Consider the following 72,089-nt stretch of genomic DNA (forward strand, 5'->3'; position numbering starts at 1 on the left):
AGGAAGGAAGGAAGGAAGGAAGGCAAATGGATGGGGGAGAGAGACAGATGGGACAGCTGGAAAGAAAGCAACTTTAACTTTAGATGCATTCTCCAAGCTACTGGCTGGCTGGGTTTAGAGAAGCGATTTAAAGAGACAAATGCCTTATTCAAGCTGGCTAATGGGAAAGTGGGGGCTTCAAGAGCCACACAATATGTGTGAAAGAGCCACATGTGACTCCCAAGCCACAGTTTGGCCACCCCTGTTATATGCTCTAATCCAGTGAGGAGATCCAAATGCATTCTGTAGCATATAGCCAGGTGAGAACTAATGTAGTGTAGTGCTTGAGCAACATTATTGACTTCATAGGAGTGACATTAAGATAAAATGGAGAGGGGAATTATGTACATTGAACTGAGCTTCTTAGAGAAAGGGTAGGATAAAATATACATACAGCCAATGTGGCTATATTTGCACCATAGGGGTAAACTATGTGGGGACTTGGGGGCTGGAGCCCCCCCCCCCCCATTTTCAACCAACACAGGACTTGAGGCTTCAAAGGCATGAATGGGGTGAAAAAGGCTATGTGTGATTTTCCCTCTAAGCTGCAAAGTCAGTGTAATGACTTTACAACTGCAATGCTAATTGAGCTAAAACAGACACAAATGAATTAGAGGGATGGTGTCAATATGCATATTAACCAGTGTTGGTAAGCTCTAATTGAGTAAATCAATACTTTGGCAGACCTGAGTCAAGGGGGTGAGGAGAGGAGATCTGGTAACTTTCTTTCCTGGCATAGCTCTTGCAGCACACATGAGATACAGACCTCTCTGAGATCTAGAAAAGTGACTATTTTTTTCATCCATCCAGCCGATCTAGAGTTTTGAAGGACTCTTGATATTGTAAGGTAATTGAGATCTACAAAAAGTTTTCACTTGTATCTTTGGATTCTCTGGATTAATTACTAAAGTATTGATATCCAGCACATATCAATCCTTATAAGTTTGGTGTCTGTTGGAAAATAAAGCCTGGCTGGCTACACCCACTTTAAATGTACCAACAGTCAGATTGCAGGCTGTCTTTGGTGGATTCAAAATACTTGCTTGGTTCCAATTTACATTTGAGGGGAAAGTGAGATTGAGTGTGGGTGGACATGAAGATCAGAGGCCTTTAAAATTTTCGTAATAGATTTAGGTGGTGTAGCTATGTTGGTCTGAAACAGCAGAACAAAATTTGAGGCCAGGGGCACCTTTAAGAACCAACCAAGTTTTATTCTGGGCATCAGCTTTTGTGTGCTTGTACGCTGTTTCATTTAGATTGCACACACACATTTTATCTGACATGAGCCTTTTTTTGCTATTAATCATTGATCTTATTTATTGTTTTGCTGCTGTTGGTTTTATGATGTGAGCCATCCTGAGCCCATTTTGTGGGTAGGGCAGGATATGTTGAATACATGAAATGAAATGAAAGTTTGATTTCTGAGTATAAGTGAAAACGGAATGATTTAGGTATCAACAGCAACTGTAAACTATAGCATATACTGAACCAACATGTAGTTGGTGACAGCCAATTTGGTGCAGTAGTTAAGTTCACAGACTCTTATCTGGGAGAACTGGGTTTGATTCCCCATTCCTCCACTTGCAGCTGCTGGAATGGCCTTGGGTCAATCATCACTTTTGTAGGAGTTATCCTTGAAATGGCAGCTGCTGTAAGAGCTCTCTTAGCCCAACCTACCTCACAGGGTGTCTGTTCCGGGGGGTGGGGAAGGTAAAGTAGCGTGTGAGTCACTCTGATTCAGAGTATAGGGCGGGATATAAATCCAATAATAATATCCTCCTCCTCCTTCTTCCTCCTCATCTCAATTTATACCCCATCTTGCCCCCTAGCAAAAAAAACACCCATGCCACATGTCAGAGAAATATTTGTGTGTGTGTGTAACCCCAGAAACTCTAGTGTCTGGAAAAATATCAAGAAGTAAGAAGGCACTGTGAAGGGGGCTATGGACACCAGTTTGTTGGTGTTAAAGATACCACTGGGCTCCAGCTCAGTTCTCACGTTTGTTGACTGCTTTATTATCTGTAAGAGCCCTGTGGTTCAGAGTGGTAAAGCTGTAGTACTGCAGTCTGAACTCCCTACTCACAACCTGAATTCAATCATGGTAGAAGGTGGGCTCAGGTAGCTGGCTCCAGGTTGACTCAGCCTTCCATCCTTCCGAGGTCGGTAAAATGAGTATCCAGCTTGCTGGGGGAAAAGTGTAGATGACTGAGGAAGGCAATGGCAAAGCACCCTGTAAAAACGTGAAAGCAACGTCACCCCAGAGTCGGAAACAACTGGTGCTTGCACAGGGGACTACCTTTACCTACCTTTAACTTATTATCTGTATACCAATTTGCTGTGATTTACACATTTTACCCAATGTGTTATTCTAATCTTAGCTGGATTTATTGTTCAGTTACTTACCCCTTCTTTCTTACCTATAGGAAATACTTGAGGATATCTGTTTCAGTGAATCTTAAGAAGTGGACATACTAAGCTTCTCAGTTGTACCCATAAAGAAATGTTTGACTTGTAGGTAAAAATTAAAACCTCAAACCTTATTCCCATATTTGTTTGTTAACTCTTGTGGTTGCATGCTAATTTTATGCAATCCACCGAAGCAGCCTGTCACTAATAACACAGGTCGAGATGCAGGACAGGAACCCGGAAGTGACCGACAGGCTGCTTCAGCGGGCCGCTGCACCGGCCCCCTGGGTCCCACAACGATGGGACCGATGCCACAGGGACGGGCTCAAAACACTCTATAACCCCTCAAAAGAACAGCAGTCTAGCTTGCTTCCCCCGAACCCTGCCGCCATTAGCCTCAAGGGGGCTCATTTTGCGGCATCTCCTGGCGGGAGGGTGGCACCCACACGGGACACATATCAAATGAAAGAGGGGGCGCAGGGCTATCAGAAACAGCCGGCTGAGGGAGTCGGGAGACCACCCCACTGGGGGATCCACACCCCGAAAGTGATGAAGGTGGCGCAGATAGAGCCAACAGAGCAAACAGGACAAAATAAATAGGCTGCATTATGCAGCACAGTTGAGAAAGTGCCTTATCCCATATACTGATGAAGTAAATACAGGATTTGAGAACAAAATTGCACCAGAAGACACAAACACAAAGCTCCCTTACACTGAATCAGTGCTTGGGTCCACCAAAGTCAGTATTGTCTACTCCAGGGGTGGCCAGAGTTGCTTAACAAAAGAGCAACACAGAATAAAGGTCAAATGTTTGAGAGCCGCAAGACATGAACATCGGATATTTGAGAGCCACGGAAGGAAGGAAGGAAGGAAGGAAGGAAGGAAGGAAGGAAGGAAGGAGGGAGGGAGGGAGAGAGGGAAGGAAGGAAGGAAGGAGGGAGGAAGGAAGAAAGGGAGGGAGGAAGGAGGGAGGGAGGGAAGGAAGGGAGGAGGGAAGGAGGGAGGGAAGGAGGGAAGGAGGGAGGAAGGAAGAAAGGAAGAAAGGAAGGAAGGAGGAAGGAAGGAGGGAAGGAGGGAGGAAGGAAGGAGGAAGGAAGGAAGGAGGGAAGGAGGGAGGAAGGAAGAAAGGGAAGGAGGGAAGGAGGGAGGAAGGAAGAAAGGGAGGAAGGAAGAAGGGAGGTAGGGAAGGAAGGGAGGAGGGAGGGAGGGAAGGAGGGAAGGAAGGAGGGAAAGAGGGAGGAAGGAAGAAAGGGAGGAAGGAGGGAGGGAGGGAAGGAAGGGAGGAGGGAGGGAAGGAAGGGAGGAGGGAGGGAAGGAAGGAAGGGAGGAGGGAAGGAGGGAGGAAGGAAGGAAGGAGGAAGGAAGGACGGACGGAGGGAGGGAAGAAGGAGGGAGGGAGGGAAGAAGGAGGGAGGGAGGGAAGGAGGGAAGGAGGGAGGAAGGAAGAAAGGAAGGAAGGAGGAAGGAAGGAGGGAGGGAGGGAAGAAGGAGGGAGGGAGGGAAGGAAGGAGTGAAGGAGGGAGGAAGGAAGGAGGGAGGGAGGAAGGAAGGAAGGAGGGAGGGAGGGAAGGAAGGAAGGAAGGCCGCCCGCCCCCCGCCAGCCGCCCCCCCCGCTTTCAGCCCCCTTACCTTCTCCCAGGGTGCGGCCTGGTGCTGCTGGCGGCGGTGCTGGCGGAGCTGGCGGTGGCTGAGGAGGAGGCGGCCGAGCCCATCGACCCGGGGCCTCCCACCATGCCGCCGCCGCAGGCACCGCCGGCCCGCCGCCGCCTCCCCCTCTGCCGCCGCCAGTGAGAGGAGCCGGCGGGCCGCGTGCGCGGTCGGGGAAGGCGGCGAGTGAGGGACCGAGCGTCCCTGCGCGTGCGCATGGCGGTGTGGCGGGCCTTACCCTGCCCACTCTCCTGGCCCCGCGCATGCACAGGGACGCTCAGTCCCACACTCGCCACCTTCCCCGCCGGCGCGCGCGGCCCGCCGGCTCCCCGCTGGCTAAACCAGGACCTCTAATGGTCCCGGTATAGCCAGCCCGGGAGGCGGGAATTGGGGGCCAGAATTGGGACTTTCCCGGGCAACCGGGACGATCTGGCCACCCTAAGGCCCTCCCCATGCTTTAGAGTCATCAGAAAACGGGGGGGGGGGGAAGGGAAATGTTCTCCTAAAGCTTTTCTCTATTGCCTTTCACTGTCAAATTTGTGACCATTAGTTTGTCCTGTGTACATGATACGTATATTTGCAGATCTTAAAGTGACTATTCTAAAAGTGAATTTCAAAAACAGGACACAGCAAGAGAACTCCGAGATACCACTATAACCACTGGCCAACTCCCACCTTTTTCTGGGTTTGGTCTGGTCCATGGACATTGTTTGGGGGGGAGTGCTCCCTAAATTTATGGGGAGGGAGCTTCTCCATAAATTCATAGATAGTGATAATGGAGGCCCCTCCCTGTGATGTCACTGGCTTCTCCCTATGATGTCACTGGATCAAATATCTCTGGCTGGGCCCCAGCCCCACCTCCCCTCCCGGGAAATTAAAAAGTCTACGGTCCTGATTTGCACTGAACTAGCTAGATGTATCATTGGGTGTGCTTAGGAATATGCATTCCCATTCAGGACCATAACATGTTATAAGTGATGGATCAGGCCCATAGGTTCTGGATTTTCAGCTTTTAATATACAAAAAAAAGTTCTCATATCCCTTCTCAAACTGGTATTTTGCTTGCAGTCTTTGGAGGATATGGATATTTGGTGACTATCAGCAACTGGATATATAACAGTAACATTGTTATGGTACCTTTTAATTAACCATAGCTGGTGAATTTATGATTGAATTAAAATTAACTTGGCATTAATTTAATTTTCACTGGAGTTCCTTCCTTTGCCAGTTTATTAAAGAGCAGGAATGTTATGTGACCATTTGCTTGAAACACCATGTTTTAGCCTCCATATCCACACAAAAGACATCATTTAAACAAATACTAATTAAAGATAAAGATCTTTTAAAAAAGTGTTTCCTAGGTACCAGTCTAAACAGAGGGAAATATTTCTGACCCTTTGAAATGGTTATATAAAACAAGACAGTTATATATTCTGTGAATTTAAAGAGGAAAATATATTTGTCCCACTCTGTCACAGGATACTAAATTTTTTTGTATCAACCTTCTGAAAATAAAACAAAATCAGTGCAAACAATTGCTACTATGATTTTATATGTCCTATTTTAGAGAAATCCTACAGTGCAAACAATTGCTACTATGATTTTATATGTCCTATTTTAGAGAAATCCTACTGAGTTCAATAATAATACTCACTAGTAGGAAGATTGTTTCCTATATTGGTTGAAACTACAGGTAAAAGAACACTCATCTTAAGTTGGCACAGAGCATTTATTGGAACACAGATCTGCTTGTAAGTTCTCCTGTGCATGCCCTATTGAAATGAACTGTGTGTGCAGCTCCCATTCAGTTTAATGGGCCTTTTCAGAAGAACTTCCCAGTGGATTAGGCCTCAGATCTCTATTGTTCACTGTCTACATATACTTCAACAGATCTTTTTTGCCTTTTTAAAAGGCAATTCCTCTAAGTTAATAAGTGGCCCTCCTGCATTCTTCTCTAGCCTCATGATTCCTATAATTAGAACCACTGTCAAAGGGAGCCGAGGTATACCTCCCCATCTCTCCATAGAGAGAACTCTGAAATGTACAGGATTTTATCTCATTTTCCCCCTTATTCTTGTCCTTTTTTTAAAAACTGGGAATTTCTATGACATTCAGGTCAGTGCTGACAAGATTCTGAATGGCAAATGAACAAGGAAGCCAGGTTTCAAGACTGTGAAGAATAGCTGTTTCCCACTGAGTTCCCCCACAAATGTTTGCAATACTTTTGTAGCAGTCATGGTAATCTATGAATTACTCCATGATGCTGCATCACTTGCAATCTTGTTACCTCTCTATCCAGTCTTTTTAACATGGTGGTTTCTGCAGGTGGCAGTGGGTGCTACCTGCTGCTTATGGCTCCTGTGCAGCCTTCATTCATTTTGTGGGTTCTTCTCATATAAGCTTGCACTAAAGTGAAGAGGGTCGATACAAGTGGGCAGCCATGTTGGTCTGAAGCAGTTGAACAAAGCAGGAGTCAAGTTGCACCTTGGCCTGCACCCTATGTGAACATACCCTAGAAAAGAATGAAATGGTTTTTCTTCTTCTCCAGAGAGTGATCATTGTCTCCATTTGGTTCTAATGACACAGAGTCATTAATTAAAGGCAGATTCTTTGTACATGACCTATTTCAAGGCTGAGCTTTCTTGTTCTCCTTTACCAAATGATTTCTTTTTTCCCTCCAGGATTTCAGCCTTTTAAGCTATTCCTTCTCTTTAGCATTTTTCTTCACTTTCCATTCGGCCACAAGTATTCATCTTAAGAGACAGGAAAGTGAAAGGGTAGGTTAAGAAAAACACAGCCACCTCCAATGTGCTAAAACTGCAATAAACCCATCACCTCTAACAACAGCAGAGCATGAAAAGATCAAAAAAACCTCCAGCCTGCCAAGAATGTAGTAACCACCCATTCACTTTTAAATGCTCTCCACACTTCAATGCACAGACCTAATTACTTTTCTGCATTCCCAAATCCACTTTGCTGCACTGCAATCAGAAACCTGGCGTTAAAATATTTTAGACTCTAAGGATCAAGACTAATTATGGGCCTAAGTAGCACCTTTTGGTTCTCTTTCTCCCTCCACCCCTTATTCTCTTCTTTGGGCTACTTTAAAGCACGCTCCACTGGAAGAAAAGCTGCCCAGTCCCAGCTGGGGGTGAAGTAAAGAGAGAATAAAACAAAAAGCAACTCAGTCCAATTCAGTAAGCTTCAATGAGGCTAGTATATTTAATGTGAGCCCAGGGTTAGCCTGCAGAATGCAATATTCTCAACAAAAAAAGATGTGTTTAAGGTCGTGTAAGGCCCCATAAGGCTGTTGTTGGTGTTTAAGCCATACACCAAGGTATTTAAGCTCTAAGGGTTTCTAAACATTCCAGCTGAGAATAAAACCATTGCTTTACAGTAGCTGCTTAAAGGTTTTGGGGGGCTGGGAATGTTCCCTCCCCCTTGTATTGAGAGGTCAATAAACAGTAGGAAAGATCATGTCATAACAAAGATGAAGCCACTTATTATGAGGTATAGTGATAGCTAATGGCACTATTAGAGTAACTAATCCTATGTATTAAATGGTGTATTTGTTTAAATAATATCATGTTCATTAGAACACCCAAGAGAGAGACATTTTTCATTTTGTGCAATGTAAAAGCCATTGCAGGAGATCCTAACCTCCTTATGATAGAATTTCATTATAAATATGGGCTATATTAGGTAATTATTTCAATCGTCATATGGCATCCCAAGTGCATTTTTTGCTATATAGATATTATAGTTTTTGACATTGTCTATAAATCTACTTTGGGATAATTCTTCCTGGAGTTCTACTCTTAAACAATTTTCATTCACATACAACAATTTTAGCTGTGAAAGTTTATGTGAATGTTTTGCCTTTGAAAAGTACTTTTTTGTTCCACATATTCGCTAAAAATAGGGTTGCCAAGTCCAATTCAAGAAATATCTGGGGACTTTGGGGGTGGAGCCAGGAGACTTTGGGGGTGGAGCCAGGAGACATTAGGGGTGGAGCCAAGATCAAGGCTGTGACAAGCATAATTGAACTCCAAAGGGAGTTCTGGCCATCACATTTAAAGGGACAGCATGCCTTTTCAATGCCTTCCTTCCATAGGAAATAATGAAGGATAGGGGCACCTTCTTTTGGGGCTCATAGAATTGGACCCCCTGGTCCAATCTTTTTGAAACTTGGGGGGTATTTTGGGGAGAGGCACTAGATGCTATACTGAAAAATTGGTGCCTTTACCCCAAAAAACAGCCCCCCCAGAGCCCCAGATAACGGCAGATCAATTCTCCATGATTTTCTATGGGAATAAATCTCCATAGGGAATAATAAAGTTCCCAGCAGACATTTCCCTCCCCTCCCCCCGTTTTCTGACGACCCTGAAGCGGGTTGAGGGTCTCCAAACCAGGGGATCCCCTGCCCCCACCTGGGGATTAGCAACCCTAGTTTTATATTGTAATTGTAAGTTTTACATGTTGTGAGCCACCCTAAGCCTGCTTCAGCGGGGAGGTTGGGATATAAATAAAATATATTATTATTATTACCATATGGGTGGGATTTCTGTTAAAATGGAGTAACCTCAAAAGGTGCAATACTGCCAATGCCTGTCACAAACTCCAACTGAGCTGCACCATGCAATAAAATCACACATCATTCTGGATAAAGCCACATAAGATACGGACCCTTTTGGAAAAGTCAAAAGTTGTATAATCTTCACAGGCAGGAATATTCAATTTAATATCTTGGGCTTTCCTACTGAAACTGGACCATAAACTATTCTTGTGTGTCCAAAGAACCATAAGCAGAAAGAAAATAGTGGTTCTAATTTTCTGAAACGCACTAACGTACTTTTTTGTACAGAAGGGAACATCTGAAACCAGCCCATTATTGTTTCTACCTAAAAAGTGGAGTCAAGACCTATGAGATATTACTGACTTAACTGGAACGCTAACCATTGAGCAGTAAATTTTCTAAAGTCCTCACCTCTATATCATTCAGATATCCTTGGGAGTTCTTATAATTTCACCATATCTGTAGGCACTTCAGCTAGCAGCCCACAGACAGGTCAAGTTCTAGCGCACAGACCCTAACCACTGTGCCCATTTCAATAGTTTCATATAAAAGCAGCATAAGAATCCACTCCCCCCCCCCCTTGTGGCCATCTTTCTGTTCTGGCTCAGGGCAAAAAAATTCCTCATGACCTTTCATAAAGGTTGCCAAACTTTTCCTTCTTTTCCTATGATTTCTCTGTCAATTTTACATTTGGTTGTTTTACCAACACATTGTAGTTGATCTTTATCATGGTGTATTATGAGATTTTATAGTTTCACAACCCACTTTCAACATCTTGCAAACGTGGTTTAAAATATTTAGATAACTGAATGTTTAAAAATTAAATAAAGGTAAACCTTCAAATGATTATGTACTCCACAGAGCACAGGTCAGACCAGCTGAACGGCAACATGCCCCTCTCCTATCTGGGGGTTAGCAATCATTCTCCTTCTGAACAATGTCAGAAAATTCCTGAAGGGGCAAGCATAGAAGATGCACCTAGACTGCAAGAAAGTTCTCATTATCATCTGGTTCATCTTTCTCGTTAAGCATTTCAGCTTTGTCCTATATGCCTCTCCTACTTCCATAGCTGCTTCTAAAAAAAATCTATATTGTTTAGAATATTTAAGACTCTAGGGTTTTAAAACTTCCTATCTGATGCATTTTTATAGTATTTTCCTCCTTTAAACAGGGAGCAAGTTGTTTCTGCTCAAAAGATTCCAACCACCAGACCCACAATGCCAAAGAAACCACTCGCAGGTATAGACAAAGTGGAGCATAGAAGTCATCTTGTGTTTGTAGCATAACCCTTGCCCCTACAAAACCAGAGTGTGACCCCCGTCAAAGCTAAGCGTTTTCAAGTCCCACTGAGTAAAACAAATGGGCATTTACCCAATCATCACACACAATAACGAGAACTTCAAGACTTCATCTTTGCCTGTATCAGCGACACACTTCAAAAGCCTGCTTGCCACAATGGACTGTTCTCCCAATTTCAAGAGCCCAGCTCCCGCTTTACTCACCAAAGCGAATCCAAACAAAACACAACAAAGCCCCGCCCCGCCCCGCCGCCACCACCACCACCACCTCCTCCTCCTCCTCCTCCTCGTTCTCCTCCCGCGCTCTTTCGAGCGCTTGGCCCAGGCGATCCAGCAGACCGGATTGGTTAGAGCCGGACAATACCAATGACGTGCGTTCGAGGTTTGCACAAACTGAGACAAATTCAAACCTGGGGGCGGGGTAGAGGAGCTGGACCGCGATGGAAGAGAGGAGGTAGACCAGCTGGGAGCTACCAAACTAAATTCAAAGTAATTTACTCTCGAGTAAACGATACAGAATCGGATTGCGCCGCTGCAGTTTTACGCATATATACTTGGGAGGACACTCCAGGTGGGCGCTATTTGTGATACAAACGAACACGCACCTATCTATCTGTAAACTGCCGGCGCTGGTGTTGCTGCGGTGGCGGGCGGCAGCTGCGCCTGCGCGGGCGCCGCTTGTGTTGCTGCGGCGGCAGCGGCAGGCGGTAGCTGCGCCTGCGCCGGCAGCGCTGGTGTTGCGGCGGCGGGCAGCAGCTGCGCCTGCACCTGGGCTGGTGGCGCTGGTCGGCGCTGGTGTTGCGGCGGCGGGTGGCAGTTGTGCCTGTGCCTCGGCGGCGGCGCTGGTGTTGCTGCTGTGGCGGCGCACCAAAATTGGCGCCGTTTCCCCTCTCCCGCTATCGGATTTTTTGAGAGCGGGGGAGGAAGCGGCAAATCCGGGGGTCCCCCGCCAGGGCGGGGGGTTTGGGAACCCTAGCTAAAAAATAGAAAATAAAAATTCTACTTTTCCTCCAAGGGGAAGTTCTCACAACTTGATCTATAGGAAGTTGCCACAATAGGTGGAGGTTACTTTATGGAAGCAGAAGGACTCGGTTTGAATTTGTGCAAGCTTCCTGAGATTGGATCCAATTAACCTAATATAGACATGAGTTTTTGAAACCTGTACAGTGCTAACTCCAAACTTTAATGGGATCTGAGGTCACCTTGATGAGATAACAGGCATCGTCTAGATTCTGATTTCACAGACTGGAGCAAAAACCAGAGCAGCTTCAAAAGTTGTGCCATCACAGAACTGTGATAGCCATGATCAGCCACTGGAAAGAAAGAAAATATACATTTAGACAGAACACTCTTTCATTCTGTCTCTCATGCAGACACAGTATTGATTTATGCACATGCCAAGAGATGTTAATGTCTCAGCAAAGTTAGTAAAAAAAGAAAAGGACGTCCTGGTTCCTAACCTGTGAAGGGTTAAAACAATAACACATCCTACATGGTAACATGGTGGTTTAAAAATAATAAGGAAGTTAATATGGAGTATGAACATTGGCCTGCAACTACCAATTAAAGTTAGACAGGTAATTTATTCCACTCAGTGGCATCAAATATCAGATTGGGGTGGGGTGGGGGGACAGTAATTATCTTCATGGGATTCAAAGACTTGAAAGCCAATAATTCCAAAGGAATAAAAACAGAGTGCTTTTCATAGAATATGCTTCATCTTAAGGACTGTAATAAGAGCCAGGCCCTGGCTGTGACCCTTTACACTTCAAGGTGAAAAAGTAGGTTAAAGAAAGTGAAGGCAATAATCATGGGGCTTTTCTACATAAAACAGTCTGTGAGTTGAGGTCAAAGATCAAACACGCAAGGCACTACCTGCACCACACAAAGATTTGATGCACAATAGAACTGAAGGGCTAGATTGACAAGAAAGAGCAATAAGGCTAATCAGTTATAAAATCATTGGGCACCAAAATACACTTTTGCTCAGATTTCAAAACTTCAGCTTAGCTGCAATCAAGATCTTCTGTATCTGAAAGCGGAAGTATGAATAAGAAACTTTCATCAAAAGCATTTTAAATATTTTCATTTCATCTTTGTCTGCACATCACCCTGTTACATTATTTGTCACTGTCTGAAATATGGTGTCAATATCTAAATAACTTTTTAAAATGGCTGCTTTTGCATATCCTTGCCAAGCCATACTCCTTTTACAGCTGCATTCTATCCTTTTAAATTTTTTTTAAAAAGATTTGTCTAGTTCCATTTTTGGAGCTGTAATAATTTTGATCTTTATTCTAAGTGTATGTGTGACAGATTTCAGGTTAGAGTCTGTATGCTCCCAGCTCCAAAGATGCTCAGCTTGTCCTGTCCAGAGATATTTTGATGACTCAAATACAGATAAAAACATACAATGGTGTATGAGGTGACATTTTATAACTATGAATGAGGAACATATAATTTCACCCAATAAGGTCAGAACTCAGATCAACTTATCTGTTTATTTTTCAATCCAAAATAGTGCAATGATTCAAATCCTACAGCTTTTTAGCCCAGCAGAGTTTTCAGACATGTGCTGAATTATAAGCATATGAAAAATTCCATAGATTTTTTGTTTCGAAATGTTAATCAGACCAGTTAAGCAAATGCTTTCAAATTCACATTAACTTCACAAGCCACTTAAACTACAGTGGTCATAGCCTCTGATCCATAGGACCTCACAAATGCTAATACAAAGTGCCTGGAACAAGTTTTTCCACCACACTAAAGAGATAATTTTCTAGTACATTTTCTGACCCATCCTTGCTCCTAAGAGCACTGGGTGTACCCATTTCATCATCACAACAAGGCTGCCAGTAGATTTTGAAGGGATTTGAACCTGAGTCTCTCAGTTCACAGACCTACACTCTTACATCTGCACTACACTGGGTGATTGACATTCAGATCCTTTCAGAAGGATATTTGCTGTACCCAAAATTGAACGAATCTCTCCCCCTCCTCCACCCATCTCACAGGAACTGGTCCAGAATCCTGCACCTCCCATATCAAGAAAATGTGTTGTAACAGTTGAAGGAAGATCTGATGCCTTCCAATACCTCAGAACTGTCAACAGGGGGTTAATACAAGAACTACAAGTCTCACTATACATTTAACACTCATATATATTGTATTCTGTGTCTATATACAATCTCTCCTGTAGTACAAAGTAGGAAAGCCAGTTTGGTGTAGTGGTTAAGTGTACGGACTCTTTTCTGAGAGAACTGGGTTTGATTCCCCACTCCTCCACTTGCAACTGCTAGCATGGCCTTGGGTCAGCCATAGCTCTGGCAGAGGTTGTCCTTGAAAGGGCAGCTGCTGTGAGAGCCCTCTCCAGCCCCACCCACCTCACAGGGTGTCTGTTGTGGGGGAGGAAGGTAAAGGAGATTGTGAGCTGCTCTGAGACTCTTTGGAGTGGAAGGCGGGAAATAAATCCAATATCTTCTTATATTGCTTTTGACCAACATGGCTGCCCATCTGGATCTTTCTCCTGTAATACTGTTCCTCAGCATAACAAATACATTATGAGTGACATTAACAAAGACTTGTAAACTATTTTATTTTGGTTCTTATGTTAAAACAATTTTATTTGGTAACATATGGTAACAAATTATATTTCTTGCATCATTTATAACTTCTTTTATCTATCCCATATATTACTTTCACCCACCCCTCCCCCCATTACTTGATCCCCACTGGCGTTATTTACTTAAAGTACTAATGTTTACTAATAAAGTACTAAAGTTAACTAATAAAAACAAAAATTAATATTCTTCTTTTTTCTAAAACTTAATCATTATCAAAAATTGTCCAATGTCCTTTTATTTTCCACTCTTTTTCTACATATCTTCTGAACTTTTCCCACTCCATCTTAAAAACTTCTAAATCATAGTATCTTAAAATTCTTGTTAATTTGTCCATTTCACTCCATGTCATAACTTTTACAATCCAATCCCATTTCTCTGGTATTTTTTCTTGCTTCCACAACTGCGCGTTTAATGTCCTAGCAGCTGAAAGCAAGTACCAAATTATAGTTCTATCTTCTTTTGGAAATTTTTCCATTTGTAATCCCAACAGAAAAGTCTCTGCGACTTTCTTAAATTCATATTCCAAGATCCTAGAAATTTCTTGTTGAATCATCTGCCAATACTTTTTTGCTTTTTCACAAGTCCACCACATATGGTAGAAAGAACCTTAATGTTTTTTGCATTTCCAACATCTGTCTGGCGTCTTATTATTCATCTTTGCCAGCTTCTTAGGAGTCATATACCATCTCTACATTTTAAAACAGTTCTCTTTAATACTATGACACGTTGAAAGCTTCATAGAGTTCTTCCACAAATATTCCCAAGTTTCTATCTGTATTTCTTTATTTACATTAATTGCCCACTTAATCATTTGAGATTTCACTACTTCATCTTCCGTAGATCATTTTAAAAGTAATTTATATAATTTTGAAATTAATTTTTCATTGTTTCCAAGCAGAACTTTTCCCATTTTTGTTTGCTCTTTTCTTATTCCTTCAGTTTTAATGTCATTCTCCACCAAGCTCTTTATTTGTTGCATTTGAAACCAATCGTATTTATGATTCAACTCTTCAGCAGTTTTCAGTTCTATTTTGCCACCTTGTATTTTTAATAGTTGATTATATGACAACCACTTTTCTTCACCTGTCTTAGCTGTTATTTTTATCACTTCTGCTGGCACTATCCATAACGGTTTTCTCTCATCTCCATATTTCTTATATTTCATCCATGTATTTAGCAAGCTGTTTCTTATATAATGGTGAGGGGAAAAGCCGTCTATCTCCCCCCCCCCCCATAATACATATAAGCGTGCCAGCCAAATTTATTTCCATGACCTTCCAACGCTAAGAGTTTTTTGTTTAACAACATTATCCATTCTTTTATCCATACAAAGCAAACTGCTTCATGATATAATTTTAAGTGTGGTAATTGAAATCCGCCTCTCTCTTTTGCATCTGTTAAAATTTTCATTTTTATTCTTGGTTTCTTCCCCGCCCACACAAACTCTGAATTTTTTCTTTGCCATCTATTAAATTGTTTACTGTCTTTCACAATCGGAATAGTTTGAAACAAATACATTATTCTTGATAGAATATTCATTTTAATTGCGGCTATTCTACCCAACTGTGACAAATTAAGTTTATTCCACTTTAACATATCTTCATCCATTTTACACCATAGCTTCCCATAATTATTTTTGAACAAATCAATATTCTTCATTGTTATCTCCACACCCAAATACTTTACCTTGGAGGTAACTTCACAGCCCGTTAGTCTCTGCAATTCTTGTTGCTTATTTATTTGCATATTTTTACATAGAAGTTTTGATTTGTCTTTATTAATACAAAGTCCCGCCAACTCCCCATATTCTTGTATTTTGGCTAACAACAAAGGTGTGACTTGTATGGGGTTTTCATTTATAAACATTATATCATCTGCAAATGCTCTGTATTTGTAAGTAAATCCTATTACTTTTAATCCTTCTATTTCTTTATCTTCTTGAATTTGCATCAGTAATATTTCAAGAGTCATTATAAACAACAGTGGGGAAAGTGGACAACCTTGTCTTGTACCTTTACTAATTATCATGTCTTCTGTAAGATCAGCATTTATACATAGCCTTGCATGTTGTTCAGTATATATTGCTTTTATCATTCTTATAAAGCTTTCTCCCAGCTCCATCTTCTCCATTACTGCAAACATAAAATCCCAATTTAAATTGTCAAATGCTTTCTCTGCGTCCACAAAGAATAATGCTACTTCCTTTTCTGGATGCCTTTCATAATATTCTACGATATTTACAACAATTCTGATATTGTCTCTTATTTGCCTTTTGGGAAGAAACCCCGCTTGATCTTCCTTTATAAAGTTTATTAAATATTGTTTAAACCGTTCTGCCAAGATTCTTGTATATATTTTATAGTCATTATTTAATAATGAAATTGGTCTATAATTTTTTACGTTCGTAACATCTCTATCTTCCTTTGGAATCAACGAAATAACAGCTTCCTTCCACGTATTTGGTATTTTCCCTTTTGTTCTTATCATATTCATCAATTTCTGAAATTTTGGGATTAACTCCTCTTTGAGGGTTTTAAAAAATTTAGCTGTATATTCATCTGGCCCGGGTACTTTTCTATTTTTCATTGCATTAATTGCTGCTTCAATTTCTATTTTTTCAATTGGATCATTCAAAACTTTTCACATATTTTCTGCTAAGGGTGCTATTTTTATCTTTTGTAAGTACTCATCCATCTTTTCTTTCCTTATTTTAACACCTTTAAATAACTTGCCATAATACTTAAAGAATTCTCTTTTTATTCCTTCTTGATCTACCACCTCTCTTCCATCCACCACAATTTTATTAATAATTTTACTTTCTCTCTTTTTCTTCAGTTACCAGGCCAAATATTTTTCGGGTTTGTTTGCTCCCTCGAAAGATTTCTGCTGCAATCTTTTCATATTCCATTCCAGTTCTTTATTTAACAAATGTCTCATTTGCGTTTGTAATATTGTAATCTCCCTTATAATGTTCTTTTTCCCTGGCCTTTTTCTCAGTTCCCCTTTCTTTTTTCTTTATTTCATTTTGAATGTCCAACATCTGTTTTTCTTTTGCCCTCTTATCTTTGTTATTCAATGTAATCAATATTCCTTTCATTACTGCTTTATAAGCATCCCAGACCGTCTGAAATTCTATATCCTCTTTATTTGGAAGAAAGCTTTAGTGTCATTTTCTAGAGATGTCACTATTTTTTTATTCTGTAGTAAATCTTCATTCACTCTCCATCTTCTCAACTTCTTAGACAATTTTGTAATCCCCATTATTGGGTTATGGTCAGCCCCAATTTTAGGTAAAATCTCTATTTTCTTTGTTATAAGGCCTAAGTCTTTAGTGCCCCACAACATGTCAATTCTGGAAAAAGTATTTTGTTTTGCTGAAAAAAAGGTATGGTCCCACACTTCAGGATTAAATTTCCTCCTTATATCCTCCAAATTTTCTTGTTTGACCAGTTAAAAAAAAAAACTTTGGCAATTTTCCTTCCTTATTATTTCTTCCCCCCAGACCTATCCAATGTGTTCTTAATTGTTCCATTAAAGTCCCCCATTATCAAAACTTGGTTATGTCAGTTCATCAAATTGTTGTATAATGTCTTTTAAAAAAGCATCCTTTGCACCATTTGGTGCATACAGTCCGAATAACAACTTTTTTTGCATTTAATATTATTTCTACCACTACAAATCTTCCATCTTTATTTTTAAACACTAATTTCGGCTCCAATTCTTGTTTAATATAGAAAATCACTCCCCTTTTCTTCTGTTCAGCCAATGAATAAAATTCTAGTCCCAATTGTTTATTCCATAAAAATTTGTAATCCTTTTGTTTGATATGCACTTCTTGTAAACAAACTATATTACAATTTTGCTTTTTAATCCAATGAAACGTTGCCTTTCTTTTTTGTGGTGAATTTAGTCCATTTACATTCCAAGATAATAATTTGTAATCCATCATGGTGCAAATTCTTTATGTTCTTCATAAAACCTATGCAGTTCCTGTGTGCTTGTAATTGTAACCCTTTTTCCTTGCAGCTCAAAGCTCAGACCTTCAGGTATTATCCATCTATACCTCATTTCATTGTCACATAGTTTTTCTGTCAATTTTTTGTATGCTTTTCTGTCGTTTATCACTTGTCTTGGCAATTCTTTCATGATTCTTACTCTGCTGCCTCCCACTATCAATGTCTTTTCAAAATTTTTATTCAAGATTTTTCCCACCATTTATTTTGTCATATAACTTATAACCACATCTCTTGATAGATTATTTTTCTTGGGATATAGTGAGTTCACTCTATACATATAGTCATACATGCTTCTAGTTCCTTCAGGATTTTCCTCCAAAAATTCTGCAATTATTCTTATTATATATCCTTTCAAATCAGTCTCTTCATCCTCAGGTACTCCTCTCAGACGTATCTGGGTTTTCATCAATTTGCAGTCATGAATTGCCACCTTTTCTTGCATTTTTAGCAAGGTTGAATCATGTACTTTCACTCTCTCTTCCACCTCTTGCACTTTCTTTGATGTTACCATAGTCTCATTTCTGAGATCTTCTATATCTTTCCTTAGCTCTTCAATGTCTTTTCTAATTTCTTTTTTAGAAGCAGTTATCATGTCTCTCAACCCTTTCATCATTCTGGCTTCCATTACTTCTAATTGCTCTTGCATTTTTTCCATTGAGGCAGTCCTTGCACGGGTTAACTTATGCTCTGAAATTTAAAAAAACACCAAAAATTTTGACCTCTCCAAATTAAATTTAAACTATCAAGTTTGATAGAGTAAGGCTTGCCTTTTCAATAAGCCTAGTTTTGCTGTCCTCAGAGCCTCCTGGGCTCAGATATTAATTTTTAAAGTTTTTATTTCTTCCAAAATGGCGGTCGCGACTTTCTGCTTCCCTTTTAAAAATTTTTTTCCTTCAAAAGGCTTCTAAAGTAATTATCAGCGATAATGTCCAATAGTATTTATGTTATAATGGTCACCTCTGTCAGCTTCACCAATTTTTAATGTCCCGAACACTTTAAAAACTTTTAAATTTTGACCTCCTAGAAATGGCCGCTGATGTTTTTCTATGATATTATAGTCCTAGAGTAGGCTAGCTGCTTCAATGATTTCCCTCGTCCATCCAACACTTCCTGCTTTTTTTGCCACCAAATCCTATTTTCACTGTAAAAAGATCTCGCGATGTTTTCTGAATCTCTATTTCCCACCTTCTGATTTTATTTTGTTTAACTTTAAATAGTCCCGGAATGAAGATAGTCATCAGTACCTTTTTCTGCAGTTATCCAGATCCAACACCGGTCTTGTATAGCTTTAGATGTTTAGCAGTCTCAAAGAAGGTTAGGATCCTGTCGCGCTTTTGTCAAATAAATGACTCTGGAAACTTCTGCAAATGATGAATATGCAACTCGTCTCTGGAGACCCCTCAAAGGACCCCCCCCCCGGGACTCCCTTTTAGCCAAAGTAAATCTCCTCAGAGTTTCCTGTGCATATCTTGGACTGATCTCTGACTGACAAAAGTAGGCAATAGGCATTAAATTGCCCTCCACTACCCCGAACAGAAGCCCCAGCCTGCTCCCCTTTTGAGAAGCAATTCAGCTCGGCATTTTCCAACCCTGGAAGTCCTATTTTATTTTATCTTGGTTCTTGGCAACTTCTCAACAAAATTTTCTCTGTGTTATGTTATGCCTATGTTAGTCACAATGCTGCAAAATCAATGCTAGTTACAAGCCTAGATAAAAGAAGGCAGCCCTGAAAATCTGAAGTGGTGGTTGATATAAGAGCAGATAACAGCTCATTGAAACAAAAATAACCCAAGCAAACAATAGCTGCATTTGGCTTGAATTACTTTCAAAAGAAAGATACAAGCTCAAGATTTCTAGGCTTTAAGATCTGATGACATAGGATCCTCTAATAATTGTGGCCACTGTGTCCAATTTTTCTGTTTTAGATTCCAGAATGAAAATATGATGGATGCTAAACATGCACATTTATGTACCAGCAACCATGGTCAAGGCTAAGTATAACAATATATATTTTACAGATTTCTGTTTGTGAAAAAAAAATTGTAAAGTTTTAAAATTTAGAAGGATGTAATTCTGTTTAGGATTGCACTGGATCTGTTTGGTAAACATTATGCTTTTTCTGTCTTACAAGACAAATTCAGTGCAATCCTAAAAAGAATTACACTCTTTTAGGTCCAATGAAGTCAATGGACTTTTGAAAAATTTAATATGTATTCTCTACTAGTGGTAAATTGCGAACAGATACCAAAATCTTACCTAGATTCTTCAAAATACATAAACTCTAGAATGTAATTTATAGAAGGGAATATTTTCATGAAAAATGGTAAACAGTGTAAGGGCTACACACTAAATCAGGGGTCTCAAATCTCCAGCCAGTGGGCGAGAACAAACTCACCCAGAGCTTTAATCATGCCCGTGGGGCTCTTTTCTCTCCCCTCTCTCTCCTGTTCTCACCCTTTGAAACTCCAAGGCTGCCAAAGTTCTCAGTTACTTCTTCCTTGTCTTTGCAGGCTGAAGCAGGAAGCAATTCTGGGCTTGCAAAGCTGAATAATAATAATAATAATAATAATAATAATAATAATAATAATAATAATAATAATAATAATAATAATAATAATAATAATAATAATAATAATAATAATGCAGAATGCACTTTCCATTAAGGTCTCTGTGCCCAAATAGACTACTCTGGGAGTAATCTATCTGGGCCCAGAGAACTTAATGGAAAATCTGTTCCATGTTTTCCTTGTTTGTGCTGCAAAGTATTTTAATGGAGTGGAGTCCAGTTTCACTTTTCAGCATTTATATGGCCAGTTAAAAACTGTTCCTTGCTGCAGTTGTGTGACCTTGCAAATAAAGTGTTGGTGCTTTGAGCCAACTTATCTCTGCTGAATGGACCTCAGAACTGGTGCCTAGTGAATCCTTTACCATGGGAACCCATAGCCAAAGGGGAATATTATACTGAAGAGCCATTGCCAATCTGAGTAGACCTGAGAGCAGGGGGAAATGTCCAGCCATTTCATGTTTTCCTAAGTCTGGAGCATTTTATATTTTTGGTTTATATTTTTATTTTCTGCTGTGATCCTTGTGCTTTTTTCTTGATGTTTTGTTTTTAAAATTGCATTGTCAAATCCTCCTTTTCTCCCACCTTTTCATTTTAAACAAAACATTTAAGCATGTTTGTATTTTAAGTTAAAAAAATGTCTTTAATTGTGTTTCTCTGTATTCTTTATAAAGTTTATGCCTCCACTACCTGGCATTACATTTTATGATATGCATGGTCAGGCCCCACAAAATCCCATTTATGTCAGATCCAGCCCTTGTAACAAATGAGTTCAAGACCCCTGCTCTAAACTATTAAAACTGAGCTATTCTCTCTATTTGCTATGCAGATAAAGTCCCATAACTTATATTTTCCTATTTAGGATTCTATGTAAAAACTAAGTATCAATAGACAATACAGATATGTCTAATTGAGCATTTAAAAATATATTTAGGGGTGTGCAATTTCCCCTCCTTTTTCAGTTCAGGTATATTAAATAGAATTTTTTGGGGGCGGGGGATTTCCAAAAAATCCTGGATCCCAATACCAGTGCAGTATTTAGATCTGGGATTTTTTTTTCAGAAATACCATTTTTGGGGTTCCAATAGACCCAAGAAGAACAAAAAGAGTGGAAGGAATTGCACACCAGAAGCTGTGCCTATGAGAAACATTCTGCTCCCTACCGGCACAGCTGATTCTGGACTGAATCTCTTGCAGCCTGGTTTAAACTGGGCTGCAAGAGAAGCCAACATCAAACTGAGGGAGCTCTCAGCTCCTGCCACCCTTGTTGATCCTTGGCTGAGCCAGATGAAGTGGCATGGAGCTGCTGCCCTGGCCAATTCTGAGGGGAATAGGAATAGCACTTGTTAGCCCCACTACCTTGTGCATTGACCGTAGCTTCCAAACCGAGTCACTCACATAAACTATATGCTGGCATGCTCTTTTTTTGTGCAACTGGGAACTGTGCAAACAGCAAATTGAACCTCCAGGTGTATAGAAAGTGTTCCTGCAGGTTCAGTTTGTAGGCTCATAACATTGCCCAGATGAAAAGCTCAACATGTGGCAATGGTATTAACAACATGGGAAGAGAGATTCATTCTGGTTTGTGCTCTTTGTCTGGATTACATCTGCTTTGTCTGGATTACTGTAATGTACTGGGAGACGAGACGTGGTAAAGGCATTGGTCTTTAATCGCTGATACATTACAGAACTGGGAAACACGCGGCCGGGTCCGCTAATATATACATGCACCCCGGATCAACCCCCCTGCTGGCCAGCCCAATCCTGGCCAGTTAAACTTCCCGCGCTTGGTCTTGATTGGCGGTGACTTTTCCCGCGCTGCGCCAGGTAACCCGAGGACGTCCCGGCTTGCGCGGCGCGGGTGCAGAGTCCGATACTCAACACTCCTCCCCCCTTAGTTTAAACCACATAGTCCCGGAGGTACGCCGGTGCTCTCCGTTCCCGTGTCGATCTCCTCGGGGTCGCTCTTGGTGCGGAGGCTGGTTCCGTTGTGGGCGATGCTGCTTCTGGCTGCGGGATGTTGGGGTCTGTTTCAGGCTCCGGCTCTGGTTCGGTGTCTCTGGGGGCGTCATAAGTGGGTAGTTCCTGTATTGGCGAGCGCCCTTCCGGACCTTCGGTTGCCCGCGGATCCCTATTCCCTACCTCCTCTGTTTCTTCGGGTAGGGTGCGGCGGCGCAGCTGATCTATGTGCCGCCTTAGTACCTGGCCCCCCTCGGTGGTCACCTCGTATGACCTGGAACCTGTCACCCTAAGGACTCTCCCCGCGACCCACTCGGGACCGCTTGCGAAGTTCTTCGCGTATACCGGGTCACCCGGAAAGAACCCCCGCACCGCCTCCCGGACCTCTGGGGACCCGCGGACCTCGGGGGCCCGGTCGGGGTGCAGCCTGTCTAGGCGTGTTGTCAGTTTCCTCCCCATAAGCAGTTCTGCGGGGCTGGATCCCGTTATAGGGTTTGGGGTGATCCTGTTGTGGAACAGGAAGGCTGAGAGGCGGTGGTCCCAATCCCCTTGTACTATTCTCCCCAGTGCTTCCTTGGCGGTCCGCACCATCCGCTCTGCCTGGCCGTTGGTGGCCGGATGGAAGGGTGCGGATCTTATGTGTCGTATGAGGTACCTCTCCGTGAACTCCCGGAATTCCCGGGAGGTGAATGCAGTACCGTTATCCGTCACCAGGGTGTCTGGGATCCCGTGCGTGCATAGGACCCTCCTGAGTGCCCGGACGGCTGCTGCTGTGGAGGTTGAGGCTACTGGAATCACCTCCAGCCATTTTGTGTAGGCATCCACAAGTATAAAAAAGATTTGGCCCTGATACGGGCCTGCAAAATCTAAGTGGAGGCGGGACCATGGTCGCCTGTTAGACTCCCATCTGTGGACCGGGGCTGATGGGGGATCGGGCCGGGATTCTTGGCAGGGTTGGCACCTCCTCACCCACCCCTCTATCTCCTCATCCATGCCCGGCCACCACACATAACTACGGGCCAGGGCTTTCATCCTCACGATGCCCGGGTGGGTCTCGTGGAGGTCTTCCAGCACCTGCTTGCGCAAGGGGGGGGGAACCACCACCCGACTGCCCCAAAGCACACACCCCTTGTGGGTTGATAGCTCGTCCTTCCTGGACGCGAATGGCCTGAACGCGTCTTCGACTTTGCCTGATGGCCACCCCCTCCCCACCCAGTCCCTGACCCGTGCCAGGATGCGGTCCCTCCCTGTTGCCCGAGCCACCTCCGCCGCGTGCAGGGGGCGCTCGGGGAGCGATTCAATGAGCATTACCCCATGTGCCGGGGCGGGATCCGGTTCTGTCATGGGGAGCGGCAGGCGGCTGAGGGCATCGGCGTGTCCCATGGCTTTACCCGGGCGGTGGATCAGTTCATACGTGTAGGAGTTCAGGAACTGGTTCCACCTCAGGACCCTCTGGGATAGGATTTGGGGGGTCTGACGGTCTGGAGCTAGGAGGCCCAGGAGCGGCTTGTGGTCCGTGGCGATGGTGAAACGCCTACCGTAGAGGTAGTCGTTGAACTTGTGCACCCCCGCCACGATCGCCAAGGCCTCCTTGTCAATTTGAGCGTAGTTCCGCTCCGCTGGAGATAGAGTCCGTGAATAGTACGCGACTGGCACTTCCCTCCCGTCCGGGAGTTGGTGCCCCAAAACCGCTCCTACTCCGTAGGGGGAGGCGTCGCAAGCTAGGATCAGGGGTAGGTTTTCGTCGTAGTGGTGAAGTACCGCGTTAGAGACCAAGAGGTCCTTCACCGCTTGGAACGCCGCGGCTTGGCGTTGGCCCCAGACCCACGGGGCCTGTTTATCCAGCAAACGGTGCAACGGTTCCGCTACGGCGGCTTTGTGCGGTAGGAACGTGTGATAAAAGTTCAACAATCCTAAAAAACTCTGTAGTTCTGCCTTGCATTTGGGCGCCGGAGCCTGGACTATGGCCCTGGTCTTGTCCGCCGTCGGGTGTATCCCCGCCGCGTCCACGGCGAACCCCAGGAACTCCACTCGCGGGACCCCTAACAAACATTTCTCCTTTTTGACTCTCAGCCCCGCCGCTTGGAACCGCCTGAGGACCTCGCGCAGGCGGCAGCAGAACTCTCCTTCATTGGGGGCGGCGATTAAAACGTCGTCAAAGAAGGGTTGAACTCCGGGGATCCCTTTAAGGAGAGAGTCCATTATGCTCTGGAATATCCCCGGAGCCACACTGACCCCGAACTGCAGCCGTTTAACCCTGAACGCGCCCCTGTGGGTCACGATCGTCTGCGCCTCCGCTGTCTTAGCGTCGACCGGCAGTTGCTGGTATGCTTGTGCTAAGTCCAGCTTCCCAAAAACCTTCGCCCCGGCTAGCGCTGCTAGGACGTGGCTGACCACCGGGACTGGGTAGGGGTTGTCTTGTAGCGCCTTATTGATCGTGCACTTGTAGTCAGCGCAGATCCTCACCTCCCCATTGGGTTTGACGGGCGTTACTATGGGGGTTTCCCATTCCACGTATGTTACCGGTTCTAGGACGCCCTGGGCCGTTAGGCGGTCCAGTTCTGCCTCTATTTTAGGCTTAAGGGCGAACGGGACGCGCCTCGCTTTAAGCCTTATGGGCCTGACCATTGGGTCAATCGGTAGGGTGATGGGCGGACCCTTATAGCTCCCCAAAGACCCATCAAAGACCTCGGGGAACTCATGGCAGACCCCGTCGAAATTGCTTGCCTGCAAGTGGTCCACCCCCACCAGCTGGATCCCCAGGGGATTGAACCAAGCCAACCCTAGAAGTGTGGTCAGTTGGCGCTTGACCACTAGGATGTCCAGGGGCCCTCTGAAACCCCTTCTTTCCACATGCACCCGGGCCCACCCCACGATGTGTACTGGGTTCTTCTGAAAGTCCCTCAGTACGAAGTCCGCTGGCCTCGTTTGAAGGCGGCGGTGGGGGCATAGTTTCTTGAGGGTTTCCTCCGAAATGATGGAGATGGAGGAACCCGAGTCCACTTCCATGGTGCAGGGGGCGCCCTCGATTAGGACCGACATTTTGACCTTGTCTGGGGCCGATAGGGGCAAGTTCAATACCTGCAGAGTGGTGGATGCCGTCGTGTGGGTGTCCAGGGAGTCGTGATGCGCTGATGGTTGTCGGCGGCTGTTCTTGGCCCGGCAAGCCCGAGCGATGTGGCCCGTCTTTCCGCAGCTGCGGCAGTCCAGGTTGCGGTACGGGCAGTCCCGGTGCTCGTGGGGGTCGCCGCAGCTGGCGCATCTGGGACCGGTGGTGGCGGTGGCCCTCTCCGTCGCTCGCTGTCTAGTGGGGGCCCTTGTGTCCGTTCTTTGGGGCCGCCGGAGTTGAAACGCTTCTTCCTCTGTTCGGTCTTCTGGCTCCGTTTCCCCTTGGTGGACTGCTTCACCTCGTGGCTGGCCGAACGCCTTGGTGGCCCTCTCGAAGGCCGTTGCCTCGTTGAAGGCTTGTTGTAGCGTTAGCTCCTCCTTCGCGAAGAGCTTCTGCTGCAATCGCTCGTCGCGGAGGCCCCAGACGAAACGGTCCCGCAGGGCTTCGTCCCTTTTGTCAAAGTTGCAATTTCCGGCGATCTGCCGAAGGGCCGCCAGGTAGACCGCCGCTGTCTCCCCCGACTTTTGGTCCCTCTTGTGGAAGAGGAATCGGCGGGCGACGATGGACGGTTGGGGTGAAAAGTGGCCCGTGAGGAGCCTCACGACTTCCCGGTAGGTCCTCTCCGTCAGCTTAGCTGGAGCGGAGAGACCTCGTGCGATCTCGAAGGTCTCTTCGCCACAGACGCTCAGCAGGACGTCTCTCTTTCTCTCGTCATCGTCGATCAGGTTCGCCCGCAGGTAGCACTCGACCCTTTCGGTGTAGGTCTCCCATCTCTCGGGGTGCTCCGGGTTGAATTCCGCAAGATGGCCCGTCGTTACGCTCGAGTTCGCCATGGTGGCGGCGGGCTGCCCGATCCTGCGGTCTCTCGCCTTCCTCGTCTCCGGCCGGACCTATCTAGATCCCACCTTCGTCGCCAGTGTAATGTACTGGGAGACGAGACGTGGTAAAGGCATTGGTCTTTAATCGCTGATACATTACAGAACTGGGAAACACGCGGCCGGGTCCGCTAATATATACATGCACCCCGGATCAACCCCCCTGCTGGCCAGCCCAATCCTGGCCAGTTAAACTTCCCGCGCTTGGTCTTGATTGGCGGTGACTTTTCCCGCGCTGCGCCAGGTAACCCGAGGACGTCCCGGCTTGCGCGGCGCGGGTGCAGAGTCCGATACTCAACAATTACAATGCATCCCTCTCCCCATGCAGATTCAACCAACTGAAGGGTGTCCTGCAGCCAGCAGATTCCTGCTTATATGTGTTTATATGCAGAGCTGGTTTCAGATTTTGAGTTTCCAGGGGCCCTCTTCTCACTCACTCATCCATGTGTCTCACTGCTTAGCTTACCTGTGCATTGCTCCTTGCCCTGCTCACAAACCCTCCTGTTACCCATGCTCACAGCCATCTGCACTGCTCACAGCTTTTTTCCTGATGGCACCAGTTAGTGTGTGCAGCTGGATTCATGGGTGCAGGACTTTTTTTGAGCAGGGACACACAGGAATGCAGTTCCAGCTGGCTTGGTTTCAGGGGGTGTGACCTAATATGCAAATGAGTTTCTGCTAGGCTTTTCCAACACAAAAGCCCTGTGGAAAACAATGGTGACATCAAGGTGTGTGGCCTAATATGCAAATGAGTTCCTGCTGGGCTTTTGCTGCAAAACCCCCCTGTGTGAAACAATGGTTGTTTCAGGGGTGTGGCCTAATATGCAAATAAGTTCCTGCTGGGCTTTTTCCTATCAAAAGAGACCTGCATGGGTGGCAAAACACAATTTGAACAGGCAGGGAAATAGCATGTTGTGGTGGTTGGCCATAGTGGGCTCTACTAGAATCCCTGGGCCCTGGCAGCTGCCCCACCTGAAAGTATGCTGATGCTGGCCATTGTGTGTGTGTGTGGAGACTAGACACAGCTCTGACCCCCCAAGTGTCTATTGTGTTGGACTACAAAGCCTCCAAAGAACCCTAAAGGTATTCTAACAGTCTGATTTGAGTTACTTTAGGCTAACCAAAGTCAATGGCAGTAAATAGATTAAATCCTGTTATTTTAATAAATAAATAAATATTTTGGATTAACATGCAGGTAGTTCAGGCTGCTGTGCCAATGGAAATTCTGTTCTCTTGTGCAGAGCTTTCCCCAGCATAGTATTCTGGGACTGGGCTGACTGACAATTAATAAGTTTTAGGCAAGAAAACAGAGCTGGAGAAGCAAGGAACCCCTCTGGACATGTGTATATATGTATATACACACATATTAGCCTCTCTCCCTGACAGGAGATGATAAACATTCTTCAAAAAGAGACTATTCCCCCCAGAAATCTCTAAAGGCTCACTTACAACAATGTTATAAATCTCAGCAAAGAAAGATATCTTCTAAAAGAGAAATTCTGGGGATGGAAGTTGCAAGATACTGAGGTAACAAGCCACGTGTTCTGTGACAAATCAGCCTTAGTTGGAAAGCAGAATATGACCCTATTTGGCAGTGACAGAAGGCTGAGATTAGATTTCACTTGCTGTCAGTTAAACTACCTCACCAGCTTGTATTCATTTGTTTGGGCAGCCACAATGCTGCAAAAATGGCAATACTATATTGTGCTAGTTAAGGGAATAAGTAAAAATATGCTGAATATGGGTATTAAGGTTTACTTAGATGGCTAAGTAAATCATTTACAATTTTAATTTGAAAGAACTGAGGTAATAGAGTGGAACAATTGAAAGCCAAAGGGGGGAAATCTTGGGACAACAATTAAGGGATTTAGACAGTGGAGGTTTTATTTGTCTCAGGGGATTTTATAATACCCCCCCCCCCCAAAAAAAAGTATAACATTTGTCAAGTTCTACAAAACTGAAAAAATACTTTGAAACACTGATAATTTTTAAAAAACTTGCTAAATGCTATAGTATTTTGTGTCACAATGATTACAACAATTAAGAGCCAGTTTGGTGTAGTGGTTAAGAGTGTGGACTCTTATCTGGGAGAACTGGGTTTGATTCTCTACTCCTCCACTTGCAGCTGCTGGAATGGCCTTGGGTCAGCCATAGCTCTTGCAGAGTTGTCCTTGAAAGGGCAGCTTTTGTGAGAGCCCTCTCAGCCCCATTCACCTCACAGGGTGTCTGTTGTGGGGGAAGAAGATAAAGGAGATTGTAAGTCGCTCTGAGTCTCAGATTCAGAGAGAAGGGCGGGGTATAAATCTGTGGTCGTCTTCTAAAATGAATGCTGTATGTAGATAGCACTCATGTTCTGATGGCAAAATCCTAAAATACTTTTGCAAGTCTTTGAGGGTCTGCAAAAGTGTCAAAAGTTGCTTTTATTTACAGATGACAGATTGGTCAAAACAAAGGACTGGCGTGTGACTCTTCATAACCCAACGGTGATGTGCTACTACTACCAGTTCCTTTAATTAACCTACCAGCTAAAGATGAAGGGACAGGCAGAGCAGAACCAGATCTACATGTTTTTTGAGGGGGGGGGGGGCAAAATTAAAAAATGATGCTCCTTTGTGGGCCCATTCTATTTTATGGGCCCATAGAATAAAATGGACTTCATACCCAATTTGGTGCCCCCCTCTGATGGCGCCTGGAGCAAGCGTTCCCTCCACCACTCCCTAGATTTGACCCTGGGGCAGAGCAATCCTGAGTTACACCTATGTTTGAGTGTCCGGTCACCACATAACTCATGCACCACTAGTCTGCCTCCTAAGGGCCAAGTTGTGCTGGGGTAGAGTGGGGGAGAAAGCAGAGCTGGCTGCTTGGGAAGACTTTGCCATGGTGATTCTGCTGAAGCATGGCCTCCCTCTGAAGTGGGGTGACAAGAGGGAAAGGGCACTACAGACAGGCCCATAGCCAGAAAATTTAAATTGGGGGGAGCCACGGAAAATTTTTTGGGATGGAGGGGCCCCTCTTTGGCGGCCCCCACTCTCTCCGCTGCCACTGCTCTGGTGCCCTCTGATCTTGCCGCTGCTCTGGTGGCCCCCTCCCCCCTCTGCGGTGCCTCCCCCTCCCTCCCACTCATTCACCTGGTGAAGCAGTGAAATGTGGGCTCCTGGGGCTCTTTCACGGCACCCCAAGCTGCACTGAACTTGCTGAGCATGCCAGAAAACTGGCATTTGAACTGCTGGCCTTGGTGCAGCTTTTCCTGCTGATCAACTGATTGGGGGGGGGGGGTGCCTTGAAAAAGCCCCAGGAGCTGCACTTCACTGGGTGGGTGAGAGGAAGGGAGGGGAAGGCACCATGCAGAGGGGAGCGAGGGCCACCAGAGTAGTGGAGAGAGCAGGGGCTGCCAAAGCTGCAGGGAAGAGGGGCCATAAAGGTCAAAGGGGGGGTTGGGTGGGGAGGCCATGCCCCCTGGCTCCCCTGTGGCTATGGGCCTGACCACAGACCAACAGGATTGGTCAGTACTGGGGTGGGTGCCATCACACATGACAGTCAGGGGCAAGAAGAGGTGGCCCCAGAGAGGCCGATTGCTTCTCCCAACCCACCCCCCTGACAGGGACCTGTGCTAATGATAGGCATCTGGACATAGTCATGTACTTCCCCGGCATGCCAGCATGTTCCACGAGGAGGCTCCTGGCAAATACTTTGAGTCTGCCCTCTGCCCTAGCTCCCCCAACGCTGACTTTGGGACCCCCTGTGACTCAGTGCCACCCCCTCTTATGTGCTCAGACCCCCCGGAACACAGAGTGCGAAACCTCAGCCATGCACCCATTTCATTAGTGACTTCCCTAATGGTTGCATCATTCCCCTCTTCCTGAGTCTCATGAGCACAATAACCCATGAGGTCAGGCAGACTGAAAGAATGCATCTGGCCCAAGGCCACCCCCGCCCCCGCTCCCATGGTATTAGTGGAGAAAAGATATTCAGACTCCCCCATCCAGCTTCACACTCTGTCTAGTGCAATAAGGTGGCTCATTTGCTTAGATCTGCCCCCCCCCCTGCACAAAGAAGACCCCCCTCTTAGACATTCCCTTGGGAAGCCCACGGGGGAGTGGAAGATGGGGTGAGGAGGGAGCCGAGCAGAGAAGAGTGTGAAACTCGCCTGTGTGGCAGAAACCAAGCAGGAGAGATAAAGCTGAGGCACAACAAAGACTTTATTGCACTGAAATCAAGGTGGCACTCAGGAAGGCTTGCTGGGCATGAGGTTCCACTCCAAGAGGAGGGCTGGAACAGCTGACTGTGTGGAGTAGGCGGGGGGGGGGGGATCACAATACCTGGAAGCCTCTCTATTGAATCCTCACCTGCAAAACAGAGAAACAGATCCATGGCACCTGGAGAGGAATGCCATGCCAGCCATAGCCATGGATGTCATGTCCTGACAGGATCTGCAAAGGATGCTCGGGGATGGGGGGGATGGACACAACCCCCCCTCCCCAGCACATGATGGAACCAACCAACTCACATTCACCTGTCCTGGGGTGAAGTGCTCCTAGATTGCTTGTAATCCATCAGCCATGGCAGCTGCAGCTCATGGCTGTGTCTCAGCAATGGAATGATTTAAAGAGACAGTTGCTGAACTAGCTCACCACAAGCACCAGAGCAGCTGCCAGACCCTCCCTCCCCACACACACCCTGTGCCCTGCTGAGGGTGGGAACCAGGCAAAGGACAGGCCATCCCACGGAAAACTGTCTTGCCTCATGCCTGAGCTCACTGCTGAACTTGAGTACCAGAAACACTTTCATGTAAGCCAGCCTCCAGCTAAGAGAGGGAATGTAAGGTGTAGTTCACTTCCAGAGCACTCCGCCCCCCCTTAGGATTGTGCTGTAAGTCTCCAGTCCTCTTGGGTCTAAACAAGAAGCCAGCCCTGCATGGGGGGACACTTGCAAGATGTATTTCTAAAAAACCCAATCTGGTAGCTGTAGCCAGCAAGAGATAAAGTCCCCAAAGGCAAGATACACAATATCAATGAACAGCAAGGGTAAAACAATAAAACCAAACATTTAACCTAAGCACTTTTACATGCATTGGTTCTTCTAAGCCCAAATGTTACCTGACCAGACTGAGTCCAAACAAAGTTTCAAAGCCCAAGGCAGGTGTTCCAGCAAGACACTCCTGCTCTAGAATCAAGAAGTGACTGAAAGCAGATGTAATCCAGACAAAGGGCACAAATCAGAATGAAACATCTTCCTTTATGCCAAATGAATCATGTTGGCATGATTCATAGTTAACCAATCAAATATGTTGTCAAGCAGGAGACATTAGCTAATCAAGTATGTCACTAACAGGGGTCATAACCAATCAAGTATGTTGCTAACAGGGGTCGTAACCTTACTTAGGGCCTAAGTAAACAAGACACTTTTCTCCCACCCATGGTTCCTGCTCTAATGAGATGGAATGTGCAGGTAAAACTCCCTCCCTGGGTTCTTGGCCTTTAAACATCTAGGACCAATGACTTCATTCAGTGAAAACCAGTTTGGTGTAGTGGTTAAGTGTGTGGACTCTTATCTGGGAGAACCAGGTTTGATTCCCCACTCCTCCACTTGCACCTGCTGGAATGGCCTTGGGTTAGTCATAGCTATTGCAGGAGTTGTCCTTGAAAGAGCAGCTGCTGTGAGAGTTCTGTCAGCCCCACCCACCTCACAGCGTGTCTGTTGTGGGGGGAGAAGATATAGGTAATTGTAAGCTGCTCTGAGTCTCTGATTCAGAAAGAAGGGTGGGGTATAAATCTGCAGTCTTTTTCTTCATTGGCACCTGTGTTGATTCCCTTCTTTCCTTATCTTGTTTCCTGAAATTGTAGCCAGTGTGACTCCAGTTCTCAGAGAGAGAAAGTTGTATGGTTTTTATTGGCCTCAAACCTGCACCAATGTTTTTTGAAAAGACAAGAGACTGCTAGGCAAGCCAGGGGTGGAGCAAATACCGGTAAGGAATCAGTCTTAGAAAACAAGACTGTTATGCATCCTCACGCAGACATTTAACAGTGATGGTGATGCTGAATGCAGCATTATGGGATTGTCCAGATGGTATCTTTTCCACACTTGGTTAGTATTGCAACAGCTGGTGTCATGGGAAATGTCCCTGTAAACAGTCCATTTTAGCTCAAGAGGCTAGCTGTAGGGATTGCAAATTCCATTTGGGTCCTGCTTCAGTCCCTATCAACAATGAAGAACATTGGGATAAGTGGTCTTGGGTTGGAAGTAGGGTTGCCAACTTCAAGGTGGTACCTGGAGACCTCCCACTATTACAATTGATTTCCAGATGGCCCAGTTCTCCTGGATAAAATGTCTGCTTTGGAGGTAGATGCTGTGGAAGTATACCTTGCTGAGCCCCCCCTTTTCCAAACCCCACCCTCCCCAGGCTCCACCCCCAAATCTCCAGGTATTTCCCGACTTAGGCAACCCTAGTTGGCAATCCATAACATTTGTATAGTCCTGAGATGCCTTGATATCTTAACAGTCTCTAAATCCTAATTGATCCCCATGTGCTTCAGTTAGCAGATGATAATACATTGGGCGTTTTCGCACTGACCTTCAAGTGGTGCGACCACCCTCCTCACACCGGCGGATCTGCAGGGATTTCGCACCAGAAGCGCCGGCGCACCCAAAAGAGCCGGCGACTTCCGTCGCGAAACCAGCTCAAATGGAAACCGCCAAGAAGCAGGAAAACGTTTGAGCTGGTTTCGCGACGGAAGTCGCCGGCTCTTTTGGGTGCGCCGGCGCTTCTGGTGCGAAATCCCTGCAGATCCGCCGGCGTGAGGAGGGTGGTCGCACCACTTGAAGGTGAGTGCGAAAACGCCCTTAGAATGTATATCATATGTTGGAGTGTTGAAGGCACTTCTCATGCATTATTGAAGTAAATTTTGCAACAGATATGCAAATATTAATTAAGACGTTCATATTTTGCACTGTCCTTCTTGAGAGGAGCTCAAGATGGCCAGGTTAGTATTATTTCCCCCAAATGGCAGATGGAGGTCCAAAGACCTCCTGATAACCTTCTCTAATTCATCCCATACATTTGTCTATGTATATATTGATTTTATATGTGAATTCCTTTTGTGGATATTCTTTACAATTACTTAAGGTTTTAAGCAAATATATTTATGCAACTTGCCTTGCCTAGGGTCACCCAATCAGCTGACAGCTGAGGCAACATCAGAACATTATCTTTAAAATCCCACCCCAAGATATTTTTACCCACACTGGGGAAAAATACCGGTAACTGAATGTTTCCCAGGGCAATCAGAAACTGCCTAGGATATGACATTTTGCAGTGGGAAAATGCAGGAAAGGAAAGAGTCAAAAGTCCCTTTCTCTCTCTACTGTCCTCCCCCAAAATCAGTCCTGTGGCTGCATTTGGAAAAGAAAAAATGCTTTAAAACCATCACAGCACTAAACGTAGCTGCTTGTTGGTCCCTTACTGTCTCCATTATAATTGCTTCTGCTATATTAATGTAATGCTTATGCCACCATTGGATATCCATGATAAATAAGTTCCTTGTAGAATGCTTAAGATTTTCAGATGTGAATGACTTTTGCCTGCTATTGCAAAAAAGCTTACTTGGAAGTAAGTTCTACTGAAATCAGTGGAGGCTGATCTGATGTACACTGAGATGACCGTCTTAATTCCCTATCCAGAAGCCTTGCATACAAACCACCAATTCATATGGGTGGTTGGTTTGTAAATTTAACAGCAATATGAGTTTCCAGAAAGGAAGGTATGTGGATTTATTTCTAGCCCTGAATCCATACTTTTACAAAATATTAGAAAATAGATAATCCATATTTCTCTTTGATGTATGAGCTGGCTGAGTTTTTTTTTAAAAGAACAGAAAAATGCAGAACTAAAGGCTTTCTTTCTTTCTTTCTTTCTTTCTTTCTTTCTTTCTTTCTTTCTTTCTTTCTTTCTTTCTTTCTTTCTTTCTTTCTTTCTTTCTTTCTTTCTTTCTTTCTTTCTTTCCTGAGTTATCTAAATTAAACCTACCTATTGCATATGCTCATTTGTAGAACTTGGAAATGTGTAACTTTGAGGACTTCCTGTGAGGTAATTATCATGCTGCGACCAACTAATCTATCACAGAATACTATACCTATTTCATTCTGCTAACAAGTAGGCATCTGACTCCTAAAGACTGCCTTGACCTGACTTACTGTATCTTTCCCATCAGCAGAAAGACTCATATCATCACTGGGCCAAAGGTGAAATGCCTAGGACAATGTTGGAATGAATTTTTGCAGACCCATTTTGCCAGATATTCAAACCACTTCATTCTGAAGTGTGGAGACCTTTAGCAGTGTCCTGTTTATATATGCTTGGAAGGCTGAAGAAAGCTGTCTCTGCTCACCTGGTATGGACAAATGTATCAAATAGACAATCCAGAACAGATTTTTTTTGTTTTCTCTCTTACTCTTACTCTTTCTTTTAGACCTTTTGCTTGACAAGATTATTATTTCAAGAGGAAAGAAATACAGAAGTTGACACTTGTGAGGATGCCATTTAGGTTACTAACTCTTCCAAAGCTGAATAGAATGTTGATGCTTTTGCATACACAGGTGCAATCTTGATATTCAGATGCATATTCAGGGACCAAGTGAAGCTAAGGAATGAAGACTATAGTCATAGATACAGATTGGGTTTCAGATTTCTGCAACTGCCAAGATGTTTTTAGCTGTTGCCAGTTTTCCATTTGAAATGTTGCATCGTATTTATAGTTTTCTTAATCCCTACAGCAAAAAAGGCTAATATTCATTTAAAACCCAATAACAATTAAAACCCTCCAATAACAATTAAAACCTGCAATGAGCAACTGCTCCAGCTTTGTTTATTGCAGACATAAATAATCATACTCCAATGAACATGTTAGCATCTATGATCTCTTCCCTGAATTAAGGTTGCCTGGAGACTGCTTGCTTTGGCTACTGTAAATATGACATGAATTATGTCCAGGAAATGGTGTCTTACATGCTGGGTTTGAAGTAAATTATTTTCTTCTAATATACCTACACAACTGTCACAAGGAATTACGCTGCAGATTTAGTGATGTTAAGTGTCAATTGTAATTTGGTGACAGCCATTTTATTGGCTATGCATATTGCTCTGCCAGGACCTGCTTCTCAGTATGGAGGCCACCATATCATTAAAAACCAGTGATCCTTTACTGATGACATAATTTGACTGGCAGAGAGAGGAGCAGTGAGGGGCTTGCTTCCACCTGCACAGAATCTGCTGCGTGTCAGAGATGAATTTGCCTTCAAATTAGAAGCAGCACAGCAGACTAGCGTCTGCGATTTTGCTTGATTTCTTTTAAGGAGTTTCTTCGGAATGGTTACAGAGCAGCTGATAGGAGTCTGCTTTAATATGTCAAACATATATATTGTGCAGCCTGTAAACATTTCAAATCTTTTTAGCCACATGGCATACAGTGAGTTATCTATGAAACAGTTTCAGCTGAATTGAGCCACATATCTTCCCCCTCTTTGTACACTCATCTATCCATCCCTCCTTTTGTCTGTAACTCTGCCTCTGCCATAGGTTCACGGTATTAAATTTATCTCTTAAAATGGGGAAAACATAAAACCAGTGTTTCAACTGATAAGATAAATCATACAAGCTGTGTAAAAATTTACAGTAAGAGCAAACCCATAATCGTACATTCTGAAAATTTTATAAACTGACAATTCAAGTTATGTGTTTTATGCTAATACATAGAATAGCAAGATCTAATAAACTCTGATGTACTCATAAATAGTGAAAAACCCGAATAGTGGAAACATGTGTGTGTGCCTGCACACACACACACACACACACACAAGCATGTACTTTGCCTATGAAAAATGAAATAGATTCCTAGACTTTCTTAGCAAATTTAAATCAATACAGCACAATTCCATTTTCAGTATTTAAATTAAATTTTTTGCTGCAAGGCACTGGAAGGAACAAAGCAAAGTACCTTAAAAGAAAGTGTTTCCCTAGTAATTTCACCTCATTTCACACCTATTTTGCAGCTTCTCTTAGCCAATTGGTTTCATTGAATATGCTGACAACGGGTGCACCTATTAGATCTGTCCCCTTCCATAAGGTGTTTTCCCCTTAGAATACTCTATTAACTTTAAATGTGGAAAAAACTCCCCCTCCAATATTACCACAATTCCCAATCTATATTTGCTGTCTCTCTTTCTCTCTCATTTTTACCCTTGCTTGTTCTACTTTAAAAAAAACTTTTCTGAACAATAAACAGCATAAATTATTCAGCCAATTTCGGTCCAGTGGCATAAATCATACTTGAGCCAACATGCTACTTATGACAAATGCTTTGTCTAACAGAAACATACCATGGAAGGTTTAATCAGAAGCCTTAAACATTTCAGACTTGCTTGGCTTTATTCTTGGCAAGAAACAGTTCCTTCTTGTGCTATATCTTTCAAAGCTTTGGGGAAAATGTACATCTTTCCCATGAGAATATTGAGGCCATTTTTATTCATTCTTGGACAGATGACGTTAATAAAAAGAATGTTCTCCTAAAGGAAAATTCAAACTGGCAAATTGTCTCAGATCCTGAAAGCTAGTTCTAGTCCACTTTGGGCTATTTGATGTGGCTTCTAATGTTGTATATTCCATTCTGAAAACATGAACTGGACATTTAGCATCATAACCTTCATTGTGAAATGAGATCTTGCAAATATTTTAACAGAGTAATCTCAGGTCAATTCTGAAATTTCTTTTTAAAAGAGGTCCCCATTAAAATCTGGAACACACAAGTATAAATTTGAATATATGTGTATGATATGTGCTTTAAGAAACAGTCCACATTCTAATTTCCTATAAAATCAGAATACTGCCAGCCTGAAATCTGAAAAAGAGACTCCTTGGATGAGGTGTTCAATATTTTCATCCCAGTTGGGATGAATGAAACAATCTCTCTGTTCAGAAACAAAAACAATCTCTCTGTTCCTACAACACAATCTGATCGCAAACTCCAAACATCACTCTCAGGACATCTGAAGTTACATTATTTCCTGAATATCCAGATTTGTTCTAAATTTGATTGCAAATATTTTGTACCAATGCGATCTCATACAATTTTTGTCATAGCTGTTCTCATCCCAGATACCTACTGTTGCTCATGACTTATAGAGAACATCTCATGGAGAAAAGTAGTCAACAAACAAATGAACTAACTAACAAACAAATGATGTTTTTAACCCTGCTGGTTTTGGTAAGAAAACTGTGACTGTCCCTGTTACTATTAGTACTACTACTACTACTGCCACTGCTACTACTACTAGGAGTAAGGCCCATTGTGGAAAAAAAATGCAACGGGCTCTAGAAGGAGGCTCTGGGCAAGTGCCTGCCACCCTTGCTGTCTTCCCACCCAATTGAAGGCATTAACCTCCCCTCACTTCAAGGGGAGCTTATCTCTGCTATCTAGAGAGCAGTTGTAAATCTGAGTGATCTCCAGTGGTTCCCTAGGAGGAAATGGCATTGTACCTGTCTGAGGTTCCACCCCTTCTCAAACCCCACCCCTTAAATATCCAGGAATTCCCTAACCTGGAGTTGGCAACCTATCTTCTTTCCTTTATCTGCTCCTCTGACTTCAGCTTTCCATCTCCTTCCCCCTCCCTGCAGCTTCTACATAGGCTGTCTTTCTCCACAGCGGAGGGTGGGGAACGAAAGCTGCTTACATAATTCTCTTCTGCCCCCTTTGATGTGGACAACAGCCCTGTGAGGCAGGTTAGGATGGAAGTCTGTGACTGGTCTGAAATCAGTCAATCAGCTTCCACAGCAAGGACCTGGGTCCAACAGACCCCAATATGAAGCCGTAACTCCTATGCCTTTCTCAAAGTCCACCACAGAGTCTCCAGGAATTTCCCATCAACATGGAAAGGTACCACTGAAGGCCTCTGGGCAAGTGTCTGCCACCCTTGCTGTCTTCCCACCCACCCAAGTGAAAGCATTCCCTCCCCCCCACCTCAAAGGGAGCTGATCCCTGGCATCTGGAGAGCAGTTGTAATTCTGAGTGATCTCCACCCCTCACCTGGAGATTGGCAACAGTGGTTCCCAGGAGGAAATTGTTGGTTTGGAGTCTATGGCATTGTACCTCTCTGACCTCAAACCCTGCCCTCTCCAGGCCTAGTCCCTTAAATCTCCAGGAATTTCCTAACCTGGAGTTGGCAACCCTATCTCCTTCCCTTTATCTACCTCTCTGACTTCAGCTTTCCATCACTTTTGCCCCCCCTGCAGCCTCTATATAGGCAAATTAGTCATTCTTCACAGGGGGGGGGCACCAAAGCAGTTTACATCATTATCTCCCCCCATGTGATCTGAACAACAACCCTGTGAGGCAGGTTAGGCTGGAAGTCTTTGACTGGTCTGAAATCAGTCAGTCAGCTTCCACAGCGAGGACCTGGGTCCGGCAGACCCCACTGAAGCCCTAACTGTTATGCCCTCCTCAAACTCCACCACAGAATCTCCAGTAATTTCTCACCAACCTGGAACTGGCAGCCGTAGTCAGCACTGGGCTCAATGAGTTCTGCCTCAGAGCAGGCCCGTAGCCACAGGGGGGCATGGCCCCTCCACCCAACCCCCCTCAACATGTATGGCCCCTCTTTTCTCCCTCCCTCCCCCCGCCACTGCCGCTAGCCCCCTCTGGCTCGCTGCTGCCCCCTTCCAGTGCAGCCACCATGGCAGCACTCCGCTCGCCTCCTCCTCCTCCGGCTCGCCACAACTAAATCTAAGTCCTTCTGGCAGCTTCTTCTTGCAGCCCGTGCCTGCGTGTTTTGATGAAACGCGCAAGCATGGGCTGTAAGAAGAAGCAGGCAGCAGGTCTTAGTTTTGTGGCAGGGGCAAACAAAGTGCAGCAGCGAGGGGGGGGCAGCAGCGAGCTGGAGTGCCATGGGGGGGGGTGATGGGGACGAACGAAGTGCGGCAGGGCAGGTGAGTGGAGTGCTGTGGTGGGGGGGAGCGGCGCGCGGGGGGGGGGGGTGCCCGGCTAGGACACTATTTGCCCTAGAGCCACTTCTGCCCCCACACGATCTCCCCACTGCTCTTGCTGCCCCGTGGCCCCCCCCACCATTTTTTTCTTTGATGCCCCTCCACCAGAAATTTTCTGGCTATGGGCCTGCCTCAGAGGCCTGTAGTGAGACCTTTCAGACCAACAGTCTATCTCTGACAGACTGTTTAATAGGAAGGAGTAGTCAGCCATTACATCAGCTTACAGCATTCTCCTCTCCTCTCCCCCCTTTGATCTCAACAATCCCATGAGGCAGGTGAGGCTGGTTTGAAATCACCCAGTCAGCTTCTACGGCCCTCACCTGGAGATTGGCAACAGTGGTTCCCCAGGAGGAAAGGCCTCCCTCAAAGGGCTTAGGAATTTCTGACCAATGTGGAAAGGTACCACTGAATGTAACCTTGTTTTTATACAATGGAATGTTACTGTTACTGTTAGCCGCCCTGAGCCTGCCCCGGCGGGGAGGGCGGGATATAAATAAAATTATCTAATCTAATCTAATCTAATCTAAAGGCCTCTGTGCAAGTGCTCCCCCCAGACTTGTGTCTTCCCACCCACCCACGCAAGTGAAGGCATTCACTACCCACCCCACCACTTCAAGGGGAGCTGATCTCTGCCATCTGGAGAGCAGTGATCTCCAGCCCTCACCTGGAGATTGGCAATAGGAGGAAATGCCTGTCCCTCAGAGTCCATTCTGTCATGTGAGCCCATTGTAGCCTAATTGGAGTAGAAAGAGTGAAGAGTATTGGCAGGTGGAAAGGGCCCCTCCCTGCTATGAATGAACATTCCTTTTGCCTCAGTTGAAGAGAAGGAACCCTGCTGTTTTCTCATGAGCACAAGCCTATAGCTGGGGGGTGGTCTGGGAGGGCCAGGCACCACAATTCCCCCCCCCCCCTGTTTTACACCCTCACATCTCCTTGCCCACCCTCAGACAGACTGTCCTGGACTTTCTACAACAGGCCCTGAGGAGAGGTCGTGCTGATCAGTAAGCCCCCTTGTCAGCAGAGAACTGTCTCCTTCAAAGGTCAGTGGGCTTATGCTGGAGTTATTGCCTGATGGGGCTGGCGGTGGGCAGGGAGAGCAGAATCAGCCAATGGTATGGCAGAGACAGTGTGAGCCAATCCTGTGCAAGCCACATCTAACGAATGAAAATCCTCAGAATTGCCACCACGGTTGGGCTTTTATTTATACAACTGATTATATTCTACCCATTCCCACGTGGGGGCTCAGGGCGGAGCACAATATAATAAAATCACATTAAAATCATATATTAATAAAAGCTATTACAATTATTTCATAAACAAATAGCTCGGCAAATAGCTCAGCAATCAGATATGCTAGCTTACTAGCATTGCCTGACTGACTCAATGTTAGTTCATGAGAAGTTTAGGTCTAGATCACAATTACTTGGTGCAAGTGCATTTTCACTGCACTTTGCCACAGCTATTTCTCTTCTTTATCCCTTCTAACAGCATGTACAGTAAAATATATGAACGATGTACTGTCTATGGTTGTCTTGAGTCTCCTGCTGTTGGGGTAAACAACATGTCTTGTCTGTCTAATATTCCTGCATTATTTGTCTTTGCTTGCCTCAATGTTGAGGAGTTCATATAATTGGGTGCCTGCAGCCCGCTGCGCAGTGGCTGGGCTGCAAAGGCATGAGTTTGCCTCCCCGGACGGGGAGAGACAGAGGGCGCTCGTTCTGGCGCGCAGGTTGGGGAGTGAGGTCTGGTTGATTGACAGCCAGACCTGCGCTCCTCTCAGTCTGTGTCAGGTGCATCTTCGGCTTGGACGTCTTTGAAGAGCTCTGTGTTTCGCTGGCTGTCTTCGGCGTCGGGGGCGTTTTCGTCAGCGTTGACTGGGCTGGTGTCCTGGCTGAGTCCTCTTGCTTGGAAGGGGGATGGTCAGGCGCGGGCCTCGGGAGTGCTGAGGGGGTTTTTTATTTCAAAGCGGGCGGATCGTGTGGGCTTTTTTGGAGGCAGGCGCGGGCCCCTTGAGCAGTTTGTGGGCAGAGTGTTAAGCTGCGTTACTGCAGTCATAAGCTCTGCTCACGTCCTTATATCCCAACAGCTGAGTTTTGGGGTTTGAAGGGGTCTGGATTAGGGCCTTTGAAATGGCTCCTTTGAGGTGTGGGATCTGGCTGGGGTTCCTGTGGGGTATTTCCCTGGGTGCCTGGATCGTTTCCGCTGTGCACATTAGGGGCCAGTTGTTTGGCTTTGGCGTGTGTCCTGGTCTCCTTTATTAATGGAAAGCTGGTTTGGGGGGCTGGTTGGGTGGACATTGTGGGCTACATTTTCTGCCTGGTGACAGGGTTGTTGGCCATCTTGGGTCCATTCAATAGAGGGGGCGGCGGCCATTTTAGGTACTGTTTTGCTCGGCAACAGGACTGTTAGCCATCTTGGGCTTATTCAGCAGTGGGGGTGGCGGCGGCCATTTTGGGTTTCATTTTTGCCTGGTAACAAGGCTGTCAGCCATTTTGGGTTCATTCGATAGTGGCAGCAGCCATTTTAGGTGCCAATTCTGCCCGGTAACAGGGCCGTCGGCCATTTTGGGGCTCATATGGCAGTAGAGTTCCTTAAGAGTTTGTATTGCAATCATGGCTGGTGGTAGGGGGTCTGGGGAGTCTAAGGGCAAGAAGCCGGCACCCAAGACACCTAGGGCACCGCCTAAGAGGCCTCCACCTCCTGCATCTTCATCTGATGAGAAGGGTGATGGGGTGGTGGAGGCTAATATTATGAGCAGATTGAGGGCGCTTGAGCAAGCGTCAGGTCTGCCTTGTCCTGGGGGGCTGGACGGAGCTGGGACATTCAGGAGGGGTCGCCAAGCCAACATTTTGACTAGGCTTTCTCTCCTTGAGAGCAGGTCTGCTGGTGCATCTATGGATGCAGGGTCCAGTGGGGCAGATGCGACAGCAGCTGCTGGAGCGTTTGGTCTGGGGATGGCGGTTGTTCCTTCTGGATGGTCTGGTAAGTTGGCCGGAAATTTACAGGTTGGTAGTGGTCAGGCTTGGCCATGGGGCCCTGGTGGTCCTACCTTATTGGCTGGACAAGGTTGCTCCTTATCTAGTTCGGGCATGCCTTCTGCCTCGAGGTTGGGGTCCCCTTTTACATGGCCTGGGTTTACTGGGCAAGGGGGGCCTTGCGGGGCTTGTGCGGGTGCTAGCCATTTGGGTATGGCTAGCCCCTTTATAGGGGCACCTTCACTTTATGGGATGGTGCCTTTCGCTTCTTTGCCCTTTGGTGATGTTGCTCTACCATTGGGTGACCACCTGCTCCCTGCAACACATGAGAAAATATTAAACGTGTGATCTGGACCCATGCCCCTCCTGGTTAATTAAGGCCTGCCGGGAGGAGCTAAGATGCCCTATACGGGACATCATAAATAGATCTCTTTCAGAGGGCTCTTTTCCAACACCCCTGAAGGAGGCAGTGGTCCGCCCTCTCCTGAAAAAGGTTACATTAGACCCAGCCGAATTGGCTCACTATCGGCCGGTCTCAAATTTGCCCTTTTTGGGCAAAATTATTGAGAGGGCTATGGTGTTGCAGTTACAGAGCTTCTTGGATGACGCTTCCACCTTGGATCCATACCAGTCCGGCTTCTGTCCGGGCCATGGGGTGGACATGGTGTTGGTCGCCCTCAGGGATGATCTCCGGCGACATCTGGATCGAGGCGCCTCGGCAGTACTGCTGCTGTTAGACCTATCGGCTGTGTTCGATGTGGTCGATCATCGGCTGCTGACCCGCTGCCTCGCCAACGCAGGAATTCGGGGGCTAGCCCTACAATGGCTTTCCTCCTTCCTTGAGGGTCGGGGACAAAGGGTGGCAGTTGGAGGAGAGATGTCCCAGAGACACCCACTTAATTGTGGGGTGCCTCAAGGGGCAGTTTTCTCCCCAATGTTGTTTAACATCTTTATGCGCCCCCTTGCCCAGATCGCTCGGAGACATGGGCTGGGTTGCCATCAGTACGCTGATGACACCCAGCTCTATCTATTGATGGGTGGCCAGGCCGCCGACACCCCTATAGATTTGGATGGGTGGACTGGATTAAGCTGAGTGGGCTGAAGCTGAATCCAGCGAAGACAGAGGTCCTTTGCGTGGGTCGTGGCGGGCTGGGCGGGGGAGATCTCCCTGCCGGCCTTTGACGGTGCATCACTGATACCAGTGCGCACGGTCAGAAGCCTAGGGGTGCTACTGGAGTCCTCCCTGACAATGGAGGCACAGATAGCAGCCACTGCTAAATCCGCCTTTTTCCATCTTAGAAGGGCGAGGCAGTTGGCACTCTTCCTAGAACGTAGCGACCTAGCAACAGTGATCCATGCAACGGTCACCTCGAGATTAGACTACTGTAATGCCCTCTACATGGGGCTGCCCTTGTGTCGAACTCGGAAACTGCAGCTAGTGCAGAACGCGGCAGCCAGGCTGCTAGTGGGACTGCCCCGGTGGGAACACGCACGGCCTAGGCTGAGGGAACTGCACTGGCTGCCAATTGTATTCTGAGTCTGCTACAAGGTGCTGGTTATTACCTTTAAAGCCCTATATGACCGAGGACCTGCCTACCTTAGGGACCGCCTCTCTCCATATGTTCCCCAGAGAGCACTGAGATCCAGCTCCCAAAGTCTTCTAAAAATCCCTGGACCAAAGGAGGCCACACTGAAAGTAACGAGGGAGCAGGCCTTCTCAGTAATGGCTCCCCACTGGTGGAATCAGCTACCGGTGGAAGTGCGAGCCCTGCGGGACCTTAACCAATTCCGCAGGGCTTGCAAAACTACCCTCTTCCAACAAGCTTATAGGGAACTCTGAATGTGACATCTAGCCATCTGGATAGACATCCCACTGAATATAGCTCCTTTAATTTACTATGGTTTTATAATTTTTATGTAACTTTTAAATTGTATTTTAACTGTATCTTTTATGAATTGTATAACTAATCATGGTATATACCATGACCTGTTAGCCGCCCTGAGCCTGCTCCGGCGGGGAGGGCGGGAAATAAATAAAACTTCTTCTTCTTCTTCTTCTTCTTCTTCTTCTTCTTCTTCTTCTTCTTCTTCTTCTTCTTCTTCTTATTATTATTATTATTATTATTATTATTATTATTATTATTATTATTATTAGAGGAGTATGTAGATATATTTTCCTTGCTATTTAGGGAATTGGAGAAAAAAGATAAGGAGGACTTAGACAAGAAAGAGAAGGAAAAATTGAAGAAGCGTAAGGTGGACAGAACCTGGGCCAGCTGTGGAGGGCTGCGGCCCTTTTCCAGTATTTGGATATTATATATAAGGGCTATACGGCCTTTAGTGGCCCGGCGTGGCTACAGTATGATGAAGAGTTTCGGATGAGGGCTGCCCTTTATCCGTCTCTTCCATGGGACAGGATCCATCAGCAGCTTTGGCTGCAGGTCATGTCCCCTGCTAGGCTTAATCTGGGTGACCGCTCCGACAGCGGCCATTTGGTAAATAGGTCCTCCTCCACTGTGTCAGCTTCGTCAGGCTCTTCCTGCGGCGCTGCGGGGCAGGCGGTTCAATCCCGTTTGCTCTGCTGGGAGTTCGGTTCCCTTGGGGTTTGCAACAAGAAAGCGTGCCAGTTCAGGCACGAATGCTGCTTGTGAGGGGGCTCACATTCCTTTGACGGCTGCCCCAGAGCCAGGGGACGTAAGAACCAGAAAAAGCCTGGGGGAAGTGGAGGAGCCTTTCCAGCTAAAAAAGGGCCCCAGCCCGAAAAGGGTGGGGCCTCTTGAATGGTGGCTGGCAAAGTATCCCAAAAGGGCTGATGGTTTGTATTTGTTGGAGGGTTTTAAGTTTGGTTTTAGGATCCCATTTCATGGGCCTAGAGTTTCATTTCTTTCAGGTAATCTTAAGTCAGTGCTGGGTTTGGAGCACGTGGTTAGAGATAAAATTGCTAAGGAGCTGGTTGAAGGAAGGGTGCTGGCCCCCTTTTCTTGTCCTCCAGTGAGTACTCTTAGAGTTTCTCCTCTGGGGGTGGTACCCAAAAAGACGCCTGGCGAATTTCGTTTGATTCACCACTTGTCTTTCCCAAAAGGAACGTTGGTGACTGATGGGATACCTGAGCATTTATGCTCGGTTGCGCAGTCGTCGAGGGTGCCCCTTCAGAAGATAGTTGAGCTAAGGGCTAGGATTTCTACTTTTCTTCTTAAGAGGAAAGTTATGTTGTTGGAGTTGCAGCAGCTGGTTGGGCACTTCAACTTGCTTACAAGTGGGTTGCTCCTGGTAGGGCTTTGCTTAGAAGGCTGTGCGATGCTATGGCAGGATTACGCTTGCCTCAGCATAGAACTAGGGTCACACGCAGCATGAAGGATGATTTGGAGGTTTGGCAGGAATTTTTGGAGTCCTTTAATGGAGTCTCTTTTTGAGGGATGATTTGAGGCTTGAAGCTGAGCTCCAGGTCATGTCTGATGCTGCGGGATCGTTAGGTTTTGGGGTCTACTTTTATGGACATTGGTGCATGGATAGTTGGCCTGACTCCTGGGCGCTGATGGGTGTGAACTGAGATCTTACGTTTCTTGAGTTCTTTCCCATTTTAGTCATGGTTTGGCTGTGGGGGAAGGATATGGCCAATCACACAGTGCATTGTTGGTGTGATAATATGGCGGTTGTCCACGTCATTAATTCCCTTACATCCAAATCCGGGCGGGTTATGCGGTTGGTGAGGGCCTTCACTCTGTGCTGTTTATGGCTTAACATTTTGTTTTTAGCCAGGCATGTTCCGGGTGTGAGTAATGGGGTGGCTGATGCTCTATCTCGTAGACAGATGGAGAGGTTTCGTCAGCTGGCCCCGGAGGCCGACAGAGAGCCGGCTGCAATGCCCCAGGAGCTATGGCTGATTGGAGAGACAAGGTGTGCAGAGCGATAGGTCTAGCCATTGCGCCTAGCACTCGGAAGTCTTATGAACGGGCTGTGCGGCAGTTTGAGGACTTTTGGGCGGAGGTAGGGTATCGCAGGGTTTGGCCCCTCCCAGTCGAGGAATTGCTCCATTACTGTGTGTCACTGTGACGTAAGGGGTTGGCTGTGCGATCAATTAGGGGGCGCCTGTCTGCATTGGCTTTTGCCAGCAAGGCATTAGGTCACAAGGAGGATACAGCAGACTTTTGGATTTGAAAGATGCTGGAAGGGTGGTCCAGAGAGGCCAGTCCCAGGGTGGATACGCGGAATCCTGTGTCTCTGTCGATTCTGCGTGGTTTGCAGAGGATATGGGATGGGGTGAGTGCTTTGTCATTTGAAGCATGTTTGCTTCATGCTGCGTCCTTGTTAGCCTTTTTGGGGGCTCTTAGGGTGAGTGAGCGACCTTTTCTTGGGCCGTGAGTAACTTTGGTGGTTGGAATGTTATTGGTTCTGTTGTGTTTAACTGTTTTTTCTCTTTAGATGCTGCTGTTCCTGGCCAGAGGAGTCGGAGCCGAGTTCTCATCTGCGTCCATAGTCACGTGTTTTGGGCCGCTCTTCAGGCACGGAGAACTGTGGTTGGCTCTCAGCTGGGACTCAGCCAGCATGCCGTTATTGAATGGCAGGGGCATCGGGGCCTTCAGTGGCCGGGCTTGCTGCCGTTACTGTTTAATAGAGCGGGTCCTCCTCCTCAGATCTTAATTGTTCACCTGGGAGGTAATGATCTGGGGCTGTTGAAGGGCGAGGCCTTGGTGTGGCAAGCCCGCGATGATTTCCAGCACATTCGGGAGCGATGGCCGGGGACCATCATAGTGTGGTCAGCCATGTTGCCCTGCCTGGTATGGCGTTGTGCTTTGGATCCCACAGCTGCAGAAAGGGCCAGGTACAAGGCTAATAAGGAGCTTAGAAAGTTGCTTGAGAAGGGGTTGGGCCACTATTTGCCCCATCCGGACATTCTGGTGAGATGTCTCGACCTCTACAGAGGGGATGGGGTCCATCTCTCGGAAAAGGGTAATATGGTTTTCCTGAGAGTTTGCAGCAAGGGTTGCGGGTGGCTTTGGGCTTCCCGGTGGGCGCTAAGCCCTAAGTAGAGACTTGGCCTTAGTAGTGGCAGGTTTTGGGGGTTTAGGACACTATGTGGCCCGGGGAGGACTGTGAAGCATCCCCCTTTTGGGGAATTTGGGGTCTGGCATGATCAACCCTGGGGTTTGAAGACCGAGGTGGAGAATGCAGACTGCCGGGAGACTCAGCTAGAGGGTGCTTTCTGGCAAGACGTGCATCTGGGTTTGGGCCCTCTGGTTCGGGCCTCCCTGCTGGGCCTGCCCGGAGGGAGCTGAGGCACTCAGCTCTGGCTGGGGGGCTGGGTCTCTAACCCGATATGGCAGGGGAGTGGTCGCGGTGACCCCTAGCCCTGGCCAGGCCGCCGCTGGTGGGGTAGCCTTGCTGTTTATGAAGTTAATTAATAAAGTGGCCCAATTTTATTCCAACACTTGGTGTCTGTCTTGTTATTTTGTCCTTGGGGGGCAATGGACTGTTCTGTCACACTTGAAATACTTTACACATTCTTGCACTGTCACTTGAAAACAATAGTCCAAGCCAGAAAATCCAGAACAGGCACTAACATGAGTAATGCCATTAACAAATGAATGCTTCTAACGGCACAGGTGCAAAAGCAGCACATACACTATAATGTAGCTGATTGCCAATGATGCATTTCCTACGTATGCATGATGACCCTGGAGCATATGTAATCAAACAAGGTAGTAAATAGAGAGCGTGTGTCAACAGTTCTTCAGCCACCTGCCACACTGAGTGCTGCCATTATGCACACACAAAGCTACTTGAAATGCTGTTCATTTTTGAATTGTGAGCAAGCCATCAATACATCATATGAGATGGTTGACTCAGCGGAAAATGGGCATTGTGAACAGGATAGGTTTGATTTTTAAACACCTGTTTTGCTCTAGTTGAATAATCCCTGTCTCTTTGTTGTCCTTTATTATGTTGAGACTATGGCTCTTTTCACACACCCATTGAAAATGTTGAAGGCAGGGGAATTGATATCATATCTGCTTCCCTGATCTCCATGCATTCTGCCAAGGGTATGAATGAAATCTATATGATGAAAAGGATGTAACTTTCCAAATTAAGATAGGGATACCTCATTAGAGGTGTGCAAAAAGAGAAAGAGAGTTGGATTTGGATTCAGTGATTAGGTTGTTTTAAAGACTTGAGTTTAGTTTAGTTCTTCAGTTTTAGAATTAAATGTAGTTGCATCTGGAAAGCAATAATTTCCATTAGTTCCAATGAAAAATACAGGCATGGGTATAACTTCCTTTCCATCTCCAACTGGGATGAAATTATTGTACACCTCATCCAAGGGATTCTCTTTTTCGAATTTCAGACTGAATTAGAATTTGGATGACTTGAGCTGGCATGCGAATTAGCACACCAATGCTTTTCCCTATCCTTTCTTGAGATTCCTAAGCCAGAGTAGTAGTCATTTTTTCCCTACAAAAATGGAGCTCACGGATGAAGGGACCGCATTCAATTTCTTTCAACATTTCCTTTCTAGTCTAGTTGATTTTCTGTAACAATCTGTCCAGACTTCTTCAGTGGGGCTTACTCCCAGGAAAGTATTTTTAGGACTGCAGCTTCAGTTTTGTAAAAAAAGAGAAAGAGAGAGAGAAAAAAGAAGAGAGGGGAATAAACTTTCTGAACAGAAGACTGAACTACAGATAAAATTATGATTGAAACTGATCTTTTCTTGAAGAAGAATAGTTGTCATGAACCAGCTGATGAATTAAAGTTTTTCACAAATTCTGGTCAGTTTGTGAAGCAATGTTCATGAGCTGAAGAATTGCCACGAATTTTCATGAATTTTGATGCTGTTCATGGTAGTTCATTGTTAAACCCCTACTTTGTGTTCCTCATGAAGAACAACTGAGCAGTGGGGAGCTCCTTGCTGCTCAGCTGTTTAGTTTAAATGACGGGGAGCCATTTAAACCCCTGCTTTCTGCTCCTCACAAAGAGCCTCCGGGAGCAGAAAGCATGGGGCTGCTGCTCATCTGTTTGGGTTAAATGGTCCCCGGCTTCCTGCTCCCCATGGCTTTTCACAGGGAGTAGAAAGCAAAGCTTTAAACTTTAAATGGCTCATGAACTGATATGAACTGAATTGGTTTGTGAGTCAACCTCCCATTTTGTATAGGTTTTTAGATTGTGGCTGAACCACAAACCATGAACCAAACTGTAAAAAATGCAGTTCATGCCCATCCTTCATTTTATACCACATTGTTCCTTCCCTTAATGAGTCTCAAAGTGGCTTACAATTTCCATCCCTTTCTCTCCTCACAACAGGCACCTTGAGAGGTAGGTGGGGCTGAGAGCATTCTGAGAGAACTGTGGCTGGCCCACAGTCACCCAGTGGGCTTCATGTGGAGGACTGGGAAAGCAAATCCAGTTCTCTAGATTAGAGTCTGCTACACTTAATCATTGGGCCATAATCACTTAATTAATATCAAGTTGTCTTTAAAAAATGTTGGTTTTGCACCAAAACCAACAAATATTTAGCCATTCAACAGAATGTCACAGAGAGGTGGAGGACCATACATAACAAGTGAGGGCTCTCAGCAAAATAATAATTTGGCTTTATAACTACTTCACAACTGAAATTTCAATGAAATTATGCATTCGAGAGAAATCATGGGTCTGTGTATTTCAAGAGAGATGCTACAGTGATTTAGGATGAATCTGAGAATTTCAAACATAGAGATTTTATTAAGAATGTTCATGGGCTAAATGACTGACAATATATGTGTTTTCTGAACACTGATTGACAAGATAATTTATATTTTTTTCAGGGAAACATTATATAATAGATTTTGCAACTGTGAGAGTAAATGAGCAGATGGGCAGTAGAAACTCAGAAATGCCTTGTATGGCTGCTGCTGTAGGGATAAAGTATACCTGGCTGGTACAGTTTCTGGACTCCACTGTACATGATGGACAGATAAACACCACCTTATACCAGGAACTCATTGACCTATATGCCTCTAGCTACCTCCCAAAACATACTACTTGGTCCATTGTCTACAGCCAAGCTTTATGTTACACAGAGGTGTCGAACTCAGGGCCAGATCTGACATAAATGAGACCTTGTTGGGCCAGGCCATGAGTGACATAAAATGTAATGCTGGGTAGCAGACATATAAACTTTATAAAAAAACACAAATACAATTAAAGATTTTTTTTTAAAAAAAAATCCCTTAAAACATGCTTAAAATATTAGCACGTGTTAGTCTTAATGGTGCTATCTTTGTATCTCTCCCAAGGCATCCAGGGAACTGGGCAAAGGAAGCTCTGGCTCTTCCCTTCCTTCCCCAAGGGACCAGAAGGACAAACCCCAGCCAATGGAAAAAATAGAGGCTTTGCACTGTAGCTCCTGTGCAATTGAGTGAGCCTTGCAAAGTAAACTGTTATGCAGAAGGAAGCAGGAGAGAGGGAGAAGGAAGCAGATGGCAGTCAGTTGCTTGGGGGCCTGATAGTAGCCCTCTGGGGGCCTGATTCAGCCCCCGGGCCACATGTTTGACACCCCTGCATTACAATAATATCTGATCCAATGATCTTGATCTGGACTCTCACTTAAGGGATTTACAACATGCATATTTGGGACTGCAGTACCCACCAAATGAGGTGAGGAAACAAATTGACAGGGCCAGACTAGTACCCAGCAAAAGTCTATTCTAGGACAAACCAAAAAGAACCAACAACGGAACACTACTGGTATATAGTTCCCAGCTCAAACCAATCCAATGTATTATCAGTGGTCTAGAGCCCATAAGTGGAAAACCTCTCCTTGTCTACAGACAACATACATATTTCAAAAACAAAATCCAACAGGAAGCTGCTGAATTGGAATTCATATGTAAATTTGACTCAGTCAGACTTGGATTGAATAGGGAGTTTGGATGGTTATCTCATTGCCAGAAGTAACTGCTTTTCCCTTTCAGGTATTCCATTCAGATTCATAAATAGAAGGAAGTGGTCACACTCAGCCTGGATTGCGCATTCTACCTTTTTCATGACTTTTGCAACTGCTTTGCATTTACATGGCACTCACTTCCTGCATCCACTCCCCACCTCCTATATTTTTCTGGCTAGTTTCTACATACCCTCTATAATATAGTGGGTTTGATGCATTGAAGAGGCAAGGAGGTAGTGAACATCAGCTGTTAGGTACAGCATTAGGTAGGCTGCACTTCAAGACTGCTAAACTGGGCCAACAGGGCCAACTATATACAACTCAGCACATTATTGGACCATTCAAACCAGCAAAGGGCCCGTGATTGGTGCAGGGCAGCAGGGATTTGGATCCTGCTGCGCATTGTTCCCGAGTCCCCAAGCTCCGTTCTTCTGGCTCCAATGAGCCAGGCAGGAACACTTTATTCAGTCCTCACTTTAGTCCGCATACACAACACCCCTCCTTCCCTAGTTCACAAGCTTAGCAGACATAGTCTCTTAAGTATGCAGGCTTCAGGTTTCAACCACCTGAGCACCGGAGTGGGCGGTGGAGCGGTTGCAGCTTCTGGTGTGGCAAGCGGAGGGGCTGGCGATGCTGGCATTTTGGCCAGCGATTCAGAGTCCACAGAGGCCTCCGGCTCGGATGGAAGGGCGGGAGCCAGAGTCTCTGTTTCTGGCAGTTCTGTGGCTGTCAGGGCTGGAAAGGCAGGCGGGCCTGCAGAGACTGTGTTATATTTTTTCATGACAGACAATCCCTGCCTCTGTCATTTTGTTGCTCTGGTGGCTGAATAGGAAGAAGAAGAGGAGGAGGAGATGGAGACTGGATTTATATACCCACCCTTTACTTGGAGTCTTAGAGTGGCTTACAATCTCCTTACCTTTCCCTTCCCCACAACAGACCCTGTGAGATAGGTGGGGATGAGAGTGCTCTGACAGAAACTGCTCTTGAGCAGAACAGCTCTGACAGAGTTATGACTGACACAAGTTCACTCCAGCTGTTGTACGTAGAGGAGTGGGGAATCAAGCTCTGTTCTCCCAGATAAGAATCTGTGCACCTACTGGGGTTAGTTGAGGTACATCCTCCTCCAACCAGCTTTTAATAAATATTAGTTTGTTTGTTCATTCATTCTGATCCAGGTAGGGGGCAAGTTTGCATGGAATCTAATTCGTTATCCCTAACTGGAGAACTGTGCACACAAGCAAATACTGTATTCCACAGTTCAACTTGCAGCTCAGAGTTTACAACCATAGCCCTGCTAAAAAAGAGCTGCAGTTGTGCTGATCAGCTGTGCAGAATGGGGAGCAGAAGTCCAGATTTAGTCCCCCTCACTCCCCTTTCTCTGGAAAACAAGTGCTCAGCATAATTACATCTTATTTGACAGTGTGCAATGCAATTCACATGCAGCCCTGGTGGCTGTGTATGCTCACACAGTTGCAGCCTTTAATTGGAACAATAGTTGAATTTCAGCTATATTTACTGTAAAGAAATTCAGTACATAATGATCTTTCTCATAAAGTTTGGAATTATCTAAATAGAGTTTGCTTCACTAAATATACTTTGGCATGTCCCTTGCATTCTAATACTCATTCACTTTGAATGTGATGTGCTCTTTCCTAATGAAACCTGGAAGTTTTTCCATTGAAAAATGATGTGTCTTATAGATTGTATGGACTAAGCAATTTTAGCTATGGCAGAGCAATAAAAAACATTCTTGCCATGGATTCATTGAAGGTACAAGGACAGGTATTAACCTTGGAAGGTCTATTGTAGCATTTATTTTTGAAGTACAAAAAAAGAAGTAAAAGGCATTGGTATTTCTCTGTCTTTCATTTGTAGAAAAAAAAATCTAAATCTTGGATTGAATAGGCAATAACTTACTACTTGAAGCTTAACTATTGATAATTATTTCATATCACAATACTGTAATATTTAACAAAATGACAATTTCATATAAATCCAGAAACAGAATATCTGCTTTATTTTAATGCTATGAAGTTATTCTCATCTTTCTGATACTGTTTTATATTCCATTTGATTAAGATATTGTCCAGCCTGAAAAACAGGCAACAGCCTGGTCCTTACCTGTCAATTTGTGCTGTAGAAAAACATGCCATTAAAAATAATAGCAATAATATAAAAACATAAAAACTATATAAAATCACATTTGCTCTACTGTGTCCACTAAAAATAATAATAAACTGTAAAGGTTGGGGGGGGGGGGGGTTGGGGGGAAGGATATCTAGGAAAAGCCAATCTGAATATTTCCCAGTTTTGAGATTGTTTTGTTATTAATTAATTACCTTATATCCTGCCTTTTCTGTAATCAGTGGCAACTCCAAATGGCTTACAGCAATCAGTATCCACTCACACTACAGCAATTAAAAAACAGGCATAAACAACAACCAAATATAGATTGTTCCTGCCTCAACTGCAACAGTGACCCCAGAGATTACTCACTATCAAAAGCCCTATTAAGTAGGGCATCTTTTCCCAATCACTTGTTTCACAATGTGTTAAATATGCTATAAACCACCTTATGTATCCACTCCTGGATGGGATTAAAAGAAAACAAAAATAATCTTCTACTGTATATAGAACATCTTCTACTGTATACAGAAAAACTGTGTCTCTAAATACACATTAGATTATGCTGTCCCATCAACAAACATGTTTACTGAAAGAATCAAGAACACTTATTTTACTGTCAGTTACTCACAAAAATCCCATTTTTTCAGTTTATGGAAATATCCTGAGCAGAAAATAACTCTGGGGTCATAATTGTAGCTGAGGCAGGAGCTATCTGTTTACACATGTGAAATCTTATAACATATCTATACAATATTGAATTCCTATTGGGAGCAGATGGCCAAATGTCCCTAGTTGCTTTGAGTATCTTCTCGGCCATTGTCCTTGACAGATGTCCAACCATGTTAACCCTTGGTTAGGGTTGTGCATTCAGTTCGGTCGAATTGAAGAAACCTCCGAATCCATTTTGAAGCCATTATACGGGAGTCATCTATGGCTCCCCGTATAGTTCTGAATCAGTATGGAACTCCATGGAAAAGGCGGGAAAGGAGCTGCTTGCCTCCTTTCCCACCTTTGGAAGCCTTTTCCCACCTCTCCCATAGCCTCCCTGAGATCAAGGAGGGAGGGGGAGGGGGAGAGGAGCCCCAGCAGCCAATCCACAGCATGCATTTGCAAAATGCATTGCAAATGCATGCTTTGCATGGCTGTTGTGTAGCTGATGGCTGGGCTAATCCCCCAGCCATCAGCAACATTGTTGTTCTTTTGTTTACTTGGGTATCCAAGTAAACAGTGTTCTCTGGCCAATCACAGAGCAGTGGTATTTTTTGAAACTGCTCTGTGTAGGGCCAGAGAACCTTTTTAAGGAGTCTGCCTGGCTGGACTCCATTCTATTGCTGCTGTGTTGTGCTGCTGTTGTTCCTTTTCTCTTCTGGTTCTGGTTCTTGGGGGGGGGGGAGGCTGTCTGGCCTAATTTTCATTGTTAAAAAGGTCACTTTTTTAACAGTTGATTTTCTTGACCCTTTCTCAGTGATATGTTTGGATCTGTCCACCGCTTCTCTTGTTTGAGAGTTGTGTTGTTTGGGGCAGGGCTGGAGAGCTGGCATCTGCAGGTTGCATGTTCTGTGGCAGAGAAGCTGGCACCTGGGTGAGAGACCCAGAACCAGCATGCTTGTTGTGCTTCGCCAGCTCTCCCCATGTTGTTTGGGGCAGGGCTGGAGAGCTGCCATCTGGGTTTGCTGCAGCCAGGTCTGCAGAGCAGACCTTTAGCAGATTGTGTTTTGTGTGACAGTGATGCTGGCAACTGGGTTATATTGGTTCCAGACCAGCAGAGTTCATAGAGTAGATAGATGGAGGTAGTGCATTTGGGTCCTATAGAGATTCTCTGGTGTGAAGTTAGGTTTGGCTTTGGGTGCCCCAAGAATTGGTTCCCCTGGCCCAATCTTTTTGGGACTTGGGAGTTTGTAAGGGAGAGTCCCCTGCGGGCTCCCTGCAGTTTTGGGGACTCTCCCTCCAACCCCCTGCCCCCAAGTAGCCTCTAATTATACCCTATGTTGCCATTGATTTCAATGGCCCATAGGGTATAATGGTGGGACAGGAGCACCCTCTTTGGGTGCCCCTGGAATGGGACTCCCTGGCCCAATATTTTTGGTCTTGGGGGGTTTGTAGGGGAGAGTCCCTTTCAGGTCCCCTGCAAATTTGGGGGCTCTCCCTCAAACCCCCTACCCTCCAGGTGGCTTCCAATATACTTTATTTTGCCATTGATTTCAATGGCCCTTGGGTATAATGGTGCCGTATATTTGGCAACAGCCGTACATCTACCATATATACGGCTATTCCAAGTACTGGTATTTGGAAACAAATGGTATTCCGAATTTTTTGGCCCCGTATATTTCCAAATCCGATTTTTTCTTTCTTTTTTTTTTTTGCACACCTCTACATGCCATGGCCTGTTTTTTGGTCTAGAAAGAAATTCCACTGTTAGTAGATAATTTACTTTCACAGGCAGCATTATGTTAAACAAATTTACACTGAAGTAAATTTCAGTAGGTGCAATGGTTTTCAGAGGAATCTACTTCCAAGCAGTTCTTGTGACTACTTTTTATCTATTTCACAGACTTCATACATTTAGAGTACATTAATGAAATACGTGTTTTTCTTATTTTTATTTAATTTCTATTCTCAAATGGTGAAGCTTAATCTTTAAATAAGCCACAATCTCATGTTGAGTATTTGAATATGCATAGAGCAGGTACATTCATGAAAGCAATGCAATGGACCAGTTTACAGCTAAGGATGTCTGAGGCTGTATTGAGTTATTGGTTTATGAGGGAGATAATATTATCAGGTCACCATAATGCTAAGAAGTATTACGTTTTAGCAGATAATTTCTGGGAAAAGTGCTTACCTCTGAAATGAAAAGGAAAAGAACAAAATGTATCCAGCCACAGTGCTGACTGAAAAAAATATTTATATTTATATTAAACCCCCTCAGCTACATTTTCAGACACATCACTGCTTAAAAAGCAGTCACCTGACAAAAGCAGTTCTAATTATTACCCCCTTGGGCTAACATTTTTCAGAGTGACTGGCTAAAATGCACTCCAGCTCATAATTTCTATCCCTGACAGTGGAAGACATAACCTAGTTTCCTCTAATGCAAAAGTCTCTAATCTAGAGGGCAGGACCTTGTGCAGTATAACACTGAAGGGAGAAAATGCAATTTGAGCACAAGGAAATTGCACACATAGTTTGATAGTTGTACCAGTCTCATATATTTTTCCCAGGTTTAAATGTCTTGTTTTATTTTACCCTAAATTACATCCAAGCTGAAAGCTGGTTATATTTTCGGGGGATTTCCTACTATAAAAATAAAGACTGTCTTAGGCTAATGTTACTTATAAATACATATTTTTTGCAATTTGCCTATAAAAATAGTTCATAGGCCTGGGCTATAAGGAATATTTTTCTGTGTGTTGTTTACTTAAATTGCACATGTGAACAATCAACCTGATTTGTTAATTCTGCTTAATGAAGTTGATGAGTAAAACAGGTGAATTAAGACTCAGTTTTGAGAGTGTGTGTGACATTACTATTATTAATAGCAACATTGTTGAATCGCTGTAGATACACATTTCAGCAATGCCTAAAATCTTGGTTAGTCTGCTTAATAGATAACAATTCATTTATAAATCTATTCCTTGTCTCCTTTATGGCTGTTATGCAGATTCCCCAGATACCATCTGAAACGTCCTTATTTTTGCCATGCTGCTGGCAAGGCCTCATTATGTATGTGTCCTGCTTGCTATTGGTCAGCAGCAATGATAGGGTTGCCAGCCTCCAGGTGGGATCTGGAGATCTCCTGCTTTTACAGTTGATCTCCAGCTAGCAGAGATCAGATCCCCTGCAGAAAATGAAATACAAAAATAGATGGTGATTGATTAACTAACAATACAAATTAATTTTCCAATTATAATCATATCCATATTCATAAATAATGTCATAAATCACAAATTCATTCCAAATTCAATGCAACAATGCACACATTCCTGTATGTTAATACAAAGTGTCTCATGTAAGTCTGAATAAAGTTGTGATGGAACCGGCCCGATTCTGCCTTCAGACCCGGTCCCGTCAACTCCCTATTGAGTCGCCAACTCCTGGAGGGATCTATTTCTCCTCCGGCCATTTGGGCTCGCCGCCACCACCTGCTCAGTCTAGGGGTTCAGATTGAGAGGAACAGGACTCCCAATCCCCCTCTCCAGCTATGAGGCCAGGCCTCAAGGTCCTCTGCCACCCTGTACTTGGGTATTGTCACGAGCTGGGGCCAGGCCAGGCGAAGTCCAGGGGCAGTCCAAGGTCTGTAACCGGTGAGCAAGAGTGTCCAAGGTGCCAAAGCCAAATCGTTGTCCAGGTATCGTAGGTCAGAGGTTCAGAAGCCGTAGTCAGGGGGTCCAGAAGTCAAGCCAAGGTCAGGAGGTCCAAAGTCAAAAGCCGAAGTGGATGCTAGGACGTCAGGTAGATGACTAGTTGCTTCCACAAAGCCTCCTCCCAAAGCCTACAGCTATATAGCCCTCTGCTGGCTGTTGCCCATTTGGGCTAATTGCTGGCTCAGAGAGGCAGCCAGGATCCTGTTGCAACTCAAGCATCCTTGCTCTTAGAAGGGCCAGAATCCTCTCAAAACTCAGGGCTCAGGGAGTGTCTTGCTTGTGAGCGTGCCGCCCTCCTCCGATCCCTGAGGTCCTGACGGAGGCGGTCACGCACACGCGCCACCCGAGAGGGCGAGGCAGGGGGGCTGGGATCTTCTCCAGCAGGAGGCAGGGGCACTGGTGCAGGTGGCAGGGGCACAGTTTCTGCTGCAGGCTCAACTTCCTCTACAGGGTCCCCAGCACCCATGACAGGTATCACAGAGACCACAGCACTTCTTCAGAGAACCCCTGGAGGATTGGCACCTTATCCAACTGCATGCCTTCCCCCTTCCCCGGGGCCCCCTTCATAAAGCAGCGTGGTCTAACGCGGTTGGGGATCTATGTGGTACAGAGTTTGACTGCCAGCATTCAAAACAGTAAAAATGTTTAATAAGAAGAGAAAGAAAAATAAAAACAAAAACAGTTACATGTAAAAGTTTAGCACAGCACCTGATCAGCAACAAGAAGGGCAAATAAAAGTTGGATTCAAACGCATCCTCTCGTCCCTGGTGTAAACTTGGTCTACCTTGTGAATTACTTACTCGGTCTGACTGCCTGGGGTCCTCCTCCTCTTGAGTAGGCCTCTCCCACAGTCAGGAGCCCACAGACTCACAACCTCTCTCTCGGAGGGCCTGCTGCGGGCTGCCTTTTCCCGCCTAATTCAAATAAAAAAACCAAAAGAACTTCCTGCCCCTCTAGGAGGCTTTCCCCCTAGAGTTGCTGGTTTACCTCCGGAAGGGAGGGGGTGGAATGAATGGAAGGCTAGGCCGCACAGCCTGCCTAGTAGTTTCATGTTCCCCTCCAACCAAGCACCAACATTAACCAAGATGGCATTTCTCCACAAAAGTCATTCAATTAATAAAGTGCTTGTGTAGTGTCTTCTTCCATATATTAAATATAATAATTTTCAAATCTCACAATGGACACCCCAAAGCCACCTTTAGTGTTGCTAGCTAGTCAGCATGTTTCAGTCAACATTCCTCATGGAGGGGTAGAAAGATTCTACAATATTACAATTTCCATTCTATATAATACATGATATTTAGTACATAATAATCAGTTCCTAATACATACAAATATTCAAAATCACTTACAAACACAATAGAAAATTCACCACTAGAATTCTTATACATGGCACATTAAGCACAAATCCTCTTCAATGGAGAAAGCTCTCTACCTTCATATACATACAAGAACATTAAATAAAAGTCAAACATATTAATTAAATACACCTGTCTTTGTGACTTAACGGGACAAGACCAATAGCCTGGTAACATGCAGAATGTCTCACATAAATACAAAATTGAAGACAAATAATTAAAAAACCAAGAAAAGTTAATGCAGTTGTTTAGTCCTCTGGGGGCTAAGGTGTTATATTATATCTCCAAAAGGATTCTTCCTGTAGAATAGTCTACTGTGCATCTACAATAATTCCCAGTCAATTCCTGTACTTATAAACCACAACAAACTTCATGTTGTCAATGGAGTGCTGGGTCTCTGTGTAATGGGAAATAAAAGGAGCTTTAGGAACTTTATTGCTCACCCTTGCCCAATGTTCCTGAACTTTAATCAGATGTATTGTACTGCCTACATACATTTTAGAACATTCTCCACATATTAAAACATAGACCACACTGTGGGTATTACAATTATACCATTTTCGCACACAGCTTACCTCACAGTCACAATCCTGTTCCCTCCGCAGCGTCTGGTCGGATTTCCCACCATCTGCGCCGAAGTTACAGGAAGTGCTGCGGCTTTTGCGTAGCAAAGGTAAGCCGCTAAAACCCAGTTTACGTTTGCTATGCAGAAGCTGCGGCACTTCCTGTAACTCCGGCGCAGATGGTGGGAAATCTGACAGGACGCTGTGGAGGGAACAGGATTGTGACTGTAAGGTAAGCTGTGTGCGAAAACGGTATTACTGTAAAATTGTAAAGGGATAGATAGATCAATTTCAGGTGGGCAAAATACTCTGGTTTCTAAAGCCATAAAACAAATACTATGCCCCCACAGAGGTGGTTTCTGTGTGCCAATAATAGGTTGGTTCTACCATAGACAAACCAGAATGAACCAACACGTTTCCAAGATTTTTGTGCGTCTAAGACCAATGAATGGAGGTATTGCACATCGCGGTATTTCTGATAGTAAATGTCAGTGTTTTAAAGATCACTCTACAAAAAGAATGTGAAAATGAAGTAAAATCAAGTGCACAGTGAATTCCTTTAAGGATTTGATTAAATAACTCACCTCTGTATTTACTATCAGCTGTTTTTTCTGCTGCTTGTATAATAATGTCCACTGGATAGTCCTTTTTAAAGTCCAAAGCCAACTTATTTTTATCCCTCACATGATATATATTGGTGGAACTTCTTTTCACCCTCAAAAATTGCCCATAGAGTATATTATTGAGGTGTGGAGGGTGGCAGGACCTGTTATGGAGGTAGGAAGCTTTGTTTGTGTGTTCCTAAAAAGTTTTACCCTGGAGAAAATGTTTCCTAAAGAGTTCTCCCCTGGAGAAAATGGCTCTTTGAAGGATGGACTCAATGGCATTGTGTCCATGCTGAAACCCCTCCCCTCCTGAAACCCTACCCTTTCCTGGCTCCACCTCCAAAGTTTCCAGGTATTTTCCAACATAGACCTGGCAACTCTAAATGAATGGGAGGGTAACAGGGAGGGTAAGGGGAGAAGCCAGGAAGGACATGTTGCCTCTCTGTTGCTCTTGGCTAAAAATATTAAGTCCTCTTCTCCTTGTTTTGTCTAGATCAGGGTTTCCCAAACTCCGCCCCACCATGGCCTGGTTATTTCTACACTTCTTCTTCATGGCCCACTAAAATTTGGGGGTGGAGCCAGGAGACTTTGGGGGTGGAGCCGGGAGATAGGAAAATACAAACATGCTTAAAACTCTTGCAATATTTTGTTTAGGAAAGGTAGGAGAATAGTGGGATTTTGCAATGCAATCTTAAAAATAAAACATCAAGAAAAAGCACAAGGATCACATGCAGAAAACTAAACATATATAATGCTCTCAGCCTGGGAAAACATGAAATGGCAGTGCATTTCAAGCTTCTTCCTTCTGAACCCACCCCCCAGGTCTACTCAGATTAGCAATTGCAAGGAAGGAAGGAAGGAAGGAAGGAAGGAAGGAAGGAAGGAAGGAAGGAAGGAAGGAAGGAAGGAAGGAAGGAAGGGACTGACTGACAAAAAGAGAGAGAGGGAGAGAAGATAGGAAAAGATTAACAGAAAGAAAGAAAGAAAGAAAGAAAGAAAGAAAGAAAGAAAGAAAGAAAGAAAGAAAGAAAAAAGAAAGAAAGAAAGAAGGAAGATTGGGAAAAGACTGACTGACAGAGCGGGGGGAGTGGGAAATAAAGATTCCCTCTTGCCAGCGTCCTTTCCCCTTTATTGCACCACACCTCCGTCCCATGTGTCTTCTCCCTTACCCATTCACCCCTCTGCCTGTGTCTCAGCCCTCCCTCCATCCTGTTGCTGCATCCCTCTCCCCCTCAGCCTTTCCCCCACCCCTGGGCCGACCCTCCTCCTGCTATCCTTCCACTTCACTCTGGCTGGGCGCAGGCTCCTGGGGACGTCAGGCATGCTGCTGCTTCAGCTGCTCGGGCCTGGGTGTCGCTCCTCCCCCCGCCATTGTGGAGACCATCAGGGCTGGCTGCAGCTCTCCCGGCACTGCCATCATGGGGCACTGCGGAGCCCAGGCAAGGAGGCTGCACTGGGAGGATGTGTTGGGTGGGACTGCCCCCACTGCTGCTCCTCGTTGCTGCGTTGGGGCCCACTGGGCACATACCATCTCCATCCCTCGCTGTTGGCAGTGAGCCCAGTGGGGTCCCAACACAGCAACGAGCAGCAGCAGTGGGGGTGGTCCGCCCAACACTTCCTCCCTGCGCAGCCTCTCTGACCAGGCTCCGCAGCACCTGATGATGGTGCTGCCAGCAGAACTGCAGCCAGCCCCGATGGTATCCTCGATGGTGGTGGGGGGGGGAGGAGTGACACCCAGGCTGAGCAGCTGAAACAGCAGCAGCCCCGACGTCCCCAGCAGCCTGCGCCTGGCTGGAGCGAAGCAGAAGGATAGTAGGAGAAAGGCTGGCCTGGGGGGTGGGGCAAAGACAGAGGGGGAGAGGGATGCAGCAACAGGATGGAGGGAGGGCGTGGGCAGTGAGGCTTTCTTTTGGGAGGCATCCATGGCCCAGTATAGAGGCGGCCATGGCCCAGTATCGGGTCAGGATCCGGTAAATGGGAAACGCCAGTCTAGCTGCTTTGCCAAATTCCTGATCATTAACAGTCATCAACTCTGCTTTTTTCCTGTAGATTGTCAGCAGCAAACCTCTTCCCTTTTGTTACACTGCCTCAATGCATATTCTAAACCAGAGTGTGAAGCCTATTCCAGCTTGATGAGTGGCTGGATGTCAGGAAGGCAGTGGAAGAAGAGAGGCAGAGGATTATCATCAAGAGCTGAATACAGTTGGAGCACAAGATTTGTCAGCATATGCTTGCTAATAAGACTTCAGGCTGGAGTCTAATGCAACTGACAGTTCCTGATCTATGACAGTTCCTGACAGCTTCCCTTAGCAGGTGCAAACCGGTTCTGTCCAGAGGACTTGTGCTTAAGCAGAATGACTCAGCACTGTGTGCTGATTGGTGCTTGTATATAGCCATGTGTATATAACTGAGGAGAGTTTGTATAGTGTATCATCTGCTATTGTAAGTATTGTCTGGCAAAGCACTTTGGTCCAGTGTATTCCAGGACAATTATAACTTATATATCTGTAAATAAATGTATATAGATTAGCACAAGTCAGTATGCTGTATATTCTTAAATCTCTTGAACCCAGAGCATACCAGTGAATATGCCAACAGGGTTATGGGCCCAGCACGCTTCTGCTGCGCTGTGCTCTGGAGGTTCTGAAGGAGGATCAACTGCTGAGGTGACCTGGGACTGAGTGGATGTCTGCAGCTGCCACTTCTGGAGCTGAGGAGGAAGATGTGCTCAGCCAAGCTCCTGATAACAGCACGTAGGACAGGAGTGATTCTGAGGACCAGCTGCCGGATGGAGACGACAGCAGGACTCAAGTTCCGACTGCTCTGCTGGTGGAGAAGCTCACTTCTACCAATTATAATGTGTGGGCTTTTGGGATGGAACGTTATCTGAGGCGTGAAGGTCTGTGGATGCATGTCAACGCTTTCCCAGAACCTTCAGCTGCTGGAAACGATGTCAAAGATGAAAAGGCTCTTGCGACCATCGTTTTGAGTGTGGCAGACGACCAGCTTGTGCACGTATCTGGTAAGCCAAAGGATAAACAGGCGTGGAACAGTCTGAAGGTTGTGTACATGCAAAGCACAGCTGGGTCTCTGATAACAATTACTCGTCGCATGTATCAGACTGTAATGAGACAGGGGGAGTCTGTAAGGGTTCATTTAAACGCTTTAGCTGATTGCTTTCAGCAGCTGGAGCAGCGTGGAAAAACTGTTCCAGAGGAAGATAACATTTTTATCATTCTGAGTTCCCTGTCTGTGGATTACAATATGTTTATAACATCACTGGAATCTACAGAAGCGAACAAACTAACCTTGGCTTACGTTACTGCACAACTGCTGGAAGAGGAAGACAGGCGGAGGTAGTTGCATTCCTCAAAGACTTGGCAGCGTTCCAACGTGGAGGAGGCAGCAGGAGACAGCCGTAATGCCGGCAAAACAGAGAGTAAAAAGCATGGAGAGGCATCTCAAATTGTTCTAAGAGTATGTAAATGCTTTTGTTGTGGATCTACACAGCACCTGAGACGAGTGTGCCCAGAATGGAAGAAGAGAGGCACGACTCACAACTCTTCAAACAGCCAGAAGGCCACATTGGTGGTCACGGATGTGGCTGCTGCACATGGAACATGGATTTTGGACTCTGGAACGTCTCAGAACTTTTGCAGAGATGAACTTTTGCTTCAAGACATTCGTTCCTCACCATTACAACATGTGAGTCTGGCTGATGGCAGGAACTCTGCTGTACAGTGTCAAGGAAGTGTTACATTCCCAGCACTGCAACACACTTTTAAAAAAGTGCTGTGTGCTCCTGCTCTTGAAAACAATTTACTGAGTGTGCTGGCTTTGGACAAAGCTGGTTTTACCGTGACTTTTGCTAGCAACTCATGCAAAATAATGAAAGGTAGCCAGGTGTTTGCTATGGGAAGATTGCAAAACAATGTTTATGATGTAGAAAGCTCATCTGTGGGGGCACAGGTGGTAACAAACCACAAACCTCATGACAATTGTGTGCACTTGCTCCACTGGGGCATGCCAGTTTTAACACTATAAGCAAAACACTTGCTATTATGGGGCATGAGGGAGTGAAAGAATGTAAAGAATTCCTTGATTGTGATGTGTGCATTCCCGGTTGCCAGGAAAAGTGATAGAGTGTCTGCTAAACCATTAGCCTTAGTACATGCAGATGTAATAGGACTTTCCCCCAAAAGCCACTCTAATAGGTGGTTTGCCCTAATTTTAGTTGATGACTGCTCCAGGTTCTCATGGCTGTATGTGCTCAAACAGAAGTCTGAGGTGTTCACAGCTATAAAATAGTGGGCATGCAAGGTACAGAAACAATTGGGTGAGATATGTGCTTTGCAGACAGACATGGGAGGTGAATTCATGTCTTCTGAATTTCACAAATGGTTGCAAACTCAAGGCATAACTCATAGAGTGGCAAATGTGTCAACTCCGCAGGAGAATGGTGTGGCTGAAAGAAAGGGGGGAGTTCTGCAGAATATGATACAGTCTATGCTCACTGATGCTGGTTTATCAATCACTTACTGGGCTGAAGCATTGAAAGCTGCATGCTATATATGCAACAGAATTTGGACCAAGTCCATAGATAACATTCCTTATAAACCCCCGGTTTGGGACATTTAAGAATTTTTGGCACAAAAGCATGGGTAAATGTTCCTTTAAACCAGAGAAGGAAAGGGTTGCTCGCTCTAAGAAACTGATATTTTTAGGCTATCAGACTGGAATGAAGGCATACAGGTTTGCTAATGGACATCAAACACTGAGCTTTAGCAGGTCTGCCAATTTTTGTAAAGACCAGATTTGGCACAAAGTGCATGCTAACGAATTGCCTTCACAGGTCGCACTCTCCTTTTCAGAGGAAACTTCGCCAAGTGTAAAACAAGAGGCAACAGGCTTCTGAGAGTGAACAGAGTGTGCAAAAGGTACCTAGAGTGTCTACCAGAAGTACTAAAGGTATACCTCCAGTCACTGTAAATCATGTATATATAAGAGAACAAAAGAGTTACCAGGAAGTGTTAACTTTGCCTGAGTCAGAAAAGCAAGCTTGGCAGGCTGCCATGTAAGCAGAACATGATTCTCTTACTGAAAATGAAGTATTTATTCTAACTGATTTGCCTGCTAACAAAAATGTAATCAGTTGCCGCTGGGTATACAAACTAAAAGTCTTACTGGACAGTTGGCTACAAAGGAAAGCCAGGTTAGTAGCAAAGGGTTTTTCCCCAAATAGGAGGTCAGGATTATGACGAAGTGTTACCCCTACGGTCAACTCTGAAAACAGCATTGTGCAAGGCTGGGATTGATAAAATGCAGGTGCATCATTGTGTCTTCACGACTGCATATCTAAATGCCCAAATTGATGAACAGCTCTACATGGAGCAAATCCCAGGGTTTGAAAGTACTAATAAGAACCTTGTGTTGAAACTAAACAAAGCCTTGTATGGCTTAAAGCAGAAAGCCAGAGCATGGAAGCAATGGCTGCAATAAGGGTATTGAAGTATCCCAAAGGTACTGTTCACTAAATGTTTGAAGGTGGACAAATTTGCATCTGTGAAACAAAGGCCAGAACACACTGCCTGAGTCATAGGGGGAGTGTCAGCATATGCTTGCTAATAAGCCTTCAGGCTGGAGTCTAATGCAACTGACAGTTCCTGACCTATGACAGTTCCTGATAGCTTCCATTAGCAGGTGCAAATAGGTTCTGTCCAGAGGACTTGTGCTTAAGCAGAATGACTCAGCACTGTGTGCTGATTGGTGCTTGTATACTCAGTCTTTCACCAGTCATGGACTAGTGGGATAGGGGGAGGAGTGGTATTATTCATATGGGAGGCTTACTCCTTCAGGGCGCTACCGGAGCCAGAGATCGACAGCATTGAATGTGCGGGTCTGAAGTGTGATGTGGGAGAGGGGTTGGCATCTGGCAGGTGTACTGGTCGCCTAGTGCACCAGCCAGCTCCTTACCGTCCCTGATGGAGGCCATGACAGGCTGGGCACTGGAACACCCAAGGCTTTTAATCCTGGGTGATTTCAACGTTCATGCCGATGATGCGGACTCCAATCGGGCTATGGACCTAGTGTTATCCATGGCTACGCTAGGACTCTCTCAATTTGCAGCCACATCCACTCACCAGGCCGGGCACATGCTGGATTTGATCTTTGCATCGGGGGTTACAGTGACCCGAATTACTGCCATGGTTGGACCACTATGCCCTGAAGGCCCGCATGGATGTGCCACCCCAAACCTGTCTAGGCGACGAGCGTATTTTAGCTCGCCCAAGGAACCTAATGGACCCACTACAGTTCCAGAGGGAACTGAGGGATCCCTGGCCCCCTGGCGACTTGCTTGATGACATGGTTGAGCTATGGAAAAATTGGCTGACCATAGCCATTGATGAGATCGCTCCTCGGCATCCTCTGCGCCACCATGAAATGATGGCGCCGTGGTATAATGCGGATTTGCGATGGATGAAACGGAGGCTTAGATGACTAGAGAGGTGATGGCGGCGGACTCATGACGAAGCAACCAGAGCATCTTATAGAGAGTATATGAGATCCTATGAGATGGCAGTCAAGGCCACAAAGAAAATTTACTTTGTGGCCAACATTGCATCCGTGAATTCACGCCCAGCACAATTATTTAGTATCATTCGGACCCTTACAACTCTGCCACAAGGCAGATCAAACTATAGGGAATTGGAAATAGGCTGTGAGGCTTTTGCAACATTTTTCACGGATAAAGTCTTGTTGCTCCGCCGTGACCTCCCTGCCAAAATTGAAACAGTAAGTGAACTCGAGGCTCCATGCCTGTTTTCGGGGTCAGCTTTAGACAGTTTTGCAACACTCAGCTTGGAGGAAGTTGACAGAATCCTCGCAACTGTACACCCAACAACATGCGATTTGGACCCTTGCCCATCCTGGCTGATTAAAGCTTGCCAGATGGAGCTTCAATATCCTGTACAGGATATCGTAACTAGGTCCCTCTTGGATGGACTTTTTCTAACACCTCTTAAAGAGGCGATAGTCCATCCCCTCTTGAAAAAACCAATATTAGACCCGGTGAATTGGCGCATTATCGGCCGGTCTCAAATTTACCCTTTTTGGGTAAAATTATCGAGAGGGCAGTAGCGTTACAGTTGCAGAGCTTCCTGGAGGATGCTTCCATCCTAGACCCACACCAGTCTGGCTTTTGCCCGGGCCATGGAGAAGGTGCTGGTCGCCTTAGTAGATGATCTCCAGCAACAACTGGATCGAGGCGGGTCAGCAGTGCTATTGTTGTTGGACCTGTCAGCGGCGTTCGACATGGTCGACCATCAGTTGCTGGTCCACCGCCTTGCTGATACGGGGATTCAGGGGTTAGCCTTACAATGGCTTTCCTCCTTTCTCTGTGATCGGGGACAAAGGGTGGTGATCGGGGGGATGATTGTCCCAGAGGCATCCGCTTAATTATGGGGTGCCTCAGGGGGCAGTACTTTTCCCGATGTTGTTTAATATCTACATGAGCCCCCTTGCCCAGATTGTCAGGAGATTCAGGCTGGGTTGCCATCAGTATGCAGATGACACTCATTTATCTGCTGATGGATGGCCGGCCTGCCTCCACCCCAGAAAAACTGGCCCCGGCGTTACAAGCCGTGGTGGGGTGGCTCAGGCTGAGTCGTCTGAAGTTGAACCCAACGAAGACAGAAGTCCTTTGTCTGAGTCGTGGTGGCCTGGGAAGGGAAATCCCTTTACCAGACTTCGATGGGGTGCCACTGATATCGGCACCTAAAGTCAAGAGTTTGGGGGTGCTACTGGAGCCCACATTGGCTATGGAGGCCCAGATAGCAGCCACTGTGAGATCCGCCTTTTTCCATGTTAGGCAGGCACGACAGCTGGCACCCTTCCTAGAGCACAGCAACTAAGCAACAGTGATTCATGCTACGGTAATGCCCTCTACATGGGCTGCCCATGTCTCGAATCCAGAAGCTGCAGCTGGTGCAGAATGCTGCAGCCAGGCTGTTACTGGGTCTCTCTATTTGGGATCATGTGCAGCCGGGGCTGCGGAGACTGCATTGGCTGCCAATAGTATTCCGGATTCGCTACAAGGTGCTGGTTATTACCTTTAAAGCCCTATATGGCCGAGGTCCTGTCTACCTTAGGGACCGTCTCTCCCCATATATTCCCCAGAGGGTACTAAGATCTGGATCACAAAATCTATTAGAAATCCCCAGGCCGAGGGAGGCGAGATTGCAGGCTACCAGAGAACGAGCCTTCTCTATTTTGGCCCCCCACTGGTGGAACCAACTCTGTGATGATGTTAGAGCCTTGCGGGACCTTGCTCAATTCTGCAAGGCTTGTAAAACAACACTTTTTTCGTATGGCCTTCAACTAAAGTACAGAGCTGCTTAACATCATGGTATGGAACTTAGTACCAAAACTGTTTTTAAAAAATTGTTCAATATTTAAAGTGCAATTGTTAATTTTAATTGATCTTACTGTAATTGTTTTTTTTTTGCTTTATGGTTTTATTGTGGATATTTAATGTTGTTGTTAGCAGCCCTGAGCCTGCTTCGGCGGGGAGGGCGGGATATAAATGCGAAAAATAAATAAATAAATAAATAGCCATGTGTATATAACTGAGGAGAGTTTGCATAGCCAAAGGGTGATTAACATGTGGAATTCACTGCCACAGGAGGTGGCGGCGGCTACAAGCATAGCCAGCTTCAAGAGGGGGTTAGATAAAAATATGGAGCAGAGATCCATCAGTGGCTATTAGCCACAGTGTGCATATATATGTATATATATATAAATTTTTGGCCACTGTGTGATACAGAGTGTTGGACTTGATGGGCCATCGGCCTGATCCAACATGGCTTCTCTTATGTTCTTATGTTCTTATCCTCTGCTATTGTATGTATTGTCTGGCGAAGCACTTTGGTCCAGCGTATACCAGGACAATTATAACTTATATATCTGTAAATAAATGTATATAGATTAGCACAAGTAAGTGTGCTGCATATTCTTAAGCCTCTTGAACCCAGAGCATACCAGTGAATACGCAGACAAGATTTTCTTGTGCTCTGTCCTTTTCTTTCTGTATATAGGAGGCTGACAATACAATCGTAAGCAGAGTCACACCATTCTAAGACCACTGATTTTCCAGATTTAGAAGGGTGTAATTCTGTTTAGGATTGCAATGTAAAATGGGCAATGTTACTGAAGAAACTGGGTTTTTTGCATTCAGGTGTCATGATAAACCACAACTAGTACCAACCACAGTGAAAACAGCAGGTAGAAGCCATGGTTTAGAATCCCAGATTAACACTCACTTACAAACCATAGCGTGTTGGGCAGCTTATTTTGAGGAATCACACTAAACGAGATTTTAAACAAAGTACATTTTGTAAACTGTGGTTTAATGTGACCAGCCTGTGTCAAATGGCAAACCACACATATCTGTTTCCTTGAACAACAAATCTCATTACAGAGCAAGGCTATCATTAAACATCACTAAATATCTTATGAGGAGCCTTCATCAGCGGTGCATATCTTTCGCCAGTCATGATAAAAAGTTAACTCTCTTCTTTGCCCTGAGAAAGCAATACATAGATTCCCATTCCACAACAAGGAGAACTTAAAAATTTCACAAAGTCCTCTAATTCCAAAATAGACTCCTACCAATAGCCTTCCCAGTTATTTCCTGAAGCCTGACTCAAATGTTTCTTAAAAAACAAAACAAAAACCCCAAGTACTCTGGTTATAGTCAGTCATTATTACTGCATCAAAATTACTAAATATAATAGTTAGTTCTCAATAATCTCTCAGAATAGGTCAAAGAAATTGAAAGTGTAAAAGTAGTTGGGAACCAACCCCAGATGTAGCTTTGGAAGAGGCAAAGGAAAGAGAGATTATTATATTTTTTTTCTAGTTCCTTTCAGAGACAGATTACAAATTAGAGCAGAAGGCAATGCATCTTTATGGGAAGAAATTAAAACATTGCTAGCGTAAGCTAGAGAATGTGAGTTTCTATATGTGAGGAGTCTTTGGCCCAGCTTGCTTCAGGAAGGGCTCAAGCAAGGATGGTGCATGAAATTTTATAAGCCTTTAATTAGTTAAGTAGAGAAGAATTAGAATAGTCACAGCTGTGATAACACAGTGGACCTGGCAATGGTCATTTGCTTCCTTTTGCTTAGCTGGTCTGATGTCAAAGAAGGCTAGCTACCTACAGGTAGAGAGCTGAGTGGTATGCAAGGCTGTTGAATGATAGGTCTAGGGGACAAAATTCTAAGGCCTCAGAGGAGAGAGCTTAGAATGAGCTGCTGGAATGACCTAAATTGAAATGAAGAAAAAATGTTTACAGGTCATAAATAACTCCTGGTCCTTGTGTATCATTTGATTCATTATAGAGCATTTCAGCGCTAACAGACAGATGACACTTGCTGGTTATGTATGCAGTACTTCCTGAGTCACAAGATGGACGAGTAGTAACTGACAATTTTGCTATCAAAGACAGAAGGAAGAGTGAAAATTTTGAATGCATTCTGCAAAACTTTGCCTCTGTCACTCAGTCCTTGTTGTCATTGGTCCATTTATTTGTTTCAATGATAAAAAAGGTAAAGGTAGTCCCCTGTGCAAGCACCAGTCATTTCTGACTCTGGGGTGATATCGCATCACGATGTTTTCATGGCAGACTTTTTACGGGGTGGTTTGCCATTGCCTTCCCCAGTCATCTACTTTATCCCCAGCAAGCTGGATTCTCATTTTACTGACCTTGGAAGGATGGAAGGCTGAGTCAACCTTGAGGCAGCTACCTGAACCCAGTTTCTGCTGGGATCGAACTCAGGTCATGAGCAGAGAGCTTGGACTGCAATACAGCAGCTTTACTGCTCTGTATTATTACAAACTGAGCACAAAGCCCTCCCAAAAGCACAGACAATAAGGGAAAAAAACCTATATGTATACAGGGACAAAGTAATCATGCAGGGAGATTTTATAAAATGCCTTTATGACAAGGTATGTCAAGATGTTGCAGTGGTGTGCATATGTTAATTTTTTCAGCTTCCAGTGCTGCAAATATGGTCACAAGTTTTTTATATCCACTCAGAAGTAGTAAATCTTTTGAAAGTCTGTAAAGCCCAATAGACTTGTAGTATACCCTGACAGGAAATGATCTCTGTGAGCATCATACAATAGGTAGTATAACAAACATAATATCCTTTATAACATTTTGGCTGCATATACAAAGCCATAAATTTGTTGGCATTCCAGTATAACTGCTGTCCAAGATGGCTGAGGGCATCATCTGAACAAGTAACCTTGGAAATGTTTTCCTGAAAGGAAGAAACATAAACTTAACAAAAAAAAAATCTTTGCAGAGAATAGCCTTTCTTGGTAAAATGGAAGCACTGCAAGAAATAAGTATATTTATATATGATTTTCACATCTGACAGAGAGTCCTTAACAAAAATACTACTTGCCTATCATCTCCACTGACAGATAATATGATAGCAGCAGTTTATTTTGCTTTGTCCAGCATTGCCTTTGAAAAAGCATTTTTAGAATATTAATCTCATGAAAATCTATGATATTATTGCCCTATGCAATTTAACCTTTACTAAAGGAATCTTAGACATTGAATATGAGCTATCTTAAAGGCAGGCATATCATTCAGGCCCACAATTTACCTGGCAATAATTTTACAACAAAAACTTTAATTTTAGGGGCTACCAGATTCCTCAAGAATAATATACCCTATGTACTACTGGGGGAAGTTGAGAGACAAAATTTTGGAGTGCCTGGTTATGGAGCAAGAAATTTCATATAGCTAAGAATATATTTGCTTTTATAGGGTTTATATATCTAAACAGACATAACTCTCTCTCTCTCTCGGCTTGGCTTCGCGAACGAAGATTTAAGAAGGGTGCAATAGTCCACGTCTGCTGCAGGCTCGCTGGTGGCTGACAAGACCAATGCGGGACAGGCAGGTCCGGCCACAGTGGCTGCAGGGAAAAGTCTGATTTAGGGTTGGTGCTGTAGCAGTGCGATTCT

General features: G+C 45.0%; 1 protein-coding gene across 1 annotated transcript; it reads right to left on the reverse strand.

Annotated features, from left to right (window-relative positions):
• Positions 1 to 10,571: 10,571 nt before the first annotated feature.
• On the reverse strand, positions 10,572 to 42,232 carry LOC132570141 (uncharacterized protein K02A2.6-like). The gene is made up of 4 exons (XM_060236574.1): positions 42,191 to 42,232; positions 22,782 to 23,255; positions 22,341 to 22,655; positions 10,572 to 10,862 (listed from the first exon to the last, which is right to left on the reverse strand). The coding sequence occupies exons 1-4, from the start codon at positions 42,230 to 42,232 to the stop codon at positions 10,572 to 10,574; spliced, it is 1,122 nt and encodes a 373-aa protein (XP_060092557.1).
• Between the last annotated feature and the right edge of the window lie 29,857 nt (positions 42,233 to 72,089).

The sequence above is a fragment of the Heteronotia binoei genome, chromosome 4, assembly GCF_032191835.1.
Source record: "Heteronotia binoei isolate CCM8104 ecotype False Entrance Well chromosome 4, APGP_CSIRO_Hbin_v1, whole genome shotgun sequence".
NCBI classification, from domain to species: Eukaryota; Metazoa; Chordata; class Lepidosauria; order Squamata; family Gekkonidae; genus Heteronotia; species Heteronotia binoei.

Excerpts from the sequence above, each read along its gene's own strand:
- LOC132570141 (XM_060236574.1), bottom strand. The coding sequence starts at position 42,232 with ATGCCCGAACTAGATAAGGAGCAACCTTGTCCAGCCAATAAG. Across the intron at positions 23,256-42,190 it reads AACCTTGTCCAGCCAATAAG|GGGTGTGTGCTTTGGGGCAG; the intron begins GTAGGACCACCA and ends TCAACCCACAAG. Across the intron at positions 10,863-22,340 it reads GGCACATAGATCAGCTGCGC|CGGGAGAGGGGAAACGGCGC; the intron begins CGCCGCACCCTA and ends AAAATCCGATAG.